Here is a 72,089-nt window from a genome sequence, read left to right as displayed (position 1 = left end):
GGTAGATCCAGATAAGATCAAAGTCATCCTTGACATGCCTGTGCCAAGGACTAAGAGAGAGATCAAAGGTTTCTTATGAAGACTTTAGTACATCAGTAGATTCATTGCCAAATTGACAAATATCTATGAGCCCATTTTCCGACTCTTGAGGAAGAGTCAACCTACTGTTTGGGATGATTAGTGCCAACGCGCATTCGAGAGGATCAAGGAATATGTGTTGTCGCCTCTAGTTCTGGTGCCTCCTACACCAAGTCATCCCTTACTCTTATACTTATCAGTTTCAGATATAGCCTTAGGATGCATGTTAGCTCAGCTCGATGATTCGGGAAAAGAGCGAGTTATTTATTATTTGAGCAAGAGGATGCTAGACCATGAGATATGTCATGATTGAGCGCTTTTGCTTGGCATTGGTTTGGGCTACTCGGAGATTGAGACATTACATGACAGAGTATTCAATACACTTGATATCTCGTTTAGACCCTTTGAGATATTTGTTTGACAGGCCTGCTCTGATTAATCGACTTATGAGATGGTTGGTACTCCTGACTAAGTTTGATATTCATTATGTCACTCAGAAGTCTATCAGAGGGAGCATTGTTGCGGATCACTTAGCCTCATTACCAATTTCTGATAATCTCGTTTAGTCTTTTCTAAAAATCAAAATTTTCACCAACTAAATAAAAAAAAAAAGCGAGTTACGCTATCGAGTGGGAACGTATAGAGCAAAATACGAGGTTCACAATAACATAAATATGCAAAGTGAAATTCATATGGAACGTGGCTTTGAACCAAATATGCTCTAATAAAAAGATGAATTTACTTTTTATGTTTAACTTCTATTTTAAAACCACAAAATCAATATTTTACATTGAATTTATCCTTTGAAAACATGACTTTAATATCTTTACATTAAACTTATTCCTAAAGTAGATGAGTTGGATACAAAAAAGGTCATTTAATTTATTTTTTTTGTATAAACAACGCATTTTTTTGTTTTATATATAAAAATCAATTTACTTTAAATTCATGTTGTTGAACTTTATTTTTGAAAAAACGAGTTCTATATAAAAAATCAATTTATTAAAGTTTTTTTTTCTCAATGTGAGCCTAGTATTTTTATATTGAACATGTCTTTTAAAAATATAATATTTTTTCATTAAACTTAAGTGCTATTTATTGTATGGCTGAATAGAAAAAGTTAAAAAATTGTTTTTTCTTATTTAATTAAAAAATAATTTATTGATATCAACCAACATAATTAAAATAAATTTATTATCAATAGATTCAATTTAATTATTTTAGTTGATATCAATAAGTTACTTTTAATTTAATATTTTTTTAAAATTTTTTTATTTAGTTAAAAAATAAACATCATCTTACTTTTTAATTAGATGAACTCAAATTAATTTTTTAATATAAAATTTACTTTTTCAGGGTTATTTTAAACTAAAATCATTTTGTTCATAAAAATGAGTTTTACATAGTAGGTTTTATGGAATTCTCAATATTTTGATAATTACCCTAGTTTAATAATATTTTTTTAGAGAGAAAAAAAAAAGAGAAAAAACGAAAAAAACCCTCCCAAAATGTGGCCATCAAGGATACAAAATGCTCGAGGGTTCAACAATTCGTCACTAAAATTTTTTAAAAAAGAAAAAGAAAAAGGGAGGAAAGTCCAAAAGCACCAAGAGTAGGTGCTCCCACCACGCGTACAATTAAGAAACCTCGCCTATCAAAGTTTTCGTGCATTAGCCTCATTGTACAAGTTCCATCAGGAAATAATCACAAAAGCGACCAGAAAACGGATGGTCTTGTTAAATATTGTCTTTTCTCGCTCTGGGAAGTTTCCAGTCTTCTCTTTCCTTCATTTTTCTGCTATACGCTTTATTTGGATTCTGAGAAAATTCGACGACTAGGGTTTCTTACGATTCCACTTCTTCACAACCACTCAAAGGATTCCTCTCTTGCAAATGGGATTGTGGGATTCCATTTTTGATTGGCTCCGGAGGTAAGCATTTTATTGTTTTTATTTATTCATTTATTTATTTTATTTTCTCTCATTTTTCAAATTTTGTTGCATTTGTAATTCTTGGAATCTGGGCAAGATGGTTCTATTTGGTTGCCAATAAAATTGACCGGGGGGAAATTTCCTAACTGTGGCATCTTCTGCTAGCTAATGCTTGATACTTCATTGCTCATTTTCTTTTGACGTAATGTTAGATGCTGAAAAGGGGTTTCGGTTCAGGACCAGCCTATATTATATGACAAACCAAATGAAGTTTTTTTAGTAGTGCAATGGGTACACATGAGAACATGTTAATACATATATCCATTTAAGTAGTTGTTGTATGTTATTTTCCTTTCTACTTTTTATGGTCCTATTTCGCACAAAATCCATTGTATCGAGAGTTCTGAATGACAAAGTTGCTATCCTTTTTGGGACTATGTAAATGAGGATTCAAGGGCCTCTTTCCAAACTGTTTTGAAAACAGTTTTCTAATTCTCCAGAAAAACACTTTTAACAATTAGAAAATAGAAAACTTGTTTTCAAAAAACATCTTTTAATTATTTTTGGTTGTTTTCTTTTAGGGTTATTTTAAAAAATTATTATACAAATATGGAGAATGATTAAAAAAACATAACATATAAGAGTTATTTTTAAAACATATTTAAAGATATGGAAATAAGTTAAAAAAAAATTTAGGTTCTTAAGCAAACATTTGTTCTAGAAAACATCATAGAACAGTTTTCAAAAATTGTTCTCGAAAACTGTTTCCAAAAACAGTTATCAAATAGGACCCAACTATCACTAATAATTTGTTCTATTCAGTTAATAGTTTGATCATGATTGGGTCTATAAGCCTTTCACGTTCACACTATATTTATGGAGTGGTAATGGATCTCCATCATCTTGCTTTGGTGGTCTTTTTTCCAGACCTAGCAACTAGGAGGCAGATATTCTGGCTGAGATAGGTGCCTTGGTTTTGGACTTTTATAATTTCGAGCTCTCTTACTCTCTTGTCAGACCCAATAATTTTAAAATAATAAAAACAATAATTTAATTAATGAAAAGGTGTGAAATGTAAGAAGAGAGGCGAAAAACTGATGCTCTATTCTCAAAACTTGAATAAAGCTTCTCTTGGTGTTTATTTTTATGGTTCAAGAATACATGACAAGAGTCTAAAAGATGGTTACAATTTGTTCTTATGGTCTAACTGAACCTAACAATTCTGACAGCTAATCTTTACATAATTGCATTTTAACTATTAACCATTGAGCTAGTCATCATCCTACATTCCCCTGTAAGCTTAGGGGCCAAGGATGCACCATAATCTTAGCTCTAAGAGTGAGAAACCTTTTATGGATGAAGGCTTAGTCATGATGTCAACATGTTGGTTTTCTAAGGGAACAAATTAAACTTATAGAGATTTAGTAAGGGCACATTGGCGTACAAAGTAATGAAGAAAAATAAAAGGAGAGAAAGATTGAAGAAAAATGTGGAGGAAAGAAAATAAAGAGGAAAAATGAAAGGAAGATAGATTGAAGGAAAATAAAAAATAAATATAAAGTCAATAAATTATTTTTACATGGTTCTTTAAATTTGTTTCACTTATTTTTCTTTTTTTATAGGTTCATTTTAGTTATGTTGGTTGATATCAACTTGTTATTTTTGGCTGGATAAAAAAAAAAAAAATATTTTGGCTTTTTCTATTTAGAGAAAAAACAAACACCATTTAAGTTTCTAACTAATTTTAATTATATTTGATTTTCTTTTATGTTTTTTTACAGTGAAACCAAATATGAGAAAATCATTTTTCTTATCATTTTTTTTCCTTGATACTTTCCAGGAACCAAGCATAGCTATAATTCATTAACCTCTAGAAGTAAACAGATTTATACTCATAATTTGTTCCAAATCCCATATTACAACCTCAATAAAATCCTAGTCCCTAGTTTTTTTCATAAGGTACCTACACCACCACAACCAGAAATCCCTAACTAGAATCTATATCTAAGTTGGTTTAAGAATATTTAAGTGCAAAAAAGACAAGCTAGTGACAAAAATGTGAATATTAGTTATCAATCATAAAAATATTTGATGATATTCAATTCAAACACAAACAAGTATGCACATCTTTCTTACTCTCCCTAGATACAATCAAATAAACACCCTATTACCTCTACTCTTCTTATCCTAATTTTAAAATTGCACATGTAAAGTGGGAGCTGTATGAAAGGTATGTGATGGAAAAGAAGACAAAATTTTAAGGCAGCAATACCATATCCATAGTAAAAACTTTATGTTCTTCGGAAAGTGAAATGATTATCCACATAAAAATACTTAAGAACAAAATGACACAAGTTTTTCTTCTCTCCCTTCCTCAAAAGTTACTCTCTCCCATCCAGTCAAGAAATTAGTGAACCTATGAGAGATATTCATGATTTGTTTCTTTCTCTTCTCTTTGTATAATATTTATCATGTGTCCTACATGTATGTTGCTCTATATTTAAGATGAGATACATACGTATGATTTGTGTAATGTTTCACATAAAAGAATTGTATTTTATCAATATATTTTATCATCTATAATATTTTTAGATGGTGAATGGAACGGTACTATGTTGTTCTTTTCTTTAGACTATTGATGAACTCTATGTGTTTTGAGGTTTATAATGCAATATAAAGATGTAGCTTTAGCTTATATGCAGAAAATCAAGAAGTGAAAGATGGTAAAATAATCCTCTAGCTTCTTTTTAATTCTAAAAACTGATAAGAGTGAGATTGTTAGGTGCTGATATGGCATCATCGTTTCTAGATTCTATTAAGATTACCAGTAATCCTCTAGCTTCTTTTTAATTCTAAAAGCTGATAAGAGTGACTTTGTTAGCTGCTGATATGGCATCATCATTTCTAGATTTTATTAAGAGTTAGTTAGGCTTGTTAGAGAGTGAGCTAGATTTGTTTGTTTGTTGATGAGATAGTTGCATGGTTATTAGAATTTGTTACAAAGGGATGGTTCCAGATCTATACAAAAGATTTATCTATTGGGAACATTTAGTATAAAAGAGAAGTAAATGTAACATTCAACTCAGGTTTTTTCTTTCTTTCCTTTTTTTTCTTTTTCAGAATGACAATATGAAATTTCCAAATCCAGAAACAGAAACTCTCATAAGATATCTCTTTCTCCTACATTTTCTCCCATTGTTTTTCCTGTTTAAATGCTCCACTTCCTGGCTAGGAACACTGAATTTCTTTTCAAACATTCTTGCACGGCAACCTAACATTTTTAGCCACTTTTTGGCATCAAGTGTGAAGAATTTTTGTCTGTATCCTATTAGTGTAGTTTCTTCTACAAATTTTCAGTTATCTGTCAGTGTAAAAGCAAAAAAAAAAAAAAAATATGTTTTAATTGACTACTAAGTACTTTAAGGACCATGACTATGCATATAGATTTTAGTGTTTTTAAGAGCTATTTTATTTAAACCTTAAAATCTAACTTCTAGATGCTTATTTTACATTTTGGACGCTTAGTAAATTGCTTGGTTATGCTCTATGCCAAAGATGCTAGTAGGTGGCTGTATGTCACAAAATTCTATTTAAGCAATTTGGAATTTACAAATGAAAAGGGTGGCGTGTATGTGTCCTTAATTGTTTTGTCTCTTGATTTCAGCTTCCATGATTTGTATTTGTTGTGCAGTTTTTGGCTTGATGTCACATCCTTCTGCATAATTTATTAGTGATCTCATTATTCTTATTCTAGAAAATTGTTTTATTTCATCCTAGAAATATGGAGAATAGAAGCAGAAAACTGTTTCATATACAACATGGGGTTATGATAGATATTTTTATTTTTTCAGAAAGTGAATGGAATTCTTCCATTTTAGTTTTGTGTCTTCTCATTTAGAATGGTGGCCCAACATTTGTGGGTGGGACTCTATGCGTGATAGGGTTTGTGTGATGATTTTTTCCCCATATTTAGTTAATGGAGTTTTGATATGCTTCCACAGATTTCTAGCATTTAAAATAAAATGTAAGAAAAATAAAAATTTTCAATCAACTAGTAACTACGTATAAGGACCATCGTTATGGACACTTAAAGCATAGTTTAAGGAGTTACTTAACTTGTCTTTTCAAGTAATTGCTTCAAACTATTCATTATTTATCCCTTTTTTATACTTAATAAATAAATATGATTACACGCCATGCAAAAGTTGCTAGCTCACTGGTTTTGTCTCACAAAATTCCACTTAAAGCAATTTGGAACTTCCAAGTTAAGCAAACATGACACAAATATAGGGAATCTTGGATCACTCCATTCCCTATACTTGAATCAGGTTAGGTGCATGCAAAAATTTTCTAAACCTCTAGATCCTAAGCAATGGAAGCAAAGTAAGCAATTATAACAAAACACATCTAGATTAAAGTGCAATAGAATACAATACTTCAATTTGGATGTTACCAAATCAAATCTATACGATAAAGTTGAAGCTTGAAGTATCCGAAGGTCACCTAAGATCTTCCGTCCAATGTCTCTAGCTCGATCTTGGCACTCCAAAGGTGGATCTTTGGAAAGGGGAAGGCTATGGATCTCTTCTCTTTGGAGGTAGAAGATGACTAACTTGAAAACCCTAACCCCTAAGGGGGTATTTATAAGGTTTCCTAACTAGGCTTAAGTGACTTAAGCCCACCAAGGCTTGAATCACTTAAACTAACCCAAAATGGGTCTAAATTGATTAATTAATCTCAGGGGGTACTCTAATTAATCAATTAGTCCAATCCAAAGATCTTTTTCATTAACTTATGTGCAATAATTGCCAAAATGCCTTTATACACAAAAGTGAACCTAGAACCAATCCAACTCTCATAGACCATGCCATCAAGGTATATGAGCTTGAATGGAAACCATTAGAACCCATAGGAGTATTGGTTCCCTCATAATCCAATTCTGAAGTTGATTCAGCATCTCACTACAAAAAATCAACTACTCTCCAATACCTTATGTAAATAATAACGAGACCAAGGTCGGGTTCATAACCTACTACCTACTGCATGCAGACTCCCTATGAATTGGTGTCCGTAATCTAACAAGGTAGTGTTATCACCTATCAAGATTATCTCTCTGATCTTTGAGTTATAGATCGTCTTTATCATTTGATCAATTTACATACTCTAACTCCAAGGCGAATATGTCAATTTTCCACTAAAGGAAATGTTATGACCATGGTCTTCTAGATCACATATATTTTAGATCATCCAACTGACTCAAACCCATAAGATATGATAGTGCTTCTATTAAGAATACCTATTGTCACCCATCTTCATCAGTAGTTACCCAATTCATGGGGATATGTGACCACCTTGGGTTCTCACCCATAGTTCAAAATCTCCTGTTGATTTTGGCATATACTCAATATCCTCTCAAGGTTGACAATCCATGTAGTATAGTAACTTGGTGAATCATGGCAACCGATAACTTTTTGTCATGAATCGTCGTAGGTCTTGTTCAATATGCATCACAAACACTAGTGCACTCACTATGGAAAAACCATCCCGATGACCAAGACAAGTCATCCCTCCAATTAGGAGGTAGTGCACTATAATCTCAAATGGATTGCCTAAATCCATGAATCGACTATGGACAACTTATCATTCTGCAAGAAACTCATGATTTGAATCTTTTGTCCAACTCCTAATGCACCCAATTATGTACAATGCAAGTGATGTGGGCATGTATGCTTAGATAACTAATTAATGCATATAGGATAGAGGGAAACCAAAAAACTTGAATAAATAAATTATAAATAAATCTCAATTTGTTTTATCATGTTATGCTAAGGCTCAATCCAACGACTGACACAAGCATTCACCCCCCATGCACTTGCATATATGTTTTTGTGTGTAGTATCTCAAGAGGGTTAACATCATCTGGGTTGAGCTTGAATTTCAATGATTGAATGGCTTGAAAATGTCCTTGCTCATCTTCTCTATGCAAAGAAAAAAGAGCTGACCTCTTCTTTGGATTAATGCAGGGCCCTTTAGTATTGTATGACTATTGTTGTTAACAATAATGGAAGTACGTGTTCAAAGATATAATTTTTATGAGTGACTTTGAGTTCAGATACTTCTTAGATTTTGAATGAAATTCTCCTTTCTCCTTTACTTGTGCCTAGGCAGGACAAGTCCAACCATGCACAAACTTCATCACATCCTTAAATAAAAAGAAATGTTCTGTTTTATCCAGTTAGTATCATATTTTTCATAACAGAATATTGATTTCTCCTTATTTATGAAGTCCTCCTCGCTTACCTTGTCTCCATATCAGCTTATTTTATAAACAGGAAATGGAACTTTCTCTTATAGGCCTTCAGAATGCAGGAAAGACATCTCTTCTTAATGCCATTGCTGTGAGTGAACACCAAATCTGTGTGATTCCTTTCTGTTATTGTTTAGTGATTTTCTTTTAACCATGATGCTTTCATAACCAGACAGGAGGCTACAGTGAGGACATGATTCCAACTGTAGGTATCTTTATCCGGGGTTAAATTGAATTTCACATTGTATGATCCTTAGTTCTTAGATATCTTATCAGGGATTCTTGGCTCTGACAAACAGGTGGGTTTCAATATGCGAAAAGTTACAAAGGGAAATGTAATAATAAAGGTTTGGGACCTGGGAGGGCAACAGAGGTTTCGTACCATGTGGGAGCGTTACTGCCGAGGTGTCTCTGCAATTCTGTAATATCTCCAAGCCTCTTAAACTTTCTCTTATCTATCTGTCTATGCATGCACGTGGCACATACACAGATTTTCTCATTCCAGAAAACTAATTCACATCAAGATCTGCCCTTTTTATTCCTAATAGCTGCATGCTAAAATCACTTTTGAGGTAATAATCCCTATACAAAAGACAGTTTTCATGAACTTATTTTGCAATATAGTTCTTAATAGAGAGCCTTAATGGTGCTTAAGAAGCAGTTTTGACTGCTGCTACTGTGAAAACAAAAATAGCAAAATTTCAATTAAAATTATGTCTCTTGTTTGGAACACAAGAAATTGATGTCTTGTCAAACAATATCATAATTCCAAGAAATGAAAACTGTGTTTCCTTTTTATCTTATTGGAAGTTGTGTTTTGGAAAACAAGAAGCACATTGTCCATTCATCTTACGCATGCATTGTTTCAAAATTGGGGTTCTGGAAACAGGAAGAAAGAAAGAGAAGGGGATACTATCATTACAATGCTAATGATAAGCACTTCACAGGCAGCATTTGATGTACTCCTTTGTGTGATTCTATTTTCATGCTAAAACAAATGAGACCATAATTGGAACAAGGATCTAGTTTGTTTTTTTCTTTTCTTTTTGTTTGCTTTTTTTTCTCTCTCTAACGGGATATTTCATGTATTGTTTGGTTGCTAAGTAGATGAAGAAGATAAAATTTGAAATCTTACAGCAACCATGCCATTCCATTTAGTTGTAAGATTCCAAAGTTTCTCTGTTCTTCTCCTCCTACTGGTAGGAGGAGCATTAGAATCAATCTGATATGGGTATTCAGGAGGGCCTAACACATGCCTCCATGTTGGATACACTGCTGTCTTCAAGTTGACTCACCAATTTTTTTCCTCCTATTTTTGACGGATGCAAAGGCAGGTATGTAGTTGATGCTGCTGATAGAGACAGTGTTCCTATATCTCGAAGTGAGCTACACAGCCTCTTGACAAAACCATCCTTGACTGGAATTCCTTTACTTGTTGTTGGCAACAAAATTGACAGGTCGGAAGCTCTTTCGGAGCAATCGTTGGTGGGTCAACTGTGAGTTCAGAACCAGACGAGTTTTCAATAAAATCATTTTTGATATACTATTTGCCTCGATGGCAAACCTTTTTTTATATTTTGTGTTTTGACATATTTTTTTTCCTCCTTGGTGGTGGTTTTCAGAGATCTCAAGTCAATCACAGGTAGAGAGGTGGGTTGCTACATGATCTCGTGCAAGGATTCCGTGAACATAGACCTTGTAATTGATTGGCTTATCAAACACTCAAAAACACCAAACTGATCCTATGATGTGATATGTATGCCCTATTTCCTAGTTTGATTAAGGATGAAGGTGGAAGGCCTTAGCCGCCCAGAAGCATGACTGCTCATACTTGTGTGTGCATATACTCATTACATCTATTTTGTTGCATTTATGCACCAAAAAGTGCTTTGTAAAGTAGTGACACATGACTAAGTTGTTTTATTATTTATTTATTTTATTTTTATTATTATTATTATTATTGTCAACTTTTTTCTTTTCTTTTCTTTTCTTTTCTGTTCTGTTTTCTTTGGTGGTCAGATAATCGTTGGTGCTGCTAATTTTAATATAATCAATAAGCTCTTTTTTCCTTTTTTATTTATGAATTCTATTAAATATTAAATTAAAGGTATATGCCGATACACAATCTACTAATTAATCTATTTCATTCACTTACTATAATTATATCGTCTCTTTCTTTTTATAATACCTTAGGGGCTAAGGAGACTATTTTAATAAAATTTAACTGTCTCAATTCCCAGGCGAGTGCATAAAAAATTTGAGTTCCTTTTGGGTTTCCTTTTGATCAATAATAATTGTAATATTGTCATCATATCGTATCATCATACCGTTGTCATGTTTGAGTTCTTTATAGGTATGTATGATTACAACTCAGATTGTTTCCAATAGTTTTAGAGGCATATTTGGTATTACTTCTTTGATCACAACAACGATAATATAATCAATATGAGCGTAAAACTTACTCAAAGCTAAGCTAAATCTTGTGCTCTTTTTGGAGTGAGTGTTCACAAATCCCATATGTTAAAAATAAATATTTGTCATTTTTTTTTAAGTTATGACTGAGGTCCATCATTCAATGTGGTGTTTTTTTTTATATATGCATTTTTTTTATTAATTTACTTGTCTAGATCATATTTATTAGTAATTCTCGTGAATAAAAAATTATAAGGAAGGATGTAAGAATCGATTTGAGGGTGATTCTAAAAAACGCTTTTAGTTTAAAAAGTGTTTTTGAAACTATAATTTTTATTTCTTATGAACAATTATGTTAAATAGGTTTTTCGTTCTCTTGTATTGGAAACCTTTTCTCTTTAAATTTATTGCACTTCATCTTCTGTCCGTGGGTTGCTGGTTCTGGCGTGATGGCTTCTGGTTTTTGTGGCCACAACAGCTCTTTTTCCAAATTGATTCATATACCTCCTTTTCTGAAACTGAATATTTTTCCTCATTAAGACATACTTTTAGGATATAATAACTATTTTTTATTTATAATTATTTAGCTAATAATCTATACAATATTTTTATATCAAGTTGTATTTTTGATAATTAATATATTACTCTTATATTCCTCTTCTAGTTTTCAATGATTCTAGTAAATGGTTTTAACCTAAAAAAAATATTATTTTTAAAAAAGAAATAGGCGTTTGAAAAAAATTGTAAAAATAAAAAAATTACTTATAATGTTTGAAAATCATTCGTAATATTGTTTTGGAGAAATGTTGGATAGACAATTTTTCTAAAAACACTTGTATTAAAAATACTTCGAACAAAAACACTTCGAATAAAAACACTGTCTAATACATTTTTAATTATAGATTTGTAAATAAATCATTTTAAATTTCCAGTTATATTTGTTATGGAATGGTTAAATTAATTTTATCACTTAAAACTTAAAAATGATAGGAACAATTTTTCACTCATATTAACTTAACACTATGACTTTTAGCACTTATAGTAGAAATGAAAAATATATATAAAATATTTTTTTAATTGTCCATAAATTGGTAAATAAAATTTAATACCTAATTTATACATCAATACTTTGTAATCATATAATAAAAATATTTCGAAATTATTTTTTTACTCTAATTTAAAATTGAAACAAGTATTTGAAAAAAAAATTCAAACAAAAATAAAATTTATAATACTCGTCATCCATTCATGGAATTGAAATGTTTGTGAAAGTCAATTCCTAACCCATTGAATCTACATTCAAGACCATGAAACATCTTAAGTCAAAGATCACTATACACTCCCATTTTCTATTAAAAAGACACAAAATTAGCATAGGTCAAATAAAATTCTAACATTCAGAATAATCATTTACAGGTTTTGATATCAAAAATTTCAATGTAGCCACCAAAATAAGAATGGCAATAAAAAACAATCTCCATCATAAGTTAAGGCATAAAAATAGTATGTCCAAATTTCATAGAGTCAAAGCTTCCGCTGATCAATTGAGACACGTCACTCATTTGTATGAGACACGTCACTCATGCGTGCAACCTTAATAGTCTCTTCAAGTAATTTCTCTTGTGTAATTTCAAAGGTTTATTCTATAAATAATTGCTACAATTGAATTTGATCTTAATTTTTTTTACTAACAAGGTTAACATATTTTGATTTTCGCTTCATCATTTCTTCACTTGACTTTGGTATAGAAACAAACATATTTGTGGACAAGTAAGATGTTTCGATATTTCAACTCTAATTCCATGCTCAAGTGATCCTCAAGGAATTATATCATCAACATTCAAATTTTGTTTTTTAAAACACCTTTAGTAAGATTTCATGTTGCTCGGTATCTTCTAAGGAGAATGGACAACTTTTCAGAATTTTTAATAGACATGTATCCAAGTTAAGATGCTTGCTAATGTGATTAAACACTTTCAACATCATAAAAAACAAATACTCATAAAACCTACATACAACCATGAAAATCCCTATTAGAAATTTGTGGCTTTAAATAAGAGAATAATTTGTAATAAATAATTTATATCAATGGTTTAAAAATTGGATTGGACTGGTTGGTTCAACCATCAATTGGTGATTTTTTCAATTTAGTTTATACCTTGTTTTGATATTGAAATGGCCTTGAACTACTTGAATAAGCCATTGGATCGATGAATTTTTTAAACCAGATGGTTCTTTAAGAACTTAACAATTTCAATGTTTTTTCTTTCCCCTAGTCAAAACTATGTCGTTTTGATGCTACTTAGAACAAAATGATGTAGGTTCATTCCCTTACTCTAGTCTTCAACACTAGCAAGCTAGCAACTTGACTCTCCAAATCTAAGAAACAACACCTAGTCTAAGAGTTTCTTCTTCAATCTTCAATTTGATGCTAGCGTTAACGCCCCATCTCTAGCAAGTAAAGGAGGATTGTTGATCACACGTTGCTCAAAAGTTCTACTATTTCTACAAACTGCAAAATTTTAAAACAATTACTAGTCTATCACCCACATTAGAAAACCGCAAATTTTGTCTATGTCTATATGCATATATATACATACATATATATGTATGTATGTATTGTGCATTAAAATCCAAACTAGCATACACCCAGATGGTAGACTCACAAATATAGAAAACCTATATGAAAATAATATTTTCCTTCTAAAACTATGAAAAGACTAAAAACTGAAGAACTAGAAATAGGACCAAACAAGAAACCCATTTGGAAAAACTCGCTTTTGTTGTTTGTTTCAAATTCAATTTATGGAGGAAATATGATAAGAGAAAATGTTGAGTGGTTTTACCTTCTTTATGAGATTTTATGTCCTAAAAAATGCTTTCCATTTTGAAATTTATGAGGTTAAATTATTTTGAGAAAATAGATGAAAAATAAAATTTATTTTCTTATAATTATTTTTAATTTTAATAAAATATAAAATATATATTTATGACATCACTAATCCTATTGTAATTAAACCATCGACTCAACTAGTAAACTATGAACCAATAACTTTTCCCATTCAGCAATCGCTCTGGTTTATTCTATTGTAATTCAACCATTAGTAAACTATGAACCAATAACTTTTCTCATTCAACAATCGCTTTGGTTCTAAAAACATTAATCTATATGGAAATAAATAAGGATAAACAAAGCAATGCTTCTAGCAATAAAGAAAAGAAAAGGAGTGCAAAGGATTTATATATAATGATGAATGAAGACAAACATAATAAAATATTATGGAGTTAATACTATTTTATATAAACTTCATCCATATTTAAATAAAAGGTCCCTATGTTAGAGGATCAAATGCTTATCATAATTTCACCTACTTTCATAATATAAAATAAATCATGCAAATTCTTTTTTTTTAAATATCTCCAATATGAAGCAATTTCTTAAACAATCAAGATGAAGAAAATGAATATATGAAAAAAAAAAAAAAAATCTATAGATGAAGAACAAAATAATCAACAATCAAGTGTGTGGCCTCCAATATGTACACCCAATATACAAATTATCCCAAGAATAAAAGAAAAATAAAAATGAACTGAGAATAAGATGAAATCAAAGCGACTTACCAAAGTATGGACACAATTATGGCACTTGTCTTTTAGCAATCTCCAAATCTTCCTTCGAACCAAGCCTTCACCCAAGCAAGAAATTCTTCTCTCTCTTTCTTTCTCTCTCTTTGAAATTTGGTGGAGTTTCCCCTCCAAAATCACCAAGAGAATCCCCTTAAAAATTGAGCTCCTAAGGCCCTTTTTTGTAGGGTAAGAAATGGTGGAGATTTAGACATTTGTCGTCATCCTCTCCAAAGCTCAATTCTCCTTAATACCAAAACTAAATCCGAAGGTCCTCTAACCCATAGCATAACTCACAAAAACTAGCTTAAACCATCCTTGGGAACCCCTAAAGACTACCACAAAAAAAATGGGGGCTCGAAAAGAGGCCAAAACACCTAAAATTCTATCAATCGATCGAAGGAAACAATTAGTTAACCAATTGAATTGGTTCACCTCGACTGATTTAATTACTCCAAAAGTTTAGGGAAGCCTATGATGTCGTTAAAGTCATGTTATGGATCTAAAAACTACCTTTAAAATGTTTCCAAAAGTAGCTTAAGAGTCAATGTCAAAGTTGGATAACGAGTAGACGGCTAAAGAGTGCAAAGAACGAATAAGTCGAAAGGAATCCTACACACATACTACAAGAAAGCATAAGGCGAAAGACAACAAGTATGATGAATAACATTTGCTATGAGGACAAAATGAAGGGTCTACACTCCTATTATGTGATCAACCGACATATTTGACCTCTCTAAAAGCATATGTTAAATTTCAATTAAGAAATTACTATAACCATAGATTTTCTTATCACTTAATAAGACATACTATCTACAACCCATGAGATATTGTGGTGTCTATCTTGAGTATACTTGTTGCAACTAGTCTCCGTCAATAGTGTGGGATCCATGAGGAATATATGACCACCTTAAGGTCATCTATCCTCTCAAGGTTGAGAGCCCATATGGTATAGTAGTCTGGTAAGTTCATCACTATCCAATAACCAACGTTATGGCTTACCATGGTTTTTGTCCAATGTGTAACCATACACACTAGTATACTCACAATGGGAAAACCATATTGATGACTAAGATAAGTCATCCCTCCAATTAGAAGATAATACATTACAACCTTAAATGGATTGTCTAGGTCTATAAACTAACAATAAACAACTTATCTACTTATAAGGAACATATGACTTCAATATCTTATGCAACTCTTAATGCACCTAAATGCTCAGAGAGTATAATATATGAATAGGATAGATAAATTTGTAATTAGGATCATATTATAAATAACAAATTCATGTATTGTTACATCATGTCATGTTTTAGGCTTATATCCTAACATTTATTCAATTTTAAATTGACTTAGGACATATACCCAAGATCTAGGAATTTCTCTCTCTCACATCTAGAATCTTGAACTAGATTATGAAAACTCTAAAGCCTCACTCATAGATTTGTTTAAATCAATTTTTAATATTAAATCAAGAATTTATCTTCTCATTAAAAGTCACTTTGCTATATTTGTAATTAATTACAAGAAAATTCTAGTAGATGCACAAATAGTCGACTGTGATAGCCTCAAAGGATGACATTTGAATGTTACACATTGTAAATATGCTCTACAATAACCAAAATCTTTATATTAATAATGGAGAGAAACAATCACTTTCCGACAACTATACTTGTGTTTTATTCGTGGTTGTAGAACTCATCATATTATTAGTTGAAATATTTTGGGATTATTTTACCCCTTTTAACCAAATTTTTTTTTTGTTCTTCTTCGGGAGAACATTGCTAATGTTAGCAACTTTGAGAAGATTGAGAAGAGTTACAATTAAATAAATAAAAAATTATACATTAAAAATACTATAACAAAATAAATAAACTTATTTTTTACTTTAAATAATTCCTTATAAATACTTTTTACATTGAAATTGTTCTTTTAAGAGAATGCTTGAAGGTTGTATGTGGAAACTTAGTTTGTTTTGGAAATTTATTTTACATTCGGATAAAGAACTTATATTTTATTTGAAAGTTGTTTTTCATATAAATTCAATTGGCTTTTGAAAAGTTCACTTACACAATAGGTGTCTTTCTAAGACACAACTTTCAATCAAATACCATGTTTATACTTTCAACATATTTCTAAACCATCTCCGCTAGAAAATTTATACTGCAAATGCAAGCAGATTTACAAGCACCAAACGCCCATGACTCAACATATCTTTCCTGTTAAGGAAGGAAAAATCAAAGTTAATCATAGCCCTACCATTAATCTCACCTAACATTTAAGTTGTGTCACATTGGTAGTTATCATAATAACAACACAGAAAGTTAGACAACCAAGACATTTAAGTCTCAACAAATCAAAGTTGCATTTGAAGCAAATTAAAGCCTAAGCTTTGGAAGTTTCTTTTAGAAAGAAGAGTAAGGCAAAGGTCACAAAAATAGCAGGATCTACTCAACAACAAGAGATGGACAAATTAACAATCAATTAAAGAGGAGAACCCTCAAGACTATAAACAAGAGGAAGGAAACCGAGTGAGGTGGAGCTGTCTTTCAAGTTGAGGTTGGGAGTTGGGACACTACCTCCACCTGGGTCCTGGGTCCTCGTTCTGTTGAGCTGTCTTTTAAGTGGAGTTAGGGATAGTAGTAGCACTCCATGAGAATTGTAAAGATTATGTTATTAGTATGGATATTAAAAAACAAAAAAGGTAGTCTTGATGTATGAGTATGCTTTGTAAGCCAGCTTTATTCAATGATTTAATTCAGGTGTAGAGTCATGTTGTGCGAGACCACTAGTACAATTACGCCTGGTTGACAACAATGACAAGAGGTAGGCAGCTTTTAGCCAACGACTAATTCCAGATCACTGAGACAAAATACATACGATTGTTAAGGATGCAGGGCTTTCGATCGTTGCAGGGTTGTTGTCTTGCTTTTCTGTCAATCCATATGTGTTGTTCTTAGGCGTCACCATCCACAAACCCAGACAAATTTGTTATTATGTAGCTAAATGTCTGCCTTCCCACAAGTGCTGCCGAGCGTTCCTTTCCTTTCCTTTCCTTTCCCTAAAGCAAAATCAAGGTGGTCCTAAGGGAAAAAGAAAAAGAAACGCCAACTAATCAGCATAATCAACTAAGGAAACGATAATGAAAATGGTAAAATCTCCACTGAACCCTTGGACAGACCTCACATCAACTCCCCCTTCTTCAATAACTCTGAGGAATCTACTTCTCAACCTTTTTTTCCTTTCCAATCTCAATTATAACATCTTCTATTTCAATGTTTGGGGACTGCAATAAAAGCAAAATCTAAAAATAAACAAATGGAGAGAATGTAGAGACAGGTCCCCTCATGAAAGTAATTCAGAAACTGCAACAAAGGCAAAAGCTGAAACGCAAAAGAATACATATAAATGAGAAGGCTAAAAGTAATTGCAGGGACATGGACCCGTCAAGAATATGTTGACACTTGAAGGAAAAGTTCTCAAATGCCCCCCTTTTTCATTAACATGTAAATGAAAATTACAAGGAAAAAAGAAAACTATGAGAAGGGTAAAAGAAAATAATATAAAATAAGAAAAAGAACATGCACAGTTGATTCTTAATGAAAGAAAAATGAGCCCAAAGAATAAAAAAACAAACAAACACAGCACCATATTAAGCATGCTAAAAATAGGACAACAATGGAAGATCCATGGTCTTCTTCAATCTACAACTGATGGAACCGGTGCACCCGAGTCCACCGAATGAACATCATTGATTATATTATGATCTGGCTCTTGCTCATGCTGCGAGCTAGAACGACACAGTTCCTCAATACGGCTGGTCACATCAAGCATGGAAGGGCGCTTGTCAGGGTACTGGGCAGCACAATCAAGGGCCAGCTGTAAGAGCTGAACCATCTCCTCCTCAACGTTCTGGTACCTGAGGAGCTCAAGGTCAAACACCTCGGCTGTCCACTCTTCTCGAACCACAGACTGAACCCATCTTGGAAGGTCTACTCCTTCCTCGTTTAAGAGGGCATGTGTGGGAGCCTTTCCTGTAAGCAGTTCTAAAAGCAATACACCAAAGCTGTACACATCGGCTTTTTGAGAGACTTTGCGAGCATCTGTCACCTCTGGCGCACGATAGCCAGCAACACGGTTAGGAGTGGCAGTGGGCCCAACAAGATGAGCAAGGCCAAAGTCAGAAACTCGGGCTTCATAGGACTTAGTGAGAAGGATATTTGATGACTTGATGTTTCCATGGGAACTTGCAGAGCCCCGTGAGTGGATATAGGCAATCCCTCGGGCGGCTCCAAGGGCAATGCCAGACCTAGCTTCCCAATTTAGTGGAGTCCTGCCGGCCCCCCTGTTCCCTGTATTGATAAGAAAATGGTACATTAAAGGAAGAGCAAACTAAGTAAAGGATTCTGTTTATCTGTCTCTGTTCTTTTCTCTCTCCCCCTACTGGTCTTGAACGCCAACATGGTCAGCAGAGAGGGGGCACTGGTTTTACATCCCAAAAGCAAGATTTTTTTAGAAGTTACAAAAGAACTAAATGGTAATGTGGCAACATATGAGCAGAAATACCCGAATTTAATCCCACAATCAGATATTGAATTCAAATTCTCGCATAGAAACAAAGCAATATAAATTGTGCTTAAGAACACACAATGCATCATAGAGCAGATGCATTGACAACATAATGAGTTTTCAAGACAATTCATGAGAATATAACCTAAACAGGAGCTGCCATGAAAGAATGGGAAATGTATGATGTATTCCTCATCATATATTCATTTCTTGTTCAAGATCACCACTTGACCCCAATCTCAATTATTAGATTCAACAACACCCCATAAGGTAGCTCTGGCTGGAATGCCATTGGCATATATTAGCAATCCACACTGCCAATTCAACAGCATGAAATTTACAACCTAGACCAACCACAACGCTGATTTCACAGAAGGTTTTAGGGGAAAAAAATAACAGTAACATCTAAAACAATTATGTGAAAACTCATGATAAGAAACTAATCATCAAAATGACCCTCCAAAAAAAAGGAAATGGGAAGACAAACACATAATTGAAATCAAAAAAGAAGAAATGCTCACCATGCAGAAGCGCAGACAGGCTTCCCATTGGCATATAATCATATACAATAAGCTTCTCATCCTTGCTATAGTAGTAAGCCCTGAGTGGGACCAAATTCTCATGATCCATTGCTCCTGCAATTTCGATCTTCTCCCTAAATTCCTTTTCGGATACAGACACATCCTTGAGCCTTTTCACTGCCACAACCACCCGCTCCACCTCCATATCCAATGACGCTTTATATGCCGTCCCGAAAGTTCCCTTCCCCAAAACCTCCGCAGACGCCCTTAACAAGTCCTCCAAATCAAAAATCCTATTAGAATTCCGGAAAAACACCAATCTCTTATCCCCACTACCTTTAGAGGTTGCTGCTGCAGCCAGCACTGCTGCTCCACGAATGGGGTACCCCATACTTGTGCTATCTCCATCTCCCACCGATTTTTCGCCCAACATTTCTGTCTCAGTGTGCTTCACCGGCGCAACATCGGTGGAGCCCGTCTTTTTGCTACTCTTTTTCCGACACAAAAGGATCAGAACCACGAGAATTAGGACAAATGCGACAACGGATCCAATTATAATTCCGGCAATGGCTCCACCGGATAATTTGCTCTTGTGGGGGCAAGATTGAAGGGGTCCTCCACAGAGCGAGTTGCCTTGGAAGGCCGTCGCCGGAAAATTCGAGAGCTTGGAGGGGATCGAGCCGTCCAACTGATTGTTGGAAACATTGAACTGTTGAAGATTCAAATTCAGCTTTGGGATCGAGCCGGTGAGGTGGTTGTCGTTCAAATACAGAGTGCCCAACCGGGTGAGCTTATTAAAGTCCGAAGAGATCTCGCCGGAGAAGTTGTTTCCGGCGAGGTTAAGGCGAATAAGGTTACTGAGAGTGAACAAAAACTCCGGAATGTCACCGGAGAAAAAGTTTCCCTGCAAGTAGAGGTTTCGGAGGTTGACGCATGAGGCCAAGTCCGGGGGTACCGAGCCGGAGAGGGCGTTGAAGCGGAGAGAGAGGGTGTGAAGTTCGGTGAGGTTTCCGATGGAGCCGGCGGGGAGTTGGCCGGAAAGACCCATCCCGGGGAGCCGCAACTCGACGACTCGATTTTGCTGGCACTTGACTCCGACCCATAAACAAGGCGTAGACTGGGAAACGTTCCAGAGCAGAGATCGACCGCCGACGGCCGAACGAAGCACCAGAAGAGCGGCTCTCTCCGAGGCGAGATCTGATTTTCCAGTGGGTAGCAAAATCAGAGACGAGAACGTGAAGAAGAGCAGAAAATGAAATGGTTTCATTTCGATGTTTTTGTTTTGGTGGCCTTGTAAAACCACTTTTTTTGTTTTTGGCTAGACGATGGTATTCATCCGAATTTATTCTGTGCCTGAGTTCGGCAGGGAGAGAGAATCTAGATAAGAGAGGGAAATGATCGAGCGAAGAAGGGCTTATGCTTTATGGATGTCGTTTCCGTTTTACCCCCATGGCACGCAGGAGAACCTCCTTGCCCCGGTACGGGCCGGAAGATAATACTGACCTACTTTCTCTTATGGATTAAGCAATGAAAATCATGCCCACCCGGTATTTTATTAAGGGATAACCGATTAAAAGGGACAAAAATCCCTCAATATTGCAAAACTAACCCTTTACTTATTTAGGTCTCAAAAATGACCCAATTCGGACAAAAATACCCCCTCACCCCCTCAGTTATCTTTTTCAGCCCTTTTTCCCTCCAACTCCAATTTTCCCTTGTATTGTGTCTCTTCCTCCAACTCCAATTTTCTCTTGTATTGTGTCTCTTCGTTAACCTGCGAGAAAGAAATCACGAAGGATTTTTCCGTTTATTGCAAGAGAACAAAAAGGCAACACAATACAAAGAAAAAACAGAAAGTAAGTTTCACTGTTTCATTCTTTGATTTTGGTTTTTCGAACTGTATATATGAATCTTCATCCATGAAATGAGAAGAAACCCTAAGTGTCTTATTTTGGTTCTTATTTTTTTCTTTTAATCAAACCCGATTTTTCATCTTTCTGATATTGTGTGTTGATTCAGTTCATGAAAATGGAGGAAGAAAAAAATTCTGTGATGAAAAATACGAAACAGAAGAGGTATAAAATTTTGGGAAAAAAGAGAAGTGAAAGAAAGCCAGGTTTTGAAACCTCTTCATCGTCATCAGAAAATGAGAAGAAATCAACTGATTCAGTAAGCATTAATTGTCTACTTGAAATTTTGATTTTTAATTTTTTTTTTAATTTTATCATTTTTAATAGATTTTTTTTTGTGAATTTATTTTTCATGAATTGATAATCTAATTGTTGGAAATTTTCTCAGTGAGGTTATAGTCCAAGGTTTAAAGCAATATTTGAATTATTAGAAAAAACTAAACTTAACTACTATCAAGTTTACCATCAAAAGGTTTTGAAATTTTGTGTAATGAAGTTATTTGTTATGAATTTATAACGTATTTGAATATAATTTTTGTGAAATTATTTTATCCAAATATTTAGAATTTTGATTTAAATATATATGTTAAGAAGAAACTGAACTTAATTGCTATCAAGTTCATTGTCAGGTTGCAATTTCAAAATGGTTTTGTTTTGTTTCAAATTTCAATAAACACTAGAATAATGTCTCCAATTTTTTGTAGCTGCAACTTACTAAAATATAATAGCTTCAATTGCATTAGTAAAATAATATCTTTAGAATATTAGCATTTGACATGACATCCTTAAATAATAGGAAAATAAAGTCTATGTTAAGAAGTAATACAAAATGATGGATTTAACATAGTTGGATAAGTTTGGTAATATAATTTTGCTCAATTTATATTGATATTTTTACAATTTGTTATTATTTTGCAGATTGACATTCCTCCTCCTCTCCTATCTTTTATATCTAAAATATCTAAAGAGGAGTACTTTCCTGGAAAAATTGCATGTTTGTCTCACTTGGTAGCCATTGAAAATATTAAGAAGAAATTGACTGAACCACAATTGGAGATGTTTAGAAAATCATGTTTTGGTCATTTTTTACTCCTTCCCGAACTTAGATTTTCAGCCCAAATTGTTCATCAATTGTTGTTACGTCAATGTGAAACCAAAAAAGACAATGAAATATGGATTTTATTAAAGTCAAAGGGCTTAAGATTTAGTAAAGAAGAGTTTGCATTGATTACGGGCTTGAGTTTTGGTCCTATTACAAAATGTGATAAAAAATCATTACGAATAAGGGACACATACTTTAAAGGAGAAAACAAGGTGCGTAATGATGAGTTGGAGAAAGTTTTTCTTTCTTTAGGAGAGGAAAAGAAAAAGAAAAAGAATAAGAAAAATAAAAAAAAAGGATTTGAAGATGAAGAGGTGATAAAGTTGGCACTTTTGTATTTTTTAGAGCATGTTTTATTTGGGAAAGAAGGAAAAAATTTGATAGATATGGAATGGGTTGCTTTGGTTGATAATTTGGAGGCTTTTAACAAGTATCCATGGGGGGGGATTTGTTATGAGAGGACACTATTTGGTTTGCAAAGAGCTTTGGAGAACCGGGTATCCAAATACCAAGATAAAAAGAAAACAAAGGGAGAAGCTGCAGTTGAAGCATATAGTCTTGTTGGATTTCCATATGCATTCCAGGTTTGGGCATACGAGGCTATTCCACTTATTGGATTGAAATATGCCACTCGTGTATCTGAGAGGTATCCTCGAATATTAAATTGGAGTGCAACAAGTGCTCCAAGGTCTACTGAGGTTGAAAATGTATTTCTAGAGCCTCATGTAAGTAATTCTTTACCTTTACATTTTAAGAATGCAATTATAAATATTATTGTATTGTTGTTTATTAATAATTATATTTGATTTGGACTTTGTAGTTAACTTTTCATTCGCTTCTAACACCCACTTTAGAGGAGCAACAACAAGACTATTACAAGCATGTAGATAAACAAGGAGCTTCAGCAGAAATGTTGCACCAATCAAATGCCTCACAAGATGCCAAGAATGATGACTTAAGGCATGAAAAAAGCTCATCTGACACTGCTGCATATGTTGCTGCTGCTACTGCTGCAATGGCAGAAGAAACAACAAATGATGCAATCACCCCATCAATAGAGGTAACTTAAACTAAACTTAGCCATCATAAATAATGCATGCATGTTTTTTTTTTTTTGGTACTTTATTTAATATAAGATGTTCATTCCATAATTAACATGTGGAACCTGACCTTAACTTAAATAAACAAGAGCTATTACAAAAGCAACCTATTCATTGGTTGATTACAAGGGTAAAATAGGTATTTACAAAGCTAAAAATCAAGCAAAATATCTTGGAGAACCGGTAGTGGAATAACATCAACAATGTCTCAAAACAGGGGATTCAAAGGAATTTCGCAATGTGCCTAATCCTCCTTGCGAAATTTTCGCAATGTGTTTCTTCATGGTGCGAAATGGCAAAATTTCGCACCATGAAGAAAATCCCATTGCGAAATTTTCGCAATGTGAAATTCACCTTGCGAAATTGGCCATTTGACATGATGCAGTTGTCTTCCGAAGGCCATATCTTCCTCATTTCAGCTCCAAATCATACACGGTTTGAAGCGTTGGATTCTTGACTTCCTAAGCTTTCAAATGGTATATAACATGAAAAAATTGGACTTCGGGAAGTGCCTCAAAAGTGCGAAAAAAGACTGCATCTGTTTTCTTCACTCTGTTTTCTTCACTCTGTTTTCCTCTTCTCCATTGCTTGTGCTCGTGTTTCCACTTGAAATTCAAGCCTATAAACGTACAAAATCCTTGCTTAACTCGCCCAAGTAGCTCCTCCAACAATTGGCATGCTTGAATTGGTTCATAAGCTGATAAAAACATGTAAACTTGCCACAAAATGGTTAAAACCAATTACTAAGGACCTTAATGAATTAATTGGGTTAAATGAATATGATTACTACTCAAAGGTGCTTAAAACCATTATAATTAGGTCTACAAAATAGCACTTTTTGGTAGTAATCACAAAGTGAACAAACTTGTCATAATATATATATAAATATTGTAAGTGTTAAATTTTTATTTCATTTATGTGCAATATGTGCAGAAATTATGGATGGAGTTTGTGAAATTCAGACAAAGCTCAGAGTTAAATTTCAATCATCTAAAGAAAGAAATTGAAGGACTCAACTTGAAGATGGATGAATTGAAACAACTTTTATTAGAAGTTAGTGACATGTTTACTTGTTTAAATTTTCTAATACTTCAATGTTTTGACATTTGTGTTTTCTCATATTTATTATTATTGGGTGGTGTATGCAATTTTAGGTTAAGAGTTTGAATGAGGAACACGGTATGCATGACACTAGATTCAGAAAATCTAGTACAAAAGAAAATGATGACAATATGGGCTTTGATTTCCAGACTGGAATTTTTGAGGATGTTACAGATGATGAAGTGGAGAGAAATGACATTCCCATGGATGTGAACATTGATATGGAAGCTTCTAGAAACCTTCAGCTTGCAGAAAAACACATGACTAAAGAGTTGAAAGATGACTACTCTATTGATGATCCAGTTATTGATATTGCCAAGTTGTTTGGTACCCCAACTATGTCGGGTGAGTTTTCAGTATATGTCATACCTCACCATCTATCTCCTGCCATTTTTAAGCGAAGGCGTGAGATTAAAAAGTCTCATATCTTACAGCACCCTTTTACAGATCCCACCAAGAGAAAGAAACTAAGAAAAGAGATTGAGAAACCATTAACTTCATTTGATCCTTTGCATCCAATCTCTGAAGAAGCATTAGATTCCTTTCAAAAGTGGATGAGTGATGACCAAGGGTAAGTTGTATACATCCATACTTGTAAATTTGTGTTCTTCACAAGTTATAAAATTACTAATGTTTTTTTTTTTTTTTTTTTTTATGTCAAAGGTCCACAATTGACATTGACTACATGCATATAGATAAAAAATGGTTTCAATCACTGTCTAATCATGGTTCATGGCTTGCTGACACGGTTTGTAAATGATGCATTTTGTTTTTATTTTTATTTATTATTATGTTCAGCTTACAACCAAATAATATAACTAATTTACTTTATTGTAATTGTTAGCACATTGATGTTGCCTTCTTCTTTTTCCGGAAGCGGCGAATAGAAAATCCTCATCTTTTTTCCCAAAAGTTTACCACAGTGGATACTATGTTTTGGGTATGTGTAGTTTGAATTTTAGTTAACATTTTTAATTTTTTTGTAATAATGAATCTTATGATCTTGGTTATTTATTTATGTATATTAACTTTATTCTATGTAGCAAAATGCTCAAGCAAGATGGATTAAGCATGGCAAGAAGTGGAACCAATTCAAATTACTAGAGAATGACATCCTTATTGATTATGCCAATGGTTTGCAGCCTCTTTATTCTGTCAAATGGCCTGATGTTGACATTGTGTATGTCCCTATCAATGTTCGGGCTAGTCACTGGGTATTAGGAGTTGTCCACCTTCATCGAAGGATTATATACGTATATGACTCATTGATGGGCATCAATAATAATGCAAGATTGCAAGTTGCCATTAAACCATTAGCCAAATTGTTGCCGCATATATTGAATGCAATAGCATATTATGGTTTTCATGGTGACACAAAAGTTAACTACCAAGAATGGGAAATTGAACGGCTGCAAGATATTCCTCAACAGGAAAATGAGTAAGTGATCTTAAATTTACTTTCATAACTTATACACTTAATCTTTAATAATAGCCCTAACATTGATTATTTGTGTACCATGCAGTGGTGATTGTGGCATGTTTGTTATCAAATATGCTGAATACTTAATGCACAACCATCCATTGAAGTCATTAACAAGTGCACGAATGGACTGGTTTCGGGAAAAGATGGCAGCAGAGTTATTTTATATGAAATACTTGCCTATGTAATGAATTCATGTTGATATTTCACATTTTGATAATGTAGTTGGATGGTTTGTTATATGTAATTGGATAGCTTCATATATGTAGTTAGGCATTTTGATAAATGTAGTTGGACAGGTTGATATATCTACTTGGATATTTTGATGAATGTTGTTCGATAGTTATGTATACAATTGACCTTTTAAACTAAACTTCAATGTTGTCAAGTTGTTATGGGTACAAACTTGAAGGTAATTAAGTCCACAGTCTTAATAGAACACATGAACTTAACTACTATCAAGTTAACTGTGAACAAACTTGACAGATATTAAGTCGAAATCTATTCCAGAATAACATATTTAATCTGGACTTAACAGGTATCAAGTTGATCTTCTATAGACTCATAAGAAGTTGTGTCTACAATTGTCATTTTTACCTGAACTTAACTATTGTTAAGTTATTTTATGAACAAACTTGAAGGTAGTTAAGTTCACAGTCTTCAGACAAAAACTGAACTTAACTATTGTCAAGTTATTTTATGAACAAACTTGAAGGTAGTTAAGTTCACAGTCTTCAGACAAAAACTGAACTTAACTATTGTCAAGTTATTTTATGAACAAACTTGAAGGTAGTTAAGTCCATAGTCTTCAGACAAAACCTGAACTTAACTATTGTCAAGTTGTTTTATGAACAAACTTGAAGGTAGTTAAGTTCACAGTCTTCAGACAAAACCTGAACTTAACTATTGTCAAGTTGTTTTATGTACAAACTTGAAGGTAGTTAAGTCTACAGTCTTCAGACAAAACCTGAACTTAACTATTGTCAAGTTGTTTTATGAACAAACTTGAAGGTAGTTAAGTTCACAGTCTTCAGACAAAACCTGAACTTAACTATTGTCAAGTTGTTTTATGTACAAACTTGAAGGTAGTTAAGTCCACAGTCTTCAGACAAAACCTGAACTTAACTATTCTCAAGTTCCTTATCAATAAACGTGAGAACAGTTGAGTCCATAGTTTGAGAATAAACATGTAATTTTCATTTATACTTTATACATAACTCATCATAACATATATGTACAAAAGTAACAAATATCTCCATTTCTATGGTTATGCAAAAAAAGGGGATCATTATTACAATATTCATCTATGTGCTTATCCTATCACCTTATACAAAAAAGTAACTTACATTTCTGTTCACATGGGTACCAAAAAAACAAAAAAGCTCACTATTACAATTTTCATTCCATGTAAGTTCATAGAGTGCCAAAGCTATCATGATATCAAGGGATTGGTCGTTTGCATGTTTTCCGATTATGCCCATATTGACCACATCGACTACAACGAGATGTGCGCTTGCCCTCTCCACCAGAAGGAATTCTTACTTTCCTTGGTCTTCCTGTTGGGCGTCTTGTTTTAGGTGGTAACACAACTTTATCACGAATATGATTAGGTACTACCCAATCTATTTCATTTCCAGTTGGATAAATACACTCTGAATATGAAGATAACAATGCTTTAGTAGTAAAATACTTGGAGCACAAAGTGTAACATGAAATGTTGTAAAATCTACAAGCAGCAATAGCATGTGCACATGGAATATGATCAAGATCAAATTGTCGACATGTGCATGAACGAGTGTCTAAATTCACTTGAGCACTAATGCCAGCATAGTTAACATTACACTCCTTGGAGTTGATAGGTTCCACTAGATATGTTGCTGACATATTATACTTAGAACGAAGTTCTCCATCAGCCCACATGGTAAGTTCAGTTGACATTGACATTGCTTGTTGTTGACGAGTCACAAACCATTTTTGAAGTAAGTTTCTCAATTCTTCAACCAATTGCAAAACCAGAAGATCTCTAGCATTTTTCAACACAGCATTAAGGCTTTCAACGATCCCTGTCGTCATGATATTATATCTTTTTTCGGTAGAATATGAACGTGCCCATCGATCAACACCTATATCCATCAAATATCTTGCTGCTCTTGGGTCAATCATCTCTAGTTGCCCAAATATAAAATTAAACTCTGAAACACGATAAGCATGGGCAGCATCATGGAACAACTTATGAATTGCAGGATTCTTGAACTTTGTCTTCAAATTTTGTTCAACGTGATAAGTGCAGACACCATGCCTCGCATGGGGAAATACTTTATGTACTGCTTTCTCAATGCTACCATGTCGATCTGATATCACAAACAAATCATCAATGTGTCCAAGTGCATCATGTAGTTTTTGTAAAAACCACTCCCATGAGGCATCATTTTCTGAATCACCAATCCCAAAGGCTAAAGGGTATATCTGATTGTTGCCATCTTTACACGCTGCAATAAATAAAGTCCCTAAGTACTTTGCTTTCAAAAATGTCCCATCAACTACAACCACAGGCCTTATTGATGTGTGAAACCCAGCAAGAGATGCACCAATCGACATAAAAAAGTATTTGAATTGATTATCACAATCAGTAACTATATCAGTAATGGTACCAGGATTTTTTTGCTCTAAAACATAGCAATAGGATGGTAAAGTGTTATAAGACTCCTCAGGTGATCCCCTAATAGAACCTAGAGCAAGTTCTTTGGCTCTCCACGCCTTATCATAACTGATTGGAATGCCATACTGCTTTCGAATGTCTGCTACAATGTCTTTTGGTCGAAATTCACAACCAATCCCTTGATATGTTTCTCTTATACTCTCACCAATCAACCAACTACTTGCATGTCGATTGTCACGAGACATCATATCTAACCGACAAGTGTGTGTTGAATAGAATTTCATTATTTGAAACATATTGGAAATCCCCAACTTGGTAGCACGAACTCGCCACTTGCATTCTTTATCAAAACATTCAACAAGCAATAACTTAGTAGTGGATTTAGTTGTTTTGAACTCAAACTTCCTTTTCAGAGCCATCATATACAACTTCCTTTGTAATTCTTTCTTACTTGAGTAAATTTGGTGTTCTTCTAGATGGTCATCACTAATTCCACTAACTATAGGTTGTTGCATCATGTTTTGTCTTTCATTTGCTACATCTTCGATTATAGTGGGATTGTCATGTATGAACCCATCACTTGTATCAATCATGGTCAAGATTTCTGCACTCTGAGCTGAACCAGTTCTGAATGAGCCAATTTGGGTCACTTGCTTATCACTAGTAGGGTTAGTATTCATTCTATAATCCTCCTCATTAATTGCAGTCTCATTCATGTTCCAATCATGAACTTTATACCCTTCATGTGACTCATTTTGAAATCTTGGTCCATTTTCACCATCAACAGTAAGAGTTTCAACTGAATCACAATGAATGTGTCTACTTTTATGCATCAACATTGAGTCCTCATTCAATTCTTTATCAATCTCAGAAGACATATGACATTCGAAATAAGAATTGCAAATTGATTTCTGATTGTGATTATCAATTCTCTTTTCAACTGTGATGCACAATGGAACAGGCAGCTTACCATTTGTACAATTTAAACCAATAAAGAATTTCACATCCCCATCATCAGTTAGTTGTATAGGACTTGTGGGTATGTTGGCATTGAATACATACTTCATTGAAAGAAAACAATTTGTTGGATCTAGCTTCAAAATATGATGGACAACCCCTAATAACTCTTTATATGATATAGTTTTCGGGATCTCAATGCCTTTACCTTTACTTCCTTCGAAATAGAAAACATTTCCATCTCGTACCCATTCTCCTTCATATAAAAGCATTATTCCTACTTCATCAACCACTGAAATAACAGAATAATTCAATTAGTGGCATCAACAAACAATATTAGAATATTTTTTAGTTACATCATAGCATTAGCACCAATAAGTAGGTATTAATTTTAAAAAACTCATTCATTATTAAATACATATTATTTCATTACACATATTTATTTTTTTAATAAACAACAAATAAATAACATTATTAATCATCTTTACTACCTCAAATAATACCAATAATGATATAGAAATACAATGTATATAGTTATTAAATAAATTCAGACATTGTAACTCTAAACTATTTTAAACAATAAAAATATATTTGTTTACTAAAAGATTGGTTATGTTGTAATTTATTTAATGTCAAGGCTAATTTGCAAATGATTCAACTCAAATTGAGTATAATTAAATACAATAACAAAAATATAATGTTACTATAAAATAACTATATACAATCTTAACTTACTTCAAGTTCAACTTAACACACGTCAAGTTCAACTTAATATCCGTAAGGTTTTGATATATAACTAAAAAAGATAACTTTATATATTATGTCAAAACCCTATTAACACATATATTTACATCTATATAAAGCACAAATGTGCAAACAATACCAAAACCATCATAAAATTCCATAAGTTTTATTACTTACCATCATTTGATTTTTCCATATAGACAATGTTTCTCCACGCTACACTTTTTAAGCTGATTGTTTCCTTCTTTTAATCCCTTTTTTCATGGCTGTAAATGATATTAAAAAAATTATAACAATTTCAAACTTATTTAAATATTTACTACATCTCATTAAATGTTTGAAAATATTCAATAAATAAAACATGAAAGAAAAAAAATATGGAAAAATAAAAATAAACGTACACTGTTTATCCAACCACAACTTAAAGCGCTTTAAGTTGAAGAAATCTGAAGAGAAACTGTGTGAGACTTGAAGAAATGCACTGAAAAGAGAGAAACGGAATAACAGGAGAAAATGAAAAAAATGAGAAAGTGGAAGAAATAATAAAAAGGAGGTGAATGGAGGGAAATAAAATTAAAATGGGAGGGAAAAAGGAGTTGATGTAGCTGAGGGGTATTTTTGTCCAGATCGGACCATTTTAGAGGCTATTAAAAGTGGAGGGTTAGTTTTACAATATTGAGGGATTTTTGTCCCTTCTGATCAGTTTTCCCTTTTATTAATTCCTGTGACTTTCCACCGTGCAAGGTGAGTTTAGCATGATTGCGGCTTTTAGAGAAATCTCTGTATGAGAAGCAAAGAAACAAAACAATCCCCATCCGATGTAAATTAGATTCAGCAGTATCATTTTATTTTTTAAAAACAAAAAATAGGAAATATATCCTAACAGGTGCTAATTTGGTTCAACATAGCATCTCTTTTAATATAATTCCTTTTTTTTTTTATTTTAAAAAAATAGGATATAAAATAATAAATTAAAATTGATTTATAAATTTAATATCTTTCCTGTTTCAACTTGATATAATAACTCATTTTTAATATAAATATCTTTTACAAGTTAACTTTTAAAATAGAAGATTATTTTTAAAAAATTGATGATGAGGGTTAAATTTAAAATTTAGGAGTTATTTTATTTTTTTAATCAAATACCCCTCAATTATAAAAGTAGGGATTTAGGTTACCTCTTAAAAAAATTCTTTTAAATAACAAAAGTCTGGTAATTATTTTAAAAAGTAATTCTAAAAAATAGTTTTTTAAAACAACATTTGAAAATTATTATATGTTTTTCTATAACAAAAGTCTATTTAAAAACTTAAAATATTTAAAATAATTTTTATATGTAACATTTTATTTTTGATCATTTTACATATTTGTATAATTATTTTTTAAAATAACTTTCAAAAAACAAATAAAAACAATTAAAAGATATTATCCAAAAATACTTTATTTTTTATTCTTAAGAACAAAAAATGTTTTTTTTATTGTTAAACATGTTTTCTATGTTTTTTTTTTTTAGAGAACATAAATCTGTTTTTAAAAACAATTCCAAACAACCTAAAAGTTTAAAATTTAATATAGTAAAATCTTTAAATGCCATCATCCTTCCAAGTTTCACAAAAATACTGTATTTTGCATTAAAAAATGCTATTATTTTCTTATTTAAAAAAGAAGAAGAGAAAGAGAGAGAAATCGAGATTCAATTACGAAGATCATATTTATATTTAATTTCTTTGTAAAAATAAACTTTAATTAAATAAATTTACGTTTTTTTAAGAGGGTTTTTATTTTTATTGGTTTCATTTCTTTTCTAAAAAAATACATTAATGATTATTTTATTCTTAACTAAATTCAAGTAAATACACTTAGAAATAATATTTTAAAATTTTTATATTATAGAATAAGTGGTTCAAGTATATATATTTTCAATAAATACAATTGATCAAAAAATTAATTATTAGAGAAAATTAATATAATTCAACATAATATTGTTTTATAATGGAAGATTTTAGTAAAATATTTTTTTTTAAATATCAAATAATATAACAATGTGTATAATATATAACTTATACTATAATTTAATATAAAAGATTTAACAACATAATTATATTTAGAGTTGCAATTTGGGCGAGTTGATCGGGTTAATGACTAATTTGAGTTCTCAAATTAAAAAAAAAAAACAATCAACCCAAATTAAACTCAATCCAACTTCTAATCCGAAGTAATCAAGTTAAGTTTAACTTAACCTTTTTTTTTTAAAGCTCTGGTTAAGTTTAAAGTGTTAAGGTAAAGACTCGTATTAGATTGGTCAAATTGCATAATTAAAAATTCATCTGTAATGTTTTCATAAAAACTTTTTTATATATATTCATATGAAAATTTAAATAATATATTGGATACAATTTTAAGGTAATAACAAAAAAAGTTAAAATAAAATTACATATATTTTTAAAATAATAAAAAAGTATATGATATAATTTGATATTTTTTCTTAAAATTTTTTAATTGCATTGACATTTTTTCTTAAAAAATTTTAATTAAATTGTTTGAACCTAACCAAATGATCGAAATCGAAAACCTAATCAAAACTCAACCTAAATATTAAAAATGATTATTTAAACTCACTCAAAGTTGGGGAAGCCAACCTCATTGGAGTTGCTCCCCTAATTACATTATTAATATAATTCTTAAAAATTTACTTCTCATAAACTACCACTTTTATAAATAATCGAGTCAGTCATTCCGCTGAAATAAGTAATACTCTCTCCTTGTTGATCGGATATTTTGGAAATCTTACGTGTCATTGGCATCGCCAGGGTGTCTTTGAAGGTGGACTTTCAACTTGGAACATCGTAAATACATTATGCAGTTGAGGGAAGCTTCACTAAAATTACTGAAATGACCGTAAACTAAGAGCCGAACGACGCATTTTAATCCTACCGGCCTTACTGGATTTTTGTTATATTTTAACGTTCAAAGGAATCTTCAATTTTGTATAGGTTAGAAAATTAAAGGAATGACGTGGACACGCCTGTTATTTATTATGAGTACATGACAGGATGCGCTCCTCTCCAGCTAAGAAAAGAGGTTTCCAACTGTTTGTGAGTTTTGAAATGAATATTCAAGTGTTTTAAATGCTTTATTTTATAAACGAATAAAAATAATGAAATTAAAATAAAGAAATAAAAATGTCATGTCTTACTTTAGAAAAGCAGAGGCTAGTGCGGGTGTCGGCAGCAAGATGGTGGCCCCTGTGATTTGGTGCCGTCGAGAGAAGAATAATTTATATGCTTTCACGTCTTAATATCTTATTTTTCTTTTTAAAAAGCATAAATATTTAGGGGATAGTCCATGATAATAATCCTAAAGCTCACAAATTTTGCGCAGACTTTGTGAAATGATATTTGCACATTTTGTGACCCTTTACGTGATTTTTGAAATATTATTTATGGGTATAATTTACAATTACTTAATGAGAATGAAACTAAAAATGTGTTTAACATTTTAAACATTTCCTAAATCACTGTCACATAGATAGGAATGGCAACGGGGTGGGTTCGGGACGGGTCGCCCTTATCCCAACCCCGTCCCGTTTCTTCAAAACAAATCTCATCCCCGTCCCAAACCCGAGGCGGGGCGGGGTATGTAATCTCATACCCGTTTTGAAATAATAATCAAAATCCCATCCCCGGCCGTTCCAACCCGGGTTGCCCAAAAACAGGTGAAAACAATGAGTTACAGATTGCTAAAATGAGGAAAATAAATTAGCAAAAAGACCACCTTGTTGCCACCAGATTACAAATCTGGACAATCCCAAATATCACCAACAAATTTCTCATCTTTTGCCCAGAAATTGACAAAAAAAACACCCCAAACCAAACAAATCAACATTCAAATCTCTCATTTTTTTTGCCCAGAAACTGACAAAAAAACACCCCAAACCAAAAAATCAAAATTCCAAAAAAAAAAAAAACCTGAAACGATTCCCATGGAGAAAATGGCAGTTTCGGATGGATTATCCGATGGATTTCTGCATTGAGTACTCCAACTATCCAAAACACACCATCTTTTAGCATTTTGACGAACACTTGAGTTGCTGATTGCAGATTAGGGATGAGTTCAGGGACAAGAACGAGGATGAGAGGGATTTGCGGAAGCCATTTCTTTACACTGGAAACTGGTATGAGGCAATCTAGTATGATGAGGTCGTCTCAGGTGATTCGGGACAGCTCCGTCTCCATCATCACTTGTGTTCTCACCCTAGGAACGAGAACCCTAAAACGAGAGAAAAAAACCTAAAACGGGAGAGGAAACGGGAGAGGAAGACCAGAAAGGATAGGAAGCAAATATTTATAGGTGGGGGTAAACTTGTAATTTCACATTCGGGGCGGGGCGGGGCATATTGTTACTAAACCCGATCCCTCCCCGAACCCGATTCGGGTTTTTTTAAAAAACCTAAACCCGTCCCATCCCCGATTTCTATGCTCCCATACCCGTTCTAATCGGGGCGGGGCGGGGCGGGTGACCCGAAAAACCCGAGAAATTGCCATTCCTACACATAGACTCTAAGTGTAACACCCAAAATAAACTTTAGGGGTGAAATGGTAAAATATAAATTAATTAATTAAACTCATTAAAAGTAAAAGAATCATTTTACAATTAAAAATCCTATGTATAAATTATATTTTCCTCTTATCTTCTTTATTCAGAAAACTTTAGTAACTAAAAATCAGATAATTGAAGAATATAGGGCTAAAGGTTTGGAGGTTTAGAGTTTGAAGTTTAGATTTTTCCAAGAAGTAAATTCGTTAAGCTAAATACTTCAAGTTTTTGAGCACTTCTTTAAGGTAAGGGAAATTAATGCAGTTTTTTATAAAAGAAAATAATTTTCTTTTTATATTGTATTTTGAAATGTTTAAAAATATTATTTTTATCTTTATGCATGGATCAAATAAGTGTTTTGTATGGAAAGTATATTTGAAAATTTTATTTGTTTATGAAAAACGAAAAATTAAGGAGATATGATATTTTGTTTTGTAAGTTTGAATTAATGAAATAAAGTGTTTGACTTTGGATTGTATGACCCTGGCCAACGGGTTACAATTGTTGACATTTTCGGCCTTAGTCAACGGGTTATAATAGTTGATATTATATGACTCTAGTCAACAGGTTATAATAGTCGACCTTAAGGCCCTAGTCAACGAATTATAATAGTTGACCTTATGGGCCTAGTCAACGAGTTATAATTGTTGACTTTTGGTTTTGTTCACCTTAAATGAAACAAATTTGAAACTAGTCACTCATTTGTTAAGTCTCACCTAATTGGGCACCATTTGTGATTTGATAACCAAAGTAAAGATATTTTGAATGTATTTGATTTGGTTTTGATGAGAAATTGTTTTGAAATGGATATGAGAAAGTTTTGTTGAAAAGTTTGAATGTATTAGTATTTTGAACTCAAAATTTTTTATGAAAATAAGTATATGTTATATCTCCTATTTGCAACCATGCTTGAAAATGTTTGATCCACGAAACTGTATTAATGTTTCTTTATTAGTTTTTGAGTCCATTCCCCTTTGTTGATAATTTTTCAGGTAACCTCAGTTCGGGCGAGGAGTGACCGTTAGGAGGGAAATTTGGCTTTATTAGGCATTTGTTTAAACTCTGTTTATTTTGAATATTGTTTAGACATTGAAACTTAATTCTCGTTTGAATTATTTTGAGTTTGGAGTTATTTGGACAATAACACTTTGATTGATGTATTAGTTTTTTTTTTAAAGTTGATACTTGGAGATTTTAGAATTTTTCCTACTACTTTAAACAGGGATTTGGTAATTGGTAAATTTTCAGTTATAATACAAATATTTGTGTGGTTTCCACTTTGAGCCTTTGGGCTTGAGATACGAAATGACCGTCATGCCCTTGGAATGGGTTTTGGAGTGTGACACTAAGAATGTATTTGATAGTAATTCTAAAAAACGTCTCCAATCCTTTTAACACTTGGAATGAGAAAAAATTTTAAGTGTAAAAAAGGTTGGAAATGCTTTCTAAAATTACTATCAAACAGGCTCTAAGAATGGGTTTGATAGCGATTTTAGAATATATTTTTAGTTTTTTTTTTTAATGCTTAAAAATAAAAAATTTCTAATATTATGAAGCCTTTCTAAAATTACTATCAAGCGTACTCTAAATAGTTTATAATTTTAAAACTCAAAATTCTTAAAAACCTTGAAACATCCTTTATTATCTTAAAATTTAATTTTTATTATTATTATTATGCATTTTAAAATTTTTGAATATAAGGTTTCATTTTAAACACATTTTTAAAAAAATTTTAAAATAAAAAGTAATAATAATTTTTACAACTTAAGAATAAAAATTCTTATATAAAAAATATAGGCTTGTGTTTATATACCTTTTTTAAAAATTTTAAAATTTGAAATATTAGAAAATTTTTAATACCTTAATTTTTTTTAAAAAAACTATTCTCTTTTTAATGTAAGCCTTTAAAAAAATCTCCTATTTATTTTAAAAATATTTACAAATCATCTAAAAGATAAAAAAAATTAAATTTATCATGTTTTTCTTCCATTTTTAATTTTGTCTTAAAAAATTTAAAAACTATTTTCATATTTATTGGATTTTTTAAAATTTGAAAACAAATTTAAATACTTGTTATTATTATTATTATTGTTGTTGTTGTTGTTATTTATTAAAATGATTAAGTGTTTTGGTGAGGGAAAAAGTAAGTTGCAAATAAACTCTCAAATTCCTTCACAATGGGTTGTCTTGTAAACCCCTTGAACGATTGGTTCATTGGCTTTGTATAGTTAGTGCAACTATCTTGTATATTTGTTCAAAATTTACATCCAATCTTGTATATCCCTTGTCTTGTTAGTTTAATTGACCTTGTATAGATAGTGCAATTCTACTATATAATTGTTCTATATCCATGTCCATATTGTTGGGTATGTGTATAAGTATTTTAACCATGTTTCTAGTGCTTTGATAGATGGAATTCATTGACTAGTTATTTCTAAAGAGGAAACCCAATACATTTAGTGGGTGTTAGGGATTTTAAACTCCAATGTACAGGTGTACAAACATGCATGGGATGTGTGTGATATATAAATGTGTTTATTGGATGTGAACAAAAACCTACAGGCAAGGGAAAGAAGTGGGAAAGTTGATATGAAATACTCTAATTCCTTTAAATGAATTACCTTGTATACATCATATATAGTTAGTTCATTAACCTGGTACAATTAATACAATTGTCTTATACAGTTGTTCAAATTCAACATCCCTATTCTTAGATGTGTGCACAAATGTGATAACCATGACCCATACAACAAATTCCATACTAGTACAACCATTTGGATTTATTTCAAAACTTCAAGCACCAAAGCAACAACCACAAAACTTAAATTTCATTCTCAATCTTTTCATCATTTTATCAACAATCAAATAGAGCAAAGAATAATAATTTGGCTTAAGTTTCAAAAATATCAACACCAAAGCAACAACAACCACAAAACCTAAATTTCATTCTCAATCTTTGTCTCATTTTCTTAATAACCAAACAAAGAAAATAAGAGTTTGAAAAGCCAATACAAGTGTTTCTAAAAAGGAAAAGAAAAAAACCTTGTTGGGTTGACAACAAAATACAAGATTGCAATAGTAACTAGAGTGCCATCTAGGCAGTAGATTATACGATTAGGAGAAAGATTTAAAGCCCATGGATTGTTGTGATCTAAATATTCCTTTACTTTGTTTCTCAATAACTAAAAAGAGCAAATAAGAAAATCAAGGGAGCAAATAAGAAAAGTCGTTCCTATGCTCTAATGGATTTTTCGGCTAGTTAGTTGGCAATGTAGTCATGATCTGAAAAATAATCAAAGATTAGAGACCATTAGGTTGTAGGGAAACCCAAATTACTCTATTCTCTATGTAAGAAATCCCATATCACTTTGTTCCCTATCCTAAAATTAGGTTAAGTAAATGAAAACTCCCTAGGGAATCTAAATCCTAGTAACAAAAGCAAAAATTATATTTTTAAACAACAAGAATCTAGATATTTGGTCAAGAGATACTTACAGATGATTTGGATGTTCTTAAATCAATTTTATTCGGAGAAAAACAAATTTATAGCCATTGGAAGCCTCGTATACCCACAATATTCCACCTGATAACTCTTTCTTATTCCTTAATACAAAAATAGTGGGGTGTTGGAAGGGTAGAAGCTAGTGCTCTCTCTTTCTGGATGGTGTTTATAGGGTTTCATACCAGGCTTAAGTGACTTGAGCTCCCCATGGGCTTGGGTTACTAAATCTAGCCCAAAAAAAGTCTTAATTGATTAATTAACCAAATCCAAAGATATCTTTCACTTACTCCTATGCAACCTTACTAAATTACCAAAATGCCCTTATGCACATAAGTGAACCAATAACTGATCAAACCCTTATGAATAGTGTTGATAAGGTATATGAGCATGAGTAGGGACCATTGGGCCCATAGTATAATATTGGCTCTCTTAAAATCTAATTTTGAAGTTGATTCAACATCCTACTATAGAGAATCAACTACACTTCAATACCTTATGTAAATAATAATAGGACACTAAGTGCTCAAGTCTATGACCTGTTATCCATTGTATATAATCTCCCCATGAATTGACTGTTGGCACCTTATATCTAAGCAATGGAAACAATACCATATTTTTTTAAATTGATCTTTTAGGGTGAAAGTACTAACCTTTTAGGTTTGGATGTTCTCAAACCTCAAAATTCAAGTGTTGAAGACGACCTTGAAGTTGTTAGAAGTCTCATAAACCCATGATCTTCCGCCCAATGACTCAACCTTGTTCTTGGCACACTTCCAATGAGAGAAAATGAGGGTAAAGTTTATGGCTCTCTTTCTCTCTAGATGGTGGAAAACAAAAGTTATGGAAACCCTAACCCTTAGGGAGTATTTATAGGGTTCCTAATTGGGTTTAAGTGACTTGAGCCCACATGGGCTTAGATCACTTAATCTAGCCCAAAATGGGTCCTAATCGATTAATTAACCCAATAGGGTCTACTAATTAATCAATTAGACCAATTCTTGTTCACTTATCGTTGTGCAACCTTACGTAATTATCAAAACGCCCTTATGCACAAAAGTGAACCTAGAGCTAATTCGACCCTCATAGTCCATGCTAACAAGGTATATGAGCTCATAGCGAAGACCACTAGAACCCATAGGAGAACTAGCTCCCTCATAATCCAATTCAGAAGTTGATTTAATATCCCACTATAAAGAATCAACTAAACTCCAGTATCCTATGTAAATAACAACGAGACACTACGTGTTTGGGTCTGTGACTTGCTATCCATTGTGTTCAGTCTTTCCATGAACTGGTGTCCATAGTCTAACAATGTGAAAACTATCAAACTTTCAAGACTAATTCTACTATCCTTTAGTTACAGATCCTCCTATTGTGTATTCAACTGACATGTCTTAGCTCTCAAAGAGCCTCTGTTAAGTTTAACTTGAGGAACTACTATGGCCATAGTTTCCATGAACACACCTCCTTAGGATCACCCAAGATGACACACTATCTCAATCCCATGAGATATCATGGTGCCTCTATTAAGAATACTTATTGCTACCGGCTTCCATCAATAGTGACCCAATCTATAGAGAATATATGATCAGCTTACGATCTCACCCGTAGGTCAAAGCCATTACTGACTTTAGCACAAACTCAATATCCTCTTAAAGTTGAGAGAACAACACAATGAAGCAGCTTGGTGTAGACCCTCCATTTTGTCCTCTTAGCACATGTAATGCTAGTTTCTACCCCGTGTTTCCTTTTTACCTTGTGATCGTTCCTTGGTAACCCATTGATACTCATACAACTTCTTTTTATAAGTCATCTTCAGGGACTCTTTTGTAAAGGGGCTCATCAGGACCCTTTCTATGAACTTGGCTACTCGTCACGCTTAGTTTAGGTCACATAGATGCCCCCTAACTCATTCAGACACACCTGGCCCATTTGGACACTTAAATCCACTTAGGCACACCTAGGCATCTTTTACGCAAACTCACTTAGTCACACTTCAGATCATTCCAATCCATTTAGTTATGCTTTAACTTAGTCTACTTGGTTGCATCGTAGGTGCACTTCGAATTAGTTAATTTAGATACATATTTATTTTAACTTGAATTTTGGTAAGGTAATTTTCATTTTATTTTATTTATTTATTATTATTATTATTAATATTATTATTTTGGTAAATTAATTTTTTGAAATGTTTCAATATAATTTTTTTATGAAGAAATTTTTGGTAAGTTATTATTATCATCATCATCATTATTATTATTATTATTATTATTATTATTTATTTACTCTATGTTATTTATTTATTTATTATGTTATTTTCATTTTTTTTGTAAAATGTTTATTTTATTTTGTTTTATTTACTTAAAAAAATGGAGAGGCATGAAAAAAAAAAAGAGGATGGGGAAGGAGGAACCGATGGAATTGCATAAGACGAAAGGGATTTTTTTTGGAAAAATAAGAGTAGTAAAAATGATGCTTTGAAAAGAGAGAAAGAGAAGTTTTCGAGGGGTTTTCTCTTCATGGGGAAGAAATGAATGCTATTTTAGGGTGGGGAGTGAGGCTTTCAATAGTGGGAAATCTGGAGAGAAAAAAAAAAGGGAGAAGTTTTGAGGGGGAAGAAGAGGTTTTCAACAAGAAAGATTGAGAGGTTATGTAAAAAAAAACAAAGAAGGAGAGAGATAGAGAGAGAGAGAAAAAAGAAAACAAAGAGAGGGTCGTTGGGAAAATGAAGAAAAACAGAGCAAGGTATGGGAGGAAAAAAGGTGGAGAGACCAAGAAAGTCTAGAGGAAGAGAAGGGGTTTTCAGAGAGGTTTGGAGAAAAAAGTAAGAAGATGAAAAGCCTTGAGTGAAAGAGAACCTTCAGGAGAGAAAAAGAAAAACATGAGGCGTGCACAGAGTTGGTTCTCGCTTGCCAAAAGATAGATTAAGCAATTGGTACACAAGCTCCTCTCTGGCTTGGATGGTTGTGAGGGTCGTGGTGGGGATGCTATTTTCCCAAAGAAACCAAAGAAAGAAATGTAAAAAAATAAAAATAAAATTGAGTGTTGTTGGTAGAGCCAATTCCGTTAACGAAAATGTGGAAATGGGTTGTTCTAGGACTTATGGGTCTGAAAAAAAAGAAGAGCAGCAACTTCGATCCCAAGCTCTTAGTACTGGCAGTAGAAAGAGATTCAAGCTTCCCAAGAAGTAATTTTTGATGACTGAAATGGCGTGGATCATTCCTCTATTCCCCGGAAGCTTCGGTCTGGCATAAAGAAGCGCAATTATGAATCTGTTTCTCCTCCTTTTCCGGAGCCAAAGAATCTGGACTAGTAAAACACACAGTAGAGCTCAAACCTAGGACAACTACAACTCCACTGAGACTTTCGATCAAGCGCTAGGGTTTGAAGTTCTAGCACATTGACTTGATTTTCTTGAGAAATAAACAAAAGCCAGAAAACATTGATCAAGTATGTGGCAAGGCTGTGATGGTGATTAAGGATGAAGTTGTAGATAAAAAGTTGTATCAAGAATAATACATGTTTGTTGCTTTGTGGTTGAGTCTCTTAAATCAACCCCTTTATTTGAGGAGTATAGGTCATCTGGAGAAACATCTAAATTTATTGGAGGTCATCATTAACGATGTGGAAAGCAAGTTAAGTGTGTCCGACAAATTTGGGCCATCATCTACTTGACAGCCATCTGGTCCTCAAGTTTCTATATCAGATGCTGAGATAAATACAAACTCTAGTGGTGTTTCTGGGGTTGGAATTACATCATCTAAGGTTGATGATTCCTCCAAACCTTCAGCTTTTGGTTCACATAGAGAATGTGATGCCCATAGTGTACTACTTAGTCTACCTCAATCAGAACTTCGACTTTTATGCTCATTACTTGCATGAGAAGGTGATTACTACCAAAAAGTGCTATTTTATAGACCTAATTATAATGGTTTTAAGCACCTTTGAGTAGTAATCATATTCATTTGACCCAATTAATTCATTAATGTCCTTAGTAATTGGTTTTAACCATTTTGTGGCAAGTTTACATGTTTTTATCAGCTTATGAATCAATTCAAGCATGCCAAATGATGGAGGAGCTACTTGGACAAGTTATGAAAAACCTTTTGGAAGCTCAAATTCATGAAGAACCAAGCTTTGGAGCTCCATAGCCTTTGCCAAAGTCGTCCAAAGTATGCAAGGAAAGAACAACGGAGAGAGGAAAAACATAGTGAAGAAAACAGAGGACAATAGCTGCAGTCTTCTTTCACACTTTTGGAGCACTTTCCAAAGTCCATTTTCTACATGTTATATACCATTTCAAAGCTCAGGAAGTCAAGAATCCAACACTTCAAACCATGTACGATTTGGAGATGAAATGAGGAAGATATAGCCTTCGCAAGACAACTGCATCCAGTTGAAGGACAAATTCGCATCTTGCGAATTTGGAACTCCAACGTGCGAAAGTGATTTTGCAACTTGCGAACTTGGAGCTTAACGTGCGAAAATGGATTCCAAGTTGCGAAATTTTCGCAAGTCACCATGCAACGTGCGAAACTGGGATATTTGTGCACCGACTCTTTTAGATCTTTTCTCAGATATTTTTGTATAAATTTCCATTCTTCTCCTTGTAATCCACCAACCATAAGATTTCTTAGCTAGGAAGGTTGGAAAAACTTCTCTATATATATTCCCATGCATCCATTGTAAAATACACACAGATATCGATCAATATATAGAATATACAAAGCCTTGCTCTGTTTTTCCTTCTCTTTCATTTTCATTTTCTTGCTAGCCAAACATTCTCTGAGATGTTTTCTCAGAGGATGAGTGGCTAGGCTTTTTGTTTCTTGGGTGAAGGAAACTAGGTGAAAAGTCCAGATGCAAAAGTGGAAAACTCTCGTGCTTTAAATACAGGTAGTTGGAGTTCCTTAGAATCACTTTGAATGACCAATACATGGTAAGCTTCAGGTCTGTGTGGATGCTTATTGCTAGATCCATATCAGTCCATTAGTTATCATGTACGAGCCATTGGAAAGTGATTCAAGGTGAAGACCCATAGTGTCTAAAGCCATTAATGGAACTTGACTACCATTTCTATTGACTTTTTATGGATTAAATCTTCATTGTTAAATCTACACCGGTTCGGGAAATAACTATAGGTTAAATCCCCAATGCGAGGAAAAAAATCCGGAATTTCTCACTTTGCAGTTGGACTTGATCCTAGTAACTTGAAATCCCAAGAAACACCTTTCCTTTTAATTTCTTTCTAGTTAATTTTAGTTACTTTATGCTAGGTTAGTTTAAAATCAAACCTTTTTCATTCAAACATCTTTATGTTTTCTTTTAAAGCTAACATCCATAAGAAAATCACCTATTTTCCTAATTTGAATATCACTTGTGTTTGCGAAAACCCTTCCCAGTGAACGATCCTGGAACCACTATGCTATAGTAGCTTGGCTACTTTAGTAATAGTATTCAAGGTATAAATTTTGTTGATACGCCTTTAAAGCTAAGCTACCATGAGTCGAACCAAATGGCGTCGTTGTTGGGGAAGGTGCCACAAGCACAGTGAAGCAACCATTAAGGGTAACTTGTGATCTTCATCACAAGTTTGGTGAGTTTTCTTATAATTTTTTTTTAGTTTAGTTTTTATTTAGTTAAATTTTTTATTCTCTTTTCTTTTATTTTTGTTTTAATTTCAATTTGTGCATTCCTTGTTGGATTCGAGACCAAGAGGGAACCTTGGTACAAGTTGAAGAAAAGAGCCTTAGTTGAATATCATTTTTTTTATAAATGGAAATTCCACATGAAGATCAAAGCTCTCATTATGATCATGAGAAGGACAAATTTGCATACTTATCCATGAGGGATCGGATTGAATTAGGGAAAAGGCAAGTTCAACAAAGTCAATGGGGTAATAAGTATGCTTTGAATGGAGATGATTCATATGAGCATACGGTAGGGGAGTGCCCTACCATTCCAACTATGAGAGACATGTACGGTTACCAAAGCTCCTACACCTCAAGTTGGAATAACCATCCCAACCTTACAACCCACCCTCAACCTCAACCATCAATGAGTACATCTTCATTGGAGCAAACCATTTTAAAGATAAGCAAAGTCATGGAGGAATTTGTAGGTGAGCAACAAAAGATCAACTCTCATCTTAATGAAAAGATTGATAATATGGAGAGTTCAATAAATGTAAGAATGGAGGGGGTTTATAATGATCTATCACTAAGGATAGAAAAAGTTCAAGACTCCATTGAGAAGCTCACCAATCTCGACATAGCAAGGGGGAAAAGGAAGCTTCCTCCTCAACCCCACTATAACCTTCAAGGAACCAATGCAAAAAGATCAAGGAAAGTGTTGAAGATAGACACTTTGGTGGGGGATTGCTATGACAACTCTATGGACCAACCTTCCATTGAAAATCATAAGGTTCAAGATGATAAAGGGTTACTTGAACCCTTTAAAGCATCCACTTCTCTAGGGAAGAGAAGAGAAACGAATTCCCTTGGAACAAATGGGAAGGATGCCAATTTTGTTTGGGATCCAGGGGGAATTCAGCATGAAGTGGGTGTGTGATTGAGGATGAGCTAAATAGTTCATCTTCTTTTTGGGGTACATGCTATCAGCTTCATTTAAATTCTATGCTTTCTTTAAATTTATGCATGTTTTAGTTTGAATTCTTAGCTTTAATTTAGTTTTAATATGTTTTTAAGATGAGTTTTGAAGTGTTCATGTAGGTATGATGCTTGCAAAAATCAAAGTTATGGTGAAAACAAGGGAATTGTTTCCATTGACATCATACAATGCAAATCTCTAATGAAGGATGCTAACTTCATATGGGATCCGGGCAAGCTAAAACAGGACAACATTTTTTTGATGGACTTAGTCTTTCTAAAGACTAGCTAGTCCATATCTTTTTGCTTTATTACTTGTTTTAATTTTAATTTCAATGCTTTAATTTTAATTAGTTTTGATTTAACATATGTTTTTGGATGATCATTGTAGGAGGAAATGTAAAAATGATGAAAGAAAAGGAAGAGAAGAGAGAATTCTGGCCATTGGTTCTATTGCCACTTTGGGACATATTTTGGAGCACTTTCTCGAGTCCATTTTATATATACTATATACCGTTTCGAAGCTCGGGAAGTCAGTAGTCCAACGCTTCAAACGGTGTCCAAATCCGAGTTGAAACAAAAAAGTTATGGTCATTGCAAGAAAACTGGACCGAGCTGAGCGGGAGTTTCGCACACCTCAATCCAAGGTGCGAAAATTTTCTCACCGTGCGAAACCACCTCCTGGCACACGAGTGCCATTTCGCACACCTCAAGCCAAATTTTGCACGGTGCAAATCAAGGTGTGAAAATTTCGTACACTACTATTCAAGGTGCGAAATTCATTCCAAGGTGCGAAAATTTCAGTTCAAGGTGCGAATTCTCTAAACATCAGTTTCGCACACCACTATTCAAGATGCGAAAATTTTCGCACCATGCGAAACACTCTCCTGGCACATGAGTGGCATTTCGCACACCTCAAGCCCATTTTCGCACGGTGCAAAACAAGGTGCGAAAATTTCGCACAGTGCGAAATTGAGTGCGAAACTCAATTCAAGGTGCGAAATTCTCATTTTAAGGTGCGAAAATTTCACTACTGTTGGACACACTTTTGGAGCACTTTCCGAAGTCCATTTTCTACATTCTATATACCATTTCAAAGCTTAGGAAGTCAGGAATCCAATACTTCAAACGGTACATGATTTGGATTTGAAACAAAGAAGTTATGGTCGTTTGAAGCCGACTATGCAAAGCTGAAATGGAAATGTTGCAGCCGCACCAAATTTCACTACTGTTAGACACGTTTTTGAAGCACTTCATGGATCTCAAATTATGCATGCCATATATCATTTTAAATCTTGGGAAGTCAGGAATCCAATTCTTCAAACGGTACATGATTTGGATTTGAAACGAAGAAGTTATGGCCATTAGAAGACAGACTACGCAAAGGTGCGAAAATTTCGCACCTTGAAATCCAAAGTGCGAAAAATCCTTTCCAAGGTGCGAAAATTTTTTTAAAGTGCGAAAATGCTCCAAGCTTCAAGAATGGGCTGCGAAATTCCCAATTTGATTGCAAAATGATTTTCCAAACCTCAAAATGGCTACAAAATGATTTCCAAGCTTCAAAATGGGCTGCTAAAATGTTTCTATTTTTCCATGGTCTGCAAAAATGTTTTTCTTTTCCCTTTGGCTGCAAGACATGGCCTCCAAGCTATGAAATGGCCTCCAAGCTACAAAATGATGTGCAAAAACACTTTGCAAAGCCAAGGGAAATTGCAAAAATGCCAACAGAGCCTCACAACCATGCATCTAAAGAAAAGAACACCCCCGTGCACCCTGGGATCACACATGAAGCCTCTCATTCCATTTCTGACCTCCCTAAACCATCACAGCTCATAGCTCCAACTGAGGAGACTATGCCACCTAAGGAGACTACCAGAGCAGAGGTCAATGTCCTGACCCAACCCACTCAGAAGGCCACCACAAAGCCATTATCTCCACAGGACCCTACCACTACTTGATCATCTCTTTAATTTTTGTATTTACTTATTATATTAGTATAGATAATTCCATGTTTTGATGTTTTATATTCTGGGATTGGATGTATTGCATGATCATATATTATATTCTATTTTCTCAGATTAATATATAGACATCATTTTTGTTTAAACTTGGCATTTTTCTATTTCCTCTACTCACTGAATCTTTTGTTTTTTTGAAACATGTGGTTTCTCCTATACAACTCAGACTCCATGCCACTTAGGAGGTACCACTTCCTCCCTTTATTTTTTAATCGCTCTTGAAACATTGAGGACAATGTTCAGCTTGGTTGGGGGGAGAGTTGAGGAAGGAAGTTTTGTTATTAATGCTAAGTTATTTTGGTAATTTAGTTGCTTTTTGCTTAATTTTTATTTTTTTATTTTTTATATACTCTCCATGGTTATTAAGGAAAAAATTTCAAAATGAAATGGGAGAAATTTAATTTTTGTCTTTTTACTTGAAACTTAGAGTTTGTATTATGTTTATTAAAGTTGATGAATTATTGAACTCCTATTGATTTCAACCTTAGTTCTTCCACTTTAAGCTATTCACACACTGTGCACTCTAGGTTCCATTTATAAGATGAAAATCTATTTTCCCCCTTGACTTAGGAAAATTTAGACTTGGTACCTTTGACCTCATTTTAATAGTGTTGAGACACCTTATAAAAGGCCAATGAGCCTTTGGAAAAAGAAAGAAAAAGAAAAATGTTTGCTTGCCTTGAAACTCGAGCAAGGTCTAAGGGGTATATGGTGAAAATCTTTAAAACCTGGTGCCCTAAGCCTTAATTGGTTGGGAGTCACCGACCTCAATGCTCGTTACATGGGTGATAGGTGGAGTTTAACATATTGTAGGTGCTTGGGTATTAAAAATTCATTCTCAAAAGTCCGGGGTGAAATCCGAGGAGTTAGTGGTTGAAAAATCCTTAAAGCTTGATGCCCTAAACCTTGATTGGTTGGGAGTCATCGATGGAGCCCCGTTACATGGACAATTTAGAAAAGAATGTCTTTAAGCTTTGCACTCCTACAAGAAAAAATTGTGAAAGAAAAGAGGTGTGTTCTTAGCCTATTGGAGGTTGATTAGTTTGCTAAGCTTTGAAAAGAACTAGGTTGAGGGGAGAGATTAGTTTGACATACTATAACTGGAAACTAAGTACCTTAACACTTAGATTTTTGTGGAAGATTGAGAGTTGACCCTTTGGGAGTGGAAATTATTTTGATACTCAAATTTGCACAATGCCCGCTCTTTGCTTGTTGTGATAGGTAAGTTATTTGATGACTCTTGTTGATGATTGAGTTTTATATCCTTGACTTGCCATGTGAGAGTTTGATCCATGGATGTCCATCATGCCACTCATATCATTTTTTGGAGTGATTTTCATGATCCCTTTTATGTATATTATTATAGTTTACTTAGTTTTTATCTCCTCCAATGCTAAGGGACTAGCAATGAGTCGGTTGGGGGGGTGTGATTACTACCAAAAAGTGCTATTTTGTAGACCTAATTATAATGGTTTTAAGCACCTTTGAGTAGTAATCATATTCATTTAACCCAATTAATTCATTAAGGTCCTTAGTAATTGGTTTTAACCATTTTGTGGCAAGTTTACATGTTTTTATCAGCTTATGAATCAATTCAAGCATGCCAAATGATGGAGGAGCTACTTGGACAAGTTATGTTAAACCTTTTGGAAGCTCAAATTCATGAAGAACCAAGCTTTGGAGCTCCATAGCCTTTGCCAAAGTCGTCCAAAGTATGCAAGGAAAGAACAACGGAGAGAGGAAAAACAGAGTGAAGAAAACAGAGGACAATAGCTGCAGTCTTCTTTCACACTTTTGGAGCACTTCCCGAAGTCCATTTTCTACATGCTATATACCATTTCAAAGCTAAGGAAGTCAAGAATCTAACACTTCAAACCATGTATGATTTGGAGCTGAAATGAGAAAGATATGGCCTTCGCAAGACAACTGCATCCAGTTGAAGGACAAATTCGCATCTTGCGAATTTGGAACTCCAACGTGCGAAAGTGATTTTGCAACTTGCGAACTTGGAGCTCAACGTGCGAAAATGGATTCCAAGTTGCGAAATCAACTTGCGAAATTTTCGCAAGTCACCATGCAACGTGCGAAACTGGGATATTTGTGCACCGACTCTTTTAGATCTTTTCTTCAGATATTTTTGTATAAATTTTCATTCTTCTCCTTGAAATCCACCAACTATAAGATTTCTTAGCTAGGAAGGTTGGAAAAACTTCTCTATATATATATTCCCATGCATCCATTGTAAAATACACACAGATATCGATCAATATATAGAATATACAGAGCCTTGCTCTGTTTTTCCTTCTCTTTCATTTTCATTTTCTTGCTAGCCAAACATTCTCTGAGATGTTTTCTCAGAGGATGAGTGGCTAGGCTTTTTGTTTCTTGGGTGAAGGAAGCTAGGTGAAAAGTCCAGATGCAAAAGTGGAAAACTCTCGTGCTTTAAATACAGGTAGTTGGAGTTCCTTAGAATCAATTTGAATGGCCAATACATGGTAAGCTTCAGGTCTGTGTGGATGCTTATTGCTAGATCCATATCAGTCCATTAGTTATCATGTACGAGCCATTGGAAAGTGATTCAAGGTGAAGACCCATAGTGTCTAAAGCCATTAATGGAACTTGACTACCATTTCTATTGACTTTTTATGGATTAAATCTTCATTGTTAAATCTACACCGATTCGGGAAATAACTATAGGTTAAATCCTCAATGCGAGGAAAAAAATCCAGAATTTCCCACTTTGCAGTTGGCACTTGATCCTAGTAACCTGAAATCCCAAGAAACACCTTTCCTTTTAATTTCTTTCTAGTTAATTTTAGTTACTTTATGTTAGGTTAGTTTAAAACCAAACCTTTTTCATTCAAACATCTTTATGTTTTCTTTTAAAGCTAACATCCATAAGAAAATCACCTATTTTCCTAATTTGAATATCACTTGTGTTTACGAAAACCCTTCCCAGTGAACGATCCTAGAACCACTATGCTATAGTAGCTTGGCTACTTTAGTAATAGTATTCAAGGTATAAATTTTGTTGATACGCCTTTAAAGCTAAGCTACCATGAGTCGAATCAGAAGGTTTGTCAGACAATGCATATTCTCTTATGGCGGAGGTATTGAAGAAGTTAGTGGCAATTTCTCTAACTCATTGTCATATGTTTATCATCGAGCTAGTGTTTTCTGTGCAAAATTTGACTAAATCTATAATGGATGAATTGCACACTTTTGGAGAAACTGAAAAAGCACTTCTCAGTTCATCATCTTTTGATGGAGCTGCAATTCTGAGAGTTCTGTTGGCATTAAGTTCTCTTGTTGCCTCACTTAATGAGAAGGAGAATGATCAACAAGTTCTTCCTAAAAATGAGCAGATTGTTGTTCTTTCTCAAGTATGGGATATCAATGCAGCCTTAGAACCTTTGTGGCTAGAACTAAGCACTTGCATAACCAAAATAGAGAGCTATTTAGATTTTGCAACCGTTTTGCCAACCACATCTATAATCTCCACATCTAAACCATTTGGTGCAATACTTCCACTTCCCGCGGGCAATCAGAACATCTTACCATACATAAAGTCATTCTTTGTAATGTGTGAGAAATTACATCTTGGGCAGCCAGGTGCAAGTCAAAACTATAGTCTTGCTATAGTTTCTGATGTCGAGGATGCCAATACTTCTTATGGCCAACAAAAAACTCCAATGTCCCTCAGAGGATTTATTTGTGGGATTATATTAGTGGTTTGATTTCAAGTTCGATAGTCACGAGAGCTAATACCCTCCCTTTCATTACAGGATTGTTGATTGAGAGTACGACTTCGGTTCTAGAGCTTGGATCTGGGTTGGAAGGAGACTTGTGAGAGGCTTAGATTAGTACAGCCAGATAGGATAGCAATTAGTTCGTAGAGATACTATGGCATCTCTCAAGGACGCTATCTTAGGATTGGGATAGAGGATTGATGGGCACCAGGCCCGGCCAATACTACTTCAAGGGAGCACCCCACATGACTCTACTATACCACCACTGCCACCATCTAACCATAGCATACAACAGGACCATGTGGTTCCTCCGCCTCCACCACCACTAGTTCAATCAGCTCCACAGGCTGGAGCATTTGTTTTGCATGGGCAGACTGAGACTACACCACATTCTACTGTGGCACCTGCAAAGGTTATAGATGATACTCAGACCCACATTGATAGGATTGAGCATAGGATGAGATTGTTGCACATTTCAGATGGAGTTATGAGTTAGGATGGGTCTGATGATTTGCTAGTTGCAGCATTGCCTGCTGAGTTTCACATGCCAGATATTGAGAGATACACGAGGATTGGGTGTCCCAGTATCCACCTGCAATTGTACAGCGCTGTTATGCGAGAGCACAGACTAGATGAGACATAGATGATTATGTTATTTCCACTATCACTGAGTGGGGCCGCACAACGTTGGTTTGCTTCACTAGACCCCTCACAGCGCAGGACTTGGAGTGATTTAGAATAGGAGTTCCTCAAACAATATTCTTTTAACACGGTAGTGGACGTGTCATGGAGAGAGTTAGAGGCCCTTAGATAGAGGCCAGATGACTCGGTTACTTCATTCATATCCCATCGGAGGGAGAAGATATCGCATATTATTGATAGACCTTTGGAGCAAGATCAGATCAGTATGATTAAACGCAACCGTCAGCCTTGATTTGCCAAACATCTCATAGGTTTTCCTCGAACTAATTTTGACTCATTGGTACAGGCTCTCTATGGCATTGAGAACGGTATAGCCAAGGGATTATGGGTAGACTCTTCCCTTTCTGACTCAAAGGGGAAGAAACCCTGGTCAGGCTCCAGACCATTAGATGTTGACACTAGTGGCATGATGAGCCACAGATCTCCACGACGCCCTCAGGCTCTGAGGAAGTTTTTAGATACTCCTTACCTGACAATACAACATGATCAGTACAGACTAGTTGTCCTCACTAGGCCACCAGGGCCTGCTTATCTGCACCCACCATCGTAGCCAATATACATCACTCAGGCGACTCAGAGGCCACCTATGCAGTTCCATCATCAATATAGAGCACCACATCCACCGAGGTCCATTCGATAGTTCTCACAACTTGGGATGCCCTTGAGCCGAGCCTTCCAGAGGTTAGTTGAAGGGAAACTGATTGCTCCATTACCGCCTAAACCACCACCGTAGCAGACTCCACCGGGATATTGAGCAGATTTTCATTATGCTTACCACCAAATGGCAGGTCATGACACAGACAGTTGTGCAACGTTGAGACATGCTATTCAGGATCTAATTTACTAAGGCCTAGTTGACTTGGGGCGACCTGGTATGACCATAGACCCGCTCCCCACACACGACACTAGGGTCGTACCTCCACTTTTAGGAGGTGTACATTTGATTGAGTTTTTAAGGGATGATATATTTATGATGGGATGGGATGGAGAGGCACCTCAGCCGATCAGTTTATATGAGGATTCAGACTTCATTAAATATACTTCTGACCAGAACATCCCTAGGCCATTCATATTGACCCTAGATAGGACTCCAAGACGACCTTCAGTACCACCAGGGTATTTATAGCATGCGCCACCCATGACGTCTTTCCTTCTGTTCCCTGAGGGTTACAGGCCCACTCATAGTGATGTTCAGATAGTCACACGGAGTAGGAGAGTAGCCCAATCTCCACCCATTGATAGGTCATTTGCTGGTGCAACCACTAGAAAAGAGCTTCAGAGAGAGAACGACAAGATTTTATGCTAGCTGCGCACTACGCAGGTTCGCATATCCATTTGGAGCCTTTTGGCCTCATCTAGTATGCACAAAGATGCATTAGTCAGAGCACTCAGCCAGATTAGGATTGATACCTCTACTACCTCAAAGGGGCTCATACTCATTTTGACAACTGATAGAGCCACTTGTACTGTGTTCTCTGATGACTATTTGCCGTCGGAGGGATCAGGTCACATTCGCCCCTTATATATCAGTGTTGCATGTTCAGGCCATCGAGTGTCGACAGTCCTGCTAGACAACGGCTCTGCCCTAAATGTTTGTCCTTTGGCTACAACCATTGCTCTTAGATTTTCTCCATCTAATTTTGGACGTTCTACACAGACTATTAGAGTTTATAATGGGACTCAAAGGACTGTTATGGGTACAATTACTGCACACGTTATGATTAGACCAGTCAAATACTCCATGTTATTCCAGGTTTTGAAGATCCAGTCATCTTTCAACCTGCTTCTCGGCCGCCCTTGGATTCACGAGGCTGACGTCATACCATCTTCCCTTCACTAGAAAGTGAAGTTCATACATGAGGGACAAGTCATCTCGATACAGTCTAATAGAGACGTCATCGCTTCTTTTAAGCCTATGTTGCAGATTAGCCATAGTGATGATGACTTACATTTGACCGAGTTCACATTTGATGAGGTTCGGGTAGTTAGCTTAGAGAATGACAGTAGAGATGGAGTGTCTATGTCGTTTGATTAGTACAACAACACCTTAGTACTCAGCATGATGAAAGGCATGTCCTATTTACCTAGCTTGGGAGTGAGCTGTCGCTAGCAGGGGCCCCATGAGTTTGCATTCACAGTTAGTCATGACGCACCCTACGGTTTAGCTTACACTCCTACAAAGGAGGATGCACATCACATGGCGCGATTGCACATGGACAGGGTGAGGGCTCGTTTGTCTGGCATTCCATTTGATTATCCATTTCGCCCGTATACCTTCTGCTTGGCTGACTACTTTATCAGAGGTTCAGAGCACGTACCCCACGTGGAGGGGATTGTCGATATTTCGGAGACGATGGAGATTCAGGATATCCAACAGGTACTAGGTCAAATGCATTTGAGTTCTAGGATCACCTAGGGGTCCGATGTTGTGATAGTTGTGCCCTCGTCACCGGGTCGGGCCATCATGTTCTCTATGTGTTTCCCGGATGAGGACTTTGATTATGGACTGCTTGTGGATTCTGGAGGTGGACCCGATAGAGTGACCCTTGATGATGCCTACATTGACTAGATGGATATGATAGGCATAGGTCGTATTCTTGACGCTACTCTACACATGCCATATTCTACTTTTGATCTATTTAGTGTTTCCATGCTTGAGATGGATGGAGATGACTCTATTACTAATGTTGCTACCCTTAGTTTCATTTTTGTTGAGGGAGCGTCTGATCCTGTGGACCCATCTCTTTCTTTTGACTTTATTTCCGAGTTTGTCACCTACTATGATGTTATGTTTGACGAAAATAATAATGATATGAGTCTTTTCGAGTACTTACGCATGTCACAACATTTCCCTTTGATCGCACCTCAAGCACCCACAACACCGATACATGATATTGATGACGTGAGATACCCAGATGACCCATTGAGTGGTCAATTAGATTGTGACTCAAACTCAGAAGAAAGGAAAGTTACACCCGTTTCCGATAGTGCTGAGTCAATGGATTTTGGGACCTCTGATCAGCCCAAGGAGCTTAAGATTGGCTCTTCCCTATCTCTTGACAAGAGGAGCAGACTAATTGAGCTGCTTAGGTCATACATGGATGTATTTGCATGGTCAAATGAGGACATGCCAAGCCTTGACCCCTCTATAGTCCAGCACCACCTACCCATTCTACCACATGCTAGACCGGTTAAGCAAAAATTGAGAAGGTTGCACCCTCGATGGAGTTTATAGGCTAAGGAGGAGATTATGAAACAACTCAACGTTGGTTTCTTATCTGTGGTCAAGTACCCTGAATGGCTGGCTAATGTTATTCCTGTTCCTAAGAAGGACAACAAGGTTAGGGTTTGTGTCGATTACATGCATCTTAACAAGGCCAGTCCTAAGGATGATTTTCCCCTTCCACACATCGATATGTTGGTTGATAGCACTGCAGGGCATTCTATGTTATCATTTATGGATGGGTTTTGTAGGTATAATTAGCTTTTGATGGCTCCAGAGGATATGGATAAGACATCTTTCATCACTGAGTGGAGCACTTATTGCTATAGGGTCATGCCATTTGGGTTGAAGAATACAGGAGCCACTTATCAGAGAGCCGCCACTACTCTGTTCCATGACATGATGCACAAAGATGTTGAGGTATACATAGATGACACGATAGTGAAATCCCAAGATAGGGCAGATCACTTAGCAACCTTGCAGAGATTCTTTGAGAAGATCAGACAGTTTAGATTGCGATTAAATCCCAAGAAGTGCACCTTCGGGGTAATTTCTGGGAAGCTGTTGGGACATATCGTCAACGAGTGTGGTGTAGAGGTTGATCCGGAGAAAATTAGACCCATACTTGACATGCTTGCTCTAAGGACTGAGAGAGAGAGAGATAAGAGGATTTCTAGGCAGGTTACAGTACATCAGTCGTTTCATTGCTAGATTGACAGACATATGCAAGCCTATCTTCCGTCTTTTGAGAAAGAACCAACCTATAATTTGGAATGATGATTGCCAGCACGCTTTTAAGAAAATTAAGGAGTGACTCCTTTCTCCTCCAATTTTAGTGCCTCCTACATCAAGGCGCCCTCTGCTTCTATATTTGTCAGTTTCAAACATGGATTTAGGGTGCATGTTAGCTCAACTTGACGACTCAGAGAAGGAGCGAGCCATTTACTACCCGAGTAAGAGAATGCTTGAGTATGAGTGCAAATACATTATGATTGAGCGTCTCTCATTGGCACTGGTTTGGGCCACCAGGAGACTGAGGCGCTACATGATAAAGTACTCCATACACTTGGTATCGCGATTGGATCCGTTGAGATATCTGTTCAATAGGCTTGTTCTGACTGGTAGGCTTATGAGATGGTTGGTACTGTTGATAGAATTTGATATTCAATACATCACACAGAAATCAGTAAAGGGTAGCATTGTCGCGGATCACATAGCTTCATTATCAATATCCAATGACAGGTCGATTGATGACGATTTCCCTGATGAGCAATTTGTTTCAGTTGCTAGTATTGCAGGGTGGCACTTGTACTTTGATGGTGCCACTAATCAGTTGAGATTTGGCATTGGCATCCTGTTGATATCACCTTTGGGTGATCATATCCCCAGGTCGGTTCGATTAGCATTTTCCGATCATCACCGATTGATGAATAATGTTGTGGAGTATGAGGCATGCATCCCAGGCTTAGAGACTGCACTTGATCTTGGGGTTAGATAGTTGGATTCCAACTTGGTTATACAGCAAACTTAGGATATTTGGAGGATTCGGGATGAGAAACTGAAACCCTACCATGCTTACTTGGACTTGTTGATTGATAGATTTGATGAGTTGAGGTATATACATCTACCTAGGGTAGAGAATCAATTCGCTGATGCATTAGCCACCTTAGCTTTTGTGATTGAGATTTCTGCAAGGATGACTATGCGACCATTATTGATTGAGACCAGATCCGCACCAGCTTATTGTTGTTTGATTGGAGATATTGAGGATCAGTTTGAGTTATCATGGTATCATGATATTCACCAATTTTTGGCATATGACGCTTACCCTGAGTCAGCTACAGCCAATGATAAGAGAGCATTGAGACAGTTGGCCACTAGATTTGTTATTTGTAGGGATGCCCTTTACAGGAGGTCATTAGATGGCATGTTGTTAAGTATAGACCAAGCCACAACAGATAGGGTGATAAGAGAGGTCCATGCAAGAGTTTGAGGGCCACACATGGGAGGTCACATGCTGGCACATAAGATCATGAGGACTGACTACTTTTGGTTGACTATGGAGACAGATTGCTCCCATTTTGTACAGAGATGTCCAGAATGTCACGGAGACTTGATACACGTACCTCCATATGAGCTACATGCACTTACATCTCCTTGGCCATTTTCAGCATGGGGTGTTGATGTGATCGGGAAGGTTTCTCTGAAATCCTCTAGTGGTCATGAGTACGTCCTAGTAGTTATTGATTATTTCACCAAATGGGTGGAGGCCGCTTCTTATGCTAGCTTTACAGCGACTAAGGTGGCCAAGTTTATCAAATCACATATTATCTGTCGATAAGGGATTCCTCACGAGACAGAGGGGTACATTTCAGAGGTGAGGTGGATACGCTAGTTCAGGAATATGGTATTCGGCACCATCGGTCGTTTGCGTACAGGCCACAGACCAATGGGGCAGTTAAGGCTGCAAACAAGAACATCAAGAGGATTCTACGGAAAATGGTCGAAATATCTTGAGATTGGTAAGAAAAGCTTTCTTTTGCATCATGGGCATATTGCATGTCTTTTCGCACATCCAAATGGACTACTCCCTTTTTGTTGGTGTATGGCATGGAAGTTGTCCTGCCTATTGAGATAGAGGTGGGTTCATTGAGAGTAGCTTTGAAGCATTAGATTATTGCGACAGATTGGCTACGAGCCAGATACGACCAGTTGAATTTACTTGATAAAAAAATATTGAGAGTCGCAGATCACATGCATGCTTATCAAAGGAAAATGGTCTGTGCATTCAAGAAGAGGGTCAAGCTTAGAAAATTTCAGAAAAGTGACCTAGTCTTGAAGGCCCTCAGGGGATTGATTAGTGACCCTAAGGGCAAGTTTAGACCAAGTTGGAGCGGGTCTTATGTTATCTGAGAGTTGACTCGAGAGGGAGCCGCCTAGTTGACAGATCTGGACGAAAATCAGTTTACGAAGCCCGTCAACATGGATCAGCTGAAGAAGTTTTACGCGTGAGATCATGGTCAAATGATGGGTGGCCATCGTTTCAAGTACCATATCTCTTTTGTGTATCCATATATTGACATATCCAATTGCTAGCCCATTAAACCTCATATGGTACATTACGACCCTTTCGTTCATTTAGCCTTGCATACCTTTTCTCGTCCGAGTTGGGAGCCTCTTATGGTGCACTTTTCAGCTACTTCCTTGATCGGAGAGTATTGTGAGCACATTGTGTCATTGTTTATTTGTTCCTTTTTGTAGTTCTTTCATGGTTTTTCTTTCCTCTATTTGGCATTGCTGATTTGTCCATTTTTTAGTTTAGTTTTTATAGTGTCGTCTTGTCCTTCTTTTATTTTCCAATGCTTGATGATGATGCGCTCTCGTCCAAGTATTTCAAGTCGAGCATGTCACTCCCCTCATTCCACCGTTAGGTTTTGATCCAGGAGTCTTAGTTTGGGGAGAACCATTTGGGTTTGGGGTTTGAAAATTACTTGTTAGATTGTGCTAGTGTAGCCCTTAGCTTACTTGGTTTGCAACGTCATTGCAAAAAAAAAAAATAATAATAAGCTTGTTCATTGTTCACTTCATTGATGTTTGAGTTAACCTTGTTAGCCTTCAGTATCATGGCTCAGTCATTAAATGTCGTTTTGCATAAAAGGGATTTTATTTTTCTTTTGAGAGTGGGTGAGACCATTGTATGATCTATTTCTGCATGGATCTGGGAGATACGTTGGGAGTGAGGATTGGATTCCCTTAGTGCTAAGTCCCCTATATCATTATCTACATCACCATTCCCGTCCTACAGTGGTTTGCTTCGACCTGTCATCATTGGGGTGAGTTGTTTGTCATTCTCACGTGTTGCCATGTTTTCTATCTCGGTTGTTTTCACTATTTTCTTCTGCACCCTTTCATCATTCGTCTTGTCCCTTTTCATTTTCTTCTACCCTCGTTGATCATTTTTTTGCTTCTTGAACAGTGTGTCCCCTAGCTTTTATAACCTGTCAGTCGGTATTGTTCATTTGTATATAGGCTAAGTCACTAGGCTCACACGATTCTCCGATATCTTACATTGCGCACTTAGAGGCTTGCTATTATCTTTTGGGTATTTGGGCCTTGTTTTCCCATCATTTCATTCACCATTTTACCCCCGACCTTCATTACGGTCCGAGTCGTAAGACCACCCTAAGGCCATGAGATCTCGCGTTCGCTTCAAAATATTTTCTTCGAATAGACTCCATCTACTAGTTGAAGTATGGGACGTCAGCCAACCTCCGTTTCTTGAGGATATCAAGGAATTGCATAATGCTTTCTCCATTTAGTCTCATCGCCCCTGAGATATGATCAGAGACAGATGATGCAGAGAGTTGGGACTATCGAGGACACTTTTGCTTACTACTTTAACATGTTCATATTGGGGCATACCCCCTACCCTTGCATGATGATGTCAGTTTTTACATGTACGCATGCGGTCCATCTCGCTTGAAGAGGTTTGGCATCGATGTTTGGGACATACTCCACATTCAGCCTGGATTCTTCATACAACAAAGTGCTTCCGGGGCTTACCCGAGATCAGATTCATCCATATTCATTTACCCAACAGGACTGTACACTAGGGCATATCCTGTGCATTGTCATGTTCGTGTCTTCAAAAGGATGATGGTTTTCGAGGAGGCATTTTTTCGTATTTGGTTCGCCAGGACATACATATGTTAGATGTACATACAGGGGCATTCCCCTTAATAGCTTTGTGGACACTAGATGTTGTGAAAAATAGTGCATGATTGGTCATGAATGACTATGTGTGATGCTTTCAATTCTTGATTTTAACCACATGTGTAGTTACGACTTTTTGACATGGAACCAATATCCTAGACTGGGGCATACCCCCTTCTTTCATCTTGATTTAGGTGTTTGATTTCTTGCTTATTTGAGTCATTTATTGGTCTTTCTTATACGCTAAACTGGGGCATATCTCCTCTCTCTTTGAGTTGTTTGATCCCCTTATCTTTTTAGCGGCTCTCCAACAGTGTGTCTGGATCCCATTTCGCTCCAGCGGCTCTCCGGCATCGTGCCTGGATCCCCTATTGTTTTAGCGACTCTCCTGCATTGTGTCTGTATCTCTTTTCTTTTCGACAGCTCTCCAGCATCGTGCCCGGATCCCCTATCATTTCAGCGGCTCTCCGACATCGTGCCTAGATCCCCTTTTCATTTCGGCGGCTCTTTGGCATCGTGTCTGGATCCCATTTCGTTTCAACGGCTCTCTGACATCATGCTCGAATCCCCTATATTTTTTACGGCTCTTTGACATCGTGCCCGGATCCCCTATCTGTTCAGCGGCTCTCCGACATCGTGCCCGGATCCCCTATCGTTTCAGCAACTCTCCGACATCGTGTCTAGATCCCTTTTCATTTCAGCAGCTCTCCGACATCGTGCTTGGATCCCCTATCGTTTTAGTGGTCTTCGACATCGTGTCCAGATCCTTTTTCTTTTCGACGACTCTCTGACATCGTGCCAGATCCCCTATCATTTCAGTGGCTCTTCGGCATCGTGTTTGGATCCCTTTTTTCTTTTCAGTGGCTCTCCGGTATCGTGCCCGGATCCCTTTTAATTTCAACGAATCTTCGGCATCGTGCCCGAATCCCCTATCATTTCAACGGCTCTCCGGCATCGTGTTCGGATCCCTTTTCTTTTCGGCAGCTCTTCGACATCGTGCTTGGATCTCCTATCATTTTAGCGGCTCTTCGGTATTGTGTCCAGATCCTTTTTTCTTTTTCGTGGCTCTCTAGCATCGTGCTCGAATCCCCTTTTCATTTTGGCGGCTCTCCAACATCATGTCTGGATCCCATCTGTTCAGCGGCTCTCCAACATCGTGCCCAGATCCTTTTTCTTTTCGGTGGCTCTCCAGCATCATGCCAGGATCCCCTATCATTTTAGCGGCTCTCTGGCATCGTGTTTGGATCATTTTTTCTTTTTAGTGGCTCTCCGACATCATGCCCAGATCTCTTTTCTTTTTGGCGTTGTGTCTGGATCCTCTATCTTTCTAACGGGTCTCTGGCATTGTGTTTGGATCCCTTAGTCCTTAGTCGTTGTGACCCAGCTCTTTTAGCCTTTGGTATTGTTGTGTGGGGACAAATTTTTTGGCCTTTGTTTTATTCACTAGAGTTCATTTCTACTCATTCATCGCTTACGCTTCCTGCTCGCGAACCATTCATTCATTCACTTTACTGAAGAGGGGCACATTTGTATACTCTCAATTTTGTCCCTTGCCACTTGCATATATCTTGGGGGTGTCGCTCGCACCCAATTTCTGTACGTCACAACCATGGAACCCTTGTTGGGCTTAATCGGTTTTTAGACCTTACGTGAGTTCACCTATGGTTTGATTTAGTGAGAGCATTTGGTTCATTATGAAATGCCATCATGGCCAATTCCTTGGTTCACATCATGCTACAGGTCAGGAGCTTGGGTGTCCAAAAAAGCTTCAGTTCAATTGGAGCTCGCCAAAGCCCATCCAAATTGCGAGCACTTTGGCTTGTTTTAGTCATTTTTCTCTCACCCAAGCTCAGAATTGTGCACCATTTTTTTTTTGTTGGATTCCTTATTCCTCGAGGGATATTCTGTCAAAATTTGAGAATTTTTCTCAACTAGATCGACCGGTTGGTTTTTAGGCATTCTTGGCACCATAGGCCCATTTGGATACACCTGGCCCAGTAGGTACACTCCTAGGTCCCTCAGCACATTTTCTTCCAATCACTTGGACACTTCCTAGGTTTAGTTTCCACTTAGGTCACCTAGATCACTTAGATATTTGTGTGGGCTTCATTCCCTAAGATTAATTTCTTGATTGATGGATTTTTTAGATTAGGTGAATATTTAGCTTAATTTTTTTCATGTGGGTTGCTTGAGATGAATTTTCGATGTTTAATTGTGTCAACTTGATATTTTTTTTTTATTATTTTTTATTATTTGTGTTTTAGTTCAATATTTAGATCATTGTTATGTTCACGCGGTATTTATTTCTTTTTTCAACTCTATTTATTTATTCATCCACTTATTTATTTTCAGAAAAGTGCAGGTGGCTGGGGATCTTGTATTATTATTATTAGTTATTACTAGTATTATTAGTTATTAGTATCATTGTTACTAGTATTATCATTAGTATTACTATTATTATTAGTATGTACTTACCATATATTTGTTTTTTATTATTACACTCTTCTCAATTTATTTTTCATGTTTTTTTTTATATAGGTTTGCGTACCTTTATTTTTATTTTTATTCTTTTAGTTTATTAAAAAAATGACAAGAAAAGGGGAGTCAACATAATACATGGGAAGAATTTTTTTTTTGGTGGGAAAAATGAGAGCTAGGGGTGGAAACTTAGAAGGGAAGAAAATGGAAAAGTTGAGAGGGAAGGTTTTCACAGAGGGTTGCATGGGAAAGAGACGGGGGCCATTTTCGAGATGGGATGGAGGGGGGTTTCAAGAGAGGATATAAAAGAAAAGACATTTTGAGAGAAGAAAAATGGACTGAAAAAGAAAAAAAAAAAAAACAAAGGAGTCTGAAAGAGAGGTCTGGGAAGAGAAGTTTGAGAGGTTTTGAGGAAAACGGAGTGAACGGGAAAAGAAAGAAAAGAGAAAGGGAACAAGTAAGAGGGGGGATTTTTGAGAGGAAAAGACAGAAATGACAAGGGGAATTCGAGAGGAGAAAAAGTGGCTAGAAACTGATATTTCACATAGCTAGAGAGGGTTCTCGAGGTATGAATTTTGCTATTTATGTTGTTCAACTTGCTTGTCATGCCACCTTTCTTTCTCTTTTATGATTTCTGGATGGTTTAACTTGTTTGGGAATGTGATGGGAAAGACCACTTGTTGCCCATTGGAAGATGGCTCTAATATTTCACTTATCGGTATTACATGCTCATCTCTGTTATCTTCAACTTTGCTCGATGAATAATGTGAAATGTGCAATCCTTTTTTTTGGTTTGATGATCTCTGATTTGTACCTATGCTTGGCTTTGAATCTATCTGCTTTCCTCCTAATCATCTGAACCCGTTGATTATAACATGAAATGTTGGTCATGATTGGTTCATTCCATTCCTTTCATTTCGTGCTCTGTCTTCTGGTTGTTTGTTCCCTATTTCTGAAGTCTGGCTATAGGAAGTTGGGCACTGTAGATATGGAACACTAAGAGGTTATGGGTGATCATGAGATGAGGGTGTTAGAGAGTATGGGTTTGGGGAGCGTTTGTAGCAATTTGATGCATGGAAACCACTATGAGGTTACCATGTTTTACCATTTCTAGGCTGAATCTATTGGAATATAGATCATCATGCTGATCACAAGTAATGGTAGAGATAGAGAGCAAGGTTCTGGGAAATTTTCAGCTTGTTTATGTTCTTCAAACCAGTCATGCGGTGCCCAAACCAGATGGTTTCATTTCTGGTGGCAGCGATTGAAAACTAGAGCTGAAATCTTCTCCAAATGTTCACTTCAGCCGTGTAAAGGGCTGTAACTCACTTTTTCGGCGTCGGTTTGGGTTGCCGCTCCACCGACGGTTGTGGCAACTCCCTTGGCTGCCTTGGCAATGGGTGGTACTCCTCCAACCATTTCCACCGAGACGCATGTAGGTTCGGTTAGACTTCCTAGGCCTTGAGTCCCGTTGGCGATGGCAAGGTGGCCATCTCCTATGCACGGCCAGCCCACTAACTTTTCTCCCCTGTTGAAAAAAAAAAAACACATGCTTGTTGAATTGGTTTAGTCAACTATGTAAGGTACAATTTAGCATGCACCATCAAATAACATTGCAAGATACCATTTAAATAATGATGGCTGCTAGACTTTTAATGTTTTTTAAAAATCCTTTGTTCATTATTTATTCAATCTTTAAGATTTTCAACCACATCATTTTCTTTAAACTTGTTGAAGTCTAATTTTTGAAATACCACCTTTGAATAGTCTCATAAAGTGTAGTTTTTTTTTTTATGATTTTTGAATAATTTTCTCCTAGGTTTCCGAAGATTAGTAAAATGGGAAAGTTAGGTTTTGGGCTGTTGATGGGGAAAATATATGATTTTGATAACCTAAATATACAAAATATGAGATCTAATTATTAATGTGTAAAGTAATATCCAAAACGTGCACTATCTACTGTTTATTTTTCCTCTTCCCAGATTGCCCCTAAATCTCTCCATGTCATCAGCAAATCCTCTCATGTCAGCAGAACAATTTAAAACTTTCATTCTCAAAGCACAAAGAAACCCGACCCAAACAACTTTTCTTACCAATTTGTCCAGCACCACCCTCATCTCCTGCAACTTCTCTGCTCTCCCATTCGTTTCTCTCAAAACCTGTAACTCCAACTCCATAATCTCATTTATCAGAACCCCAAAACCAAACCCTCCAATTCTTAGTAAACCCAAACACCCAATTTCTACATTTTAGAAAAGGAGTGGCCTTCAAATCTGTCAGAGCTCCTTCAACACTCAGAATCCAGAAAACCCAGCTGCTGAAAATTGAGCTAAATTGGAGAGTGAGAACGGAGATGGTGGGGATGGAGGAGACTGGACAACATCAGCTCTGCTTTTCGTGTTGTGGGTTGGACTCATCTACTATGTTTTCAACCTCACTCCTGACCAGACTCCGGTACCATGGACTGCAACCATTTCATACTAAAGAGAAGTGCTTTTGTTTTGCTTTTGTGTTTGTTTAATTTGACGGGATATGGTTTTGTTATTGTTGTTGTTGTGCTTATTTCATTAATTTGGAAAATCCTGATGAGTACTAAGGCTAGAAACCCATTTCAAATTCTAGTCATAGTTCTATGGTACCAGTTATTTTATATGGTACACATTGAGGTATAATTGATCGAGTAAATGAATATACCTGCTCCATATGTTCTTTTTCGTTTTTCTTCCTCACAATTTGATCACTCTAAAAAAAGTGTAACACATTATTTTGTGCCTTTGGTAGTCAAGGGATGTGTATTTCTTGAAAAAATTGTAGAATTTGAAGGGAGATGATGGGTTCAGGATGAATGATGTGCTTGTGTCTCCATGGTACATCATGGGTTTGTGGCCCTTGGTGTTATTTTAGGTTTTAAAAAATAAAGGAAGTGAATGGGGTGATATGTGTTCGTTCTTTTCTAAGAATGATTTTTGGTAAAACTGAAGTGAAATTGTCAGCAACTGGATGAAGTACAAATATTTATCTCTTGCTGCCCATATGGGTACAGGTTAATTTTGAAACATATACATATTGTTGAAACAAGAAGTTTTTCATGTTGTATATAATATCTTAGTGACCAAAATAATATGTTAAGCCTATTTTGCTTTCAATATTTGACACGATTACAAGTCACTATTTTTCTACATAAACAAAGGAATTGTCTATTCCTTAGTTGCTAAAAAGTGTATTCAATCTAGAAAATGTTTTTTGGTACTTAGTTGTTTCATCTCTTTGAAAGAGAACTTTTGAATTTTAGGAGTTCATTTATTTCAATGATGATTGATATGCAATGATGTAAGTCAATTCCCATGACAGAAACTGGTCCAAGAAGCTAGCAAATATGTTAATAAGATTGTTTCCACTGGGGGAAAAATATTTTTCTTGCCTACGTGTAAAATGTAGTATTAAAACATTGGTGTTGGACTTGTTGATAGTGTTGGAATGATATACGATGCTAGTACTTACAAGATATTGTTGTCAAAAATGGTTTCTAGATTTATGGATCAGTGGTAGAGTAAAATATTATAAGTTGTGATTATGGTTTCCATCAGGAGCCACTTGAATGTAAGAAAATAATGAAAGTGGATGGGTTGAGATGTGCTAGTTTCTTTGTTTGAAAGATTTTTAGTATAATTATAGTGAAACAAAAAGTTTGTGAATCTAGTTTATAATATCTTTTTGTATAAATATTATATTAAGCCTATCATACTATCTATTTCTCTGAAATAATCATTTAGGGTGTAATTGTCTTTACATAAGCAAAGGAATGCACTACTCTTTAGTTCTCAAACAAATAGATTTTACTTAGAAAAGTTCATTGAGTACTTGGTTGCTTCATTTCTTCGAACAAGATGGGAAGGAAGAAAGGAAGAAAAATTGGTATAGATGTTAGGATGCCAATTTTTTTGGAACAAAGAAACTGGAATATGGGCTTTTTCCGTTATTGACCAAACTATTATTCTTTTTGTGCACTTAATACTGTTTCGGTAAGCTAAACGTGAACTCTACCTCTCCTAAGCCTCGGTCCTTCCTTTGTGACCCTTAGACCATGCCATTATGTGGTTTTCTTGAGTGCTCAAGTGGTCTACCAATGGTTATTTGGGACTGTACCTTAGGTACTACCTTAAGAGCCCTTAGGTACTACCTTAAGGGACCCTAGGCACTACCTTAGCTAAACTTGAACCCTACATCTCCCAAGCCTCGGGCCTTCCTTTGTGACTCTTAGACCATGCCATTATGTGGTTCTATTGAGTGCTCAAGTGGTCCACTAATAGTTTTTTGGGACTGTACCTTAGATACTACCTTAAGAGCCCTTGGGTACTACCTTAATGGCCTTTAGGTACTACCTTAAGAGACCCTAGGTACTACCTTAGCCAAATCTCAACTCAACCTTTCCCAAGCCTCCGGTCTTCCTCTTTGACCCTTAGACCATGCCATTGTGTGGTTTTCTTGAGTGCTCAAGTGGTCCACCAATGTTTTTTAGGGACTGTACCTTAGGTACTACCTTAAGAGCCCTTAGGTACTACCTTAGTGGCCTTCAGGTACTACCTTAAGGGACCCTAGGTACTACCTTAGCTAAACCTCAACTCAACATCTCCCAAGCCTCAGGCCTTCCTTTTTAACCCTTAGACCATGTCATTGTGTGCTTCTATTGAGTGCTCAAGTGGTTCACCAATGCTTTTTAGGGACTGTACCTTACGTACTTCCTTAAAGCCCTTAGGTACTACCTTAGTGGCCTTCAGGTACTACCTTAAGGGACCCTACATACTACCTTAACTAAACCTTAACTCAACCTCTCCCAAGCCTCCAACCTTCCTCTTTGACCTTTAGACCATGCCATTATGTGGTTCTCTTGAGTGCTCAAGTGGTCCACCAATGCTTTTTAGGGATTGTACCTTAGGTACTACCTTAAGAGCCCTTAGGTACTACCTTAGTAGCTTTCAGGTACTACCTTAAGGGACCCTATGTACTACCTTAGCTAAACCTCAACTCAACCTCTCCCAAGCCTCGGACCTTCCTTTCTGACCCTTAGACCATGCCATTGTGTGGTTCTATTGAGTGCTCAAGTGATCCACCAATGCTTTTTAGGGACTGTACCTTAGGTACTACCTTAAGAGCCCTTAGGTACTACCTTAGTGGCCTTCAGGTACTATCTTAAGGGACCCTAGGTACTACCTTAGCTAAACCTCAACTCAACCTCTCCCAAGCCTCGGGCCTTCCTTTTTGACCCTTAGACCATGCCATTATGTGCTTCTATTGAGTGCTCGAGTGGTCCACCAATGCTTTTTAAGGACTGTACCTTAGGTACTACCTTAAGAGCCTTTAGGTACTACCTTAATGGCCTTCAGGTACTACCTTAAGGAACCCTAGGTACTACCTTAGCTAAACCTCAACTCAACCTCTCCCAAGCCTCACGCCTTCCTCTCTGACCCTTAGACCATGTCATTGTGTGGTTCTCTTGAATGCTCAAGTGGTTCACCATTGCTTTTTATGGACTGTACCTTAGGTACTACCTTAAGAGCCCTTAGGTACTACCTTAGTGGCCTTCAGGTACTATCTTAAGGGACCCTAGATACTACCTTAGCTAAACCTCAACTCAACCTCTCCCAAGCCTCTGACCTTCATTTCTGATCCTTAGACCATGCCATTGTGTGCTTCTATTGAGTGCTCAAGTGGTCCACCAATGCTTTTTAGGGACTGTACCTTAGGCACTACTTTAGTGGCCTTCAGGTACTACCTTAAGGGACCCTAGGTACTACCTTAGCTAAAGTTGGGGTTTACCTTTTCCAAGCCTCTGGCTTTCCTTTGTGACCCTTAGACCATGTCATTATGTGGTTCTCTTGTGTCCTCAAGTGGTCCACCTTTTGTTTATTGGGATTATTATTATCAACGTTGTTAAATTGAAAATGATCACTCAAGCGTTTGAAGCATAAGACAATTTGTTTGTTAAAGGTCACAACATAAGAGAATTTGAGAATTTTTGACATATTATAAGCTTTGGAATAAATTTTAGTTTAGATGTAAAGCTAACAACTATATCTAGGGAAATAAAATTTTATCATTTTTCAAATTTAAATTAAAGCTAATATGTACAAATTTTGTCAATATAAGCTAAAATAAATGTCCAATTATTTAAATTATGTTAGTTTTTTTGTATAGAAATTATATTTGCATAATGCAAAATTAATGTAATTAAAAATTATAAAAAGAGAGAAGAAGGGCTAAGAAATTTTCTATATCTATAATTTATTCATGGACAATAAAATGATAGGAATTTTTTTGTCTTTATTATTTTTGTGTGAAATTTTTCAAAACCTTAAAAAAAAAAAAAAAAACCGAGAAAAGATGTCACTTTGGAAGTGAAGTCCACTTGCCATATCAGCATCACACGTCAGCATTTAGGGCTGGCCCCTCCACTCCATATTCACCTCAGTTTTTACTAAATTTACCTTATTTTCCTTAATTTAAAATTTCATCAAGATGAAAATAAATTAAAACAATAAACAATATTCAATAAAATTTCAAACAAATAAAATTAAATGTATTTAATTAAAATTCGAGAAAAGATAAATGAAATTAATTCACATTTTTTTCATCTACCTTTTTTAATAAATATTAAAATCCCATGTATACTATGTTTTTATCATGGATTTGACTAAAAAAACAAAAAACTTTTGTGAAAACAAAATTAAAATATTAATTTAAAAAAATTAAATTGATATTATAAAATGTTTTTTGGCCCATGCAATTCTCAAAGTATGATGTGAGTGGAAGGTTTGGTAGGGAGCGATACCACATTTTTGTCAAAAACTATAGTCGTCTGCATATGTAATGAATAAATCATGAGACATCAACAATTCACTTTCATTACAGAGAATTTGAGGTCTTTTTTACTGTTTCATGAGTCCCATCCCCAAGGACACCAGCCAAATGTATGGGGGAAGATGCAGTGAAAAGCACTATTTAAACTGCAGTTTGTAAAGCTCATGCCTAATTATTAACAACTTAATGCTCTTGTATCCTGTCAAAGAATCAGGGAAATTCCCATCATGAGAAACAACCTTAGCAGAAAGCTAAAGCAGATAACAAATGAGAAAAAGACCATTTAGTTGGTGATCATACGCCCTTCAAAGTTGGACTGTAATGAACTTAAATGCTAGCATGTTACAAGTTTGAATATATGCTGGAGATGATGATTGTCTCAAGAGCACAAGGATTGGATGGAGAACAAGGAGCATATAACCATTCCCAAATGAAAACCATAGCACAAACAAAATGTCATTGAAATACAAGTAGTAATTAATACAAGAAAACTCACATTCTCATAGTTTCAGTAACATGTAATCAAAAAATGGCTTGAAATCAAAGCAATGGATATACCTTCTTCATATAAATTAAAGACTTGACAAATCCTCTCTTATAAAAACAATACCAGCCCACCTGAAATGGCCAAAACCAACTGGCTCCAAACACCTAAGCTGATTACCCTATAGGAAGAAGATGGGGTTGAAGATGCTCCTGGAGACCCAACCTCATCTGAAGCAGTTGGAGCATCTGCAGCAGGGCTGATGTCAGGAGCTGGTGCTGGAGCTAGGGTAGGAGGAATGTCGGAGCCAAAGATTGCTTCAGGGGGAAGGACCTTATCAACTTCATACACAGCCACATGATCGGTCGAATGCACGCTGCTACTCACCTTGGTGTTAGTCCATCCTGAGCCAATGTGGACAATCCCGGCAACATCTGTAAATATCAGTCAAGTGAAATAAAATCAGGAATGCTTCAATATCTCAATAAAGACAAGCATAGTCACTTCATACCGAAAACTAAAACCTTAACCAGAATAGAAATAGCAGCAAAGAACTTCAAATAATCATGTCAACAACTGAAGAAACAAATAGGGGGAAAAAGAAGCAAACAATAACTGCTTTAGTTGCATGTATTAGGACATCACTATGAGTATTGTAGGCTTAAGCCCCATGCCACCTCAAATTTAGATAACTGCATAAATTATTCCCTCAAAAGAAATGTATTGGCCATGTGCCAAACTCTAGGTTTTAAGACTCAAATTAAAATAACTGAATAAAATTTCTGAAGCATTATAAAATTTCACACCAATCAATTGTCTGTCACAATTTAGTTTTCTACAAGTGGAATAGTTTCAGAAACGGAAGGAGAAAAGCATGTTCCAGAAAAATATAATATTTTATAATTAGAGAACATAGAAACCTTTTCCATTCTCCAGAGAGTACAAAAAATCAGTAAAAGAAAGAGTTATGAAAAGATTATTCTGTCTAGACATGAAGCTTTTCATGTCCCCACTAGCACATAGCACAATAGTAAAAACATGAGATATGAAAAGATGGCCTAGTTCACAGTGTATCATTCAATATCAGAGCTTTTTATGGCCCAACCTATTGAGAGTGTATTATTATTATTATTATTCAGTCTATTGATAGTGTATTATTATTATTCCTTCCTCCTTTCTGTCATCTAAAGGTTCCTCCAAAATTAACACTCTTTTTGGCCTAGTTCATAGTCTATTGATGGTATATTACAATTATTATTATTTCCTTTATTTAATCATATCAAGGTTCCTCCAAGATTAATGCTCTTTATAACCCAACTCACAATCTATTGATAGTGTGTTATGACTACACTCTGACTAAGATAGTTCCATTTCCATTTTCTCTCCTTTGGATAAGAAATTCAAACTTAAATGGTGGCAAAACTATGATTCAATCGATTGCATTTGTAGCAATGAAGTTCAAAATTGGTTCATACAACAGTCAAAAAAGAGAAAGCACATTAAGTATCCCCTAAGAAAATAAAACAGATGATCCACCCTACCAAAAGAAAATAAAAAACACCACTTCTAAGAGTTGCAAAAAGCATTCCAAGTGATCTACATTCCAAGCCAGAATTTTGAAACTAAAAATAAATAACAAATAAAATTCACTTGAGATATGAGGCAAATCTGAAACCAGTACTTAGAGAATGAGCACCTGTCTTTCCAGTTTCCACATATAGGAAAGCTTTAAGTAGGTGCTCACCTTGCTTTCTAGACACTTGCTAAGTCGCCTCTAACAGTTCAAAGTTGTTGCATTGTAGGTTGACAAAACTCCCACATTTAAATTTAAAATGTATCTAAACATAGAAGTTAGTAATTATCCATATATTGAACAACCCAAAAAATAAAAGATAGAAACACATACAACTATAAAGTAATCACCACAGATGCACTGCATGGACATTGTTATACACATCCATACTCAATGGCTAAATGACTAGCCCTAAAATGGGCTTCTATTGAATAGTACACAAAGAAATTAGGTATCATGATGTTTATTTCTAGGTAAATAGACTCCCACTAACTAAAAAATATGAAGGTTTTAACCCCAAATTTCCATATATTAGATCACCAACCAACAGGGTCCAAGGCTTAGCTCCGGATAATTTTTACTCTGAAAAAAAGAAGAACAAGATAAATGATGAGCTTTCAAATTTTCTCTTCTATTCCTCACTTTTTCTGTTAAAAAATGATTCCTTCACATCATTTTCACATTCAATTCCAACATGAAATACTAAATCTTAGAAGTCAGAATCACCAAACAGGAACATATTAATAGATAACCACAAATGGAAACAAATAGAGATACAATGGCATTCATCAGATATTAGCTAACCTAAATAAATGACATTTTTTCAATATATATTTTTTTTCATTTATGGGAGTGCCAATTATTATTTTATCATGGGGTGCTGAAAAAAAATTAAAGATTATATCATCACAACCATAATTATTTTAAAAAAAAAACTATAAAGTTCAATACTCTTTAATTTCCTTTTCAGTGTCGTTTTTTCACAAATTTTTCACAGTGGACTATCAAAGTAGTAAACCAATGGCACTTTCTTAGTCTAACATTGCTATAAAGGACAAATCACTACGAGTTTCCCAATTAGTAAGCAATGA

General features: G+C 35.3%; 5 protein-coding genes across 6 annotated transcripts in view; 3 read left to right on the top strand and 2 right to left on the bottom strand.

Annotated features, from left to right (window-relative positions):
* Positions 1–1,643: 1,643 nt before the first annotated feature.
* LOC100244974 (ADP-ribosylation factor-like protein 8c) lies at positions 1,644–10,269 on the top strand. Its single transcript, XM_002276016.4, has 6 exons — positions 1,644–2,008; positions 8,325–8,406; positions 8,488–8,520; positions 8,615–8,736; positions 9,650–9,811; positions 9,938–10,269. Exons 1-6 carry the CDS (start codon positions 1,971–1,973, stop codon positions 10,053–10,055), a joined length of 555 nt encoding a protein of 184 aa, XP_002276052.1. The 5' UTR covers positions 1,644–1,970; the 3' UTR covers positions 10,056–10,269.
* A 7,528-nt stretch (positions 10,270–17,797) lies between these two features.
* Positions 17,798–21,000, bottom strand: LOC100267283 (probable inactive receptor kinase At1g48480). The gene is made up of 2 exons (XM_002276111.5): positions 19,442–21,000; positions 17,798–18,703 (listed from the first exon to the last, which is right to left on the bottom strand). The coding sequence occupies exons 1-2, from the start codon at positions 20,706–20,708 to the stop codon at positions 18,051–18,053; spliced, it is 1,920 nt and encodes a 639-aa protein (XP_002276147.1). The 5' UTR covers positions 20,709–21,000; the 3' UTR covers positions 17,798–18,050.
* A 215-nt stretch (positions 21,001–21,215) lies between these two features.
* LOC109123943 (uncharacterized) lies at positions 21,216–24,720 on the top strand. The gene is made up of 5 exons (XM_059742711.1): positions 21,216–21,297; positions 21,461–21,610; positions 22,270–23,178; positions 23,274–23,513; positions 24,487–24,720. The coding sequence occupies exons 2-5, from the start codon at positions 21,464–21,466 to the stop codon at positions 24,718–24,720; spliced, it is 1,530 nt and encodes a 509-aa protein (XP_059598694.1). The 5' UTR covers positions 21,216–21,297; positions 21,461–21,463.
* Positions 24,721–24,726: 6 nt separating this feature from the next.
* LOC132255108 (uncharacterized) lies at positions 24,727–26,507 on the top strand. Its single transcript, XM_059742825.1, has 5 exons — positions 24,727–25,225; positions 25,318–25,402; positions 25,499–25,594; positions 25,698–26,092; positions 26,178–26,507. The coding sequence occupies exons 1-5, from the start codon at positions 24,735–24,737 to the stop codon at positions 26,320–26,322; spliced, it is 1,212 nt and encodes a 403-aa protein (XP_059598808.1). The 5' UTR covers positions 24,727–24,734; the 3' UTR covers positions 26,323–26,507.
* Positions 26,508–69,364: 42,857 nt separating this feature from the next.
* LOC104881541 (selT-like protein) overlaps positions 69,365–72,089 on the bottom strand; it is a 6,920-nt gene continuing 4,195 nt past the window's right edge. For both annotated transcript variants that reach the window (XR_009467698.1, XR_009467699.1), the window contains one exon: positions 69,365–69,859. The gene's annotated coding sequence lies outside the window, so the exon portion shown is untranslated. The remainder of the gene's footprint in view (positions 69,860–72,089) is intronic.

Source organism: Vitis vinifera, chromosome 14 (genome assembly GCF_030704535.1).
Source record: "Vitis vinifera cultivar Pinot Noir 40024 chromosome 14, ASM3070453v1".
Classification (NCBI taxonomy): Eukaryota; Viridiplantae; Streptophyta; class Magnoliopsida; order Vitales; family Vitaceae; genus Vitis; species Vitis vinifera.
The sequence above is the reverse complement of the archived record's forward strand: the minus strand, read 5'-3'. Positions and strand labels throughout refer to the sequence as shown.

What these genes read in the sequence shown, in the direction of transcription:
- LOC100244974 (XM_002276016.4), top strand. Translation starts at nt 1,971, where the DNA reads ATGGGATTGTGGGATTCCATTTTTGATTGGCTCCGGAG. An exon ending in ATTTTTGATTGGCTCCGGAG is followed by an intron (nt 2,009 to 8,324) that starts GTAAGCATTTTA and finishes TCTCCATATCAG; the next exon opens with CTTATTTTATAAACAGGAAA. An exon ending in CTCTTCTTAATGCCATTGCT is followed by an intron (nt 8,407 to 8,487) that starts GTGAGTGAACAC and finishes TTTCATAACCAG; the next exon opens with ACAGGAGGCTACAGTGAGGA.
- LOC100267283 (XM_002276111.5), bottom strand. Translation starts at nt 20,708, where the DNA reads ATGAAACCATTTCATTTTCTGCTCTTCTTCACGTTCTCGTCTCTGATT. An exon ending in CCTGTCTGCGCTTCTGCATG is followed by an intron (nt 18,704 to 19,441) that starts GTGAGCATTTCT and finishes TTATCAATACAG; the next exon opens with GGAACAGGGGGGCCGGCAGG.
- LOC109123943 (XM_059742711.1), top strand. Translation starts at nt 21,464, where the DNA reads ATGAAAATGGAGGAAGAAAAAAATTCTGTGATGAAAAATACGAAACAG. An exon ending in AGAAGAAATCAACTGATTCA is followed by an intron (nt 21,611 to 22,269) that starts GTAAGCATTAAT and finishes ATTATTTTGCAG; the next exon opens with ATTGACATTCCTCCTCCTCT. An exon ending in ATGTATTTCTAGAGCCTCAT is followed by an intron (nt 23,179 to 23,273) that starts GTAAGTAATTCT and finishes TGGACTTTGTAG; the next exon opens with TTAACTTTTCATTCGCTTCT.
- LOC132255108 (XM_059742825.1), top strand. Translation starts at nt 24,735, where the DNA reads ATGCATGACACTAGATTCAGAAAATCTAGTACAAAAGAAAATGATGAC. An exon ending in CAGTGGATACTATGTTTTGG is followed by an intron (nt 25,595 to 25,697) that starts GTATGTGTAGTT and finishes TATTCTATGTAG; the next exon opens with CAAAATGCTCAAGCAAGATG. An exon ending in ATTCCTCAACAGGAAAATGA is followed by an intron (nt 26,093 to 26,177) that starts GTAAGTGATCTT and finishes TGTACCATGCAG; the next exon opens with TGGTGATTGTGGCATGTTTG.